The sequence below is a fragment of the Glycine max genome, chromosome 7, assembly GCF_000004515.6.
Source record: "Glycine max cultivar Williams 82 chromosome 7, Glycine_max_v4.0, whole genome shotgun sequence".
In the NCBI taxonomy this organism is placed as follows: domain Eukaryota; kingdom Viridiplantae; phylum Streptophyta; class Magnoliopsida; order Fabales; family Fabaceae; genus Glycine; species Glycine max.
The window spans coordinates 3,618,019-3,690,107 of record NC_038243.2 but is presented as its reverse complement, the minus strand read 5'-3'; the positions used below and the strand labels follow the sequence as shown (position 1 = coordinate 3,690,107).

Here is a 72,089-nt window from a genome sequence, read left to right as displayed (position 1 = left end):
AATAATGATTTAGTTAGTTTAAGTTTAGTTGATTCTTTTGATAATTTACACATGATTTTGTGTCTATTTTTTCGAGAACATTTTTCAACCTTGCATTGTTTTCATAAGACCAAAATGTATACACCCCTTTTTGTTGCAACACATCCAGGGGAGTCAAGTTAATTTAGAGCTGAATTGTCAGATGGCTTTATAATTAAAGGTTTAATATTCGGATGCAAAATGGTAGTAGTATACATATGAAACGAAAAAAATAACGTGTATTAGACAAAATATTGGTTCGTTTTTTTAAAATATCATTCAAAAGCCAAATTGAACAATTGATCATCCAATAAATGGTAATTTTTTTTTTAAAGAAATTCAATTTTCATCAATTTTTAGTTTTTAGGTTTGCATTTTTTATTAGACCGAATTTGAAAATCCTTATATGCAAGCATGAGTAAACTCATGCTATTTGTCCCTAATATATATTTTCTATAATAGTTTACCTCTTAATTATTTTCAAGGTATGCTACTTATATTATTTGGGTATTATTTCTTTTAATAATTTCTCTTTCAAGTACATTTATTTCATGTTTTGAGTTGATTTATGACTTATGTTTTGTTTGTTTCAATAAAAAAAAATATTATCCGAAGACAAGAATAGGACTTATACATTGTTTTAGTTGATGTAAGAGAATTAAATTTTGAATTAGTAGGACTCACACAAGTGATTTCAATCTTTACAAATTAGGAAAAAATATAGGAATAATGAATGTTAAAAGTAAAAAGTTTGATGTACCCTTACTTTACTCTTTGTTTTCACGAACAACAACTATTTTGTAGTGTTGCTACCAATGCCTCTGGGTTGATAGTTTTGAATCTGAAAACCAATGGTATGCTTCATTGGGAGGTGGGAGCATGGGTTTCTAAACGTATGAAGAAGATAATTAATTTTTAAATTATTAGAACCCTTATGAGTGATTTCAATCCTTACAATTTATGGGTAAATATGAGAGTAATGAACGCTAAAATGTAAAAAGTCCAATTTATCCTTACTTTTACTCTTTGCTTTCATGTGTGATAATGACTACTTCATTGTGTTGCTAGCAATGCCTCAATGTTGCTAGTTTTGAATCTCAACCAATTGCACGCTTTATTGAAAGGCAGAGGCATAAGTCTCTAGACATATGCATGAGATAATTAAATTTTAAATTAGTGGGACCCACATGAGAGTGATTTTGGTCTTTAAAATTCGGGGATAAATACATGGGAGTAATAAAGTAGAAAGTCTAGTGTACCCTTACTTTACTCTTTGCTTTTACGTGTGACAGTTACTGCTTCGTTGTGTTGTTATCAATGCCTTTGTGTTGCTAGTTTTGAATCTCAAAATCAATGGTAAGCTTCATTGGAAGATGGGACCATAGGTCTATAGACGTATGTAGGAGTGAATCAAATTTTGAATTAGTAGAACCCACATGAGTGATTTTGGTCTTTACAATTTCGGAATAAATGTGGGAGTCATGAATGTTAAAAGTAAAAAGTATTGCTTAACCTTATGTTACTCTTTGTTTTCACATGTGATAGTGCTTGCTTAATTGTGTTTCTATCAATACCTTTTGTGTTGGTAATTTTGAATCTCAAAACCAATGGTAGGCTTCGTTAGGTGGGAGCATGGGTCTCTAGACATTATAGGTGAGAACATGCCTTCAAACCCTTTATTCTTGCATGTCCTTTCACTTGAAAATAGAGGGCTTCAACTATAATGAATTATTTAGGTTACATAATCGATTAAGTTCACCAATTTAATCAATTATTAACGGTCTTTTGTCATGACTATATAAGGGCAAAATAGTAGTTTATATATTTATTTAATTCCTCTCTTCCCATTTCATTCATATCAAACAACTTTATTATTTTTTTCATTTTATTTCTCACATTTCCCTTGATCCCTTCAATCAAATAACCCGTCATTTAACTTTATTTTCACTCTATTTATTCTTTTTCAAATTATCTCCCATTTATTTTCATATACTCTATTTCTCTTTTCACAACCAAGCATAGCATTAAAATGGCTTGAAGCCATAAACTGACATCAATTCAATTAATGAATTAGTCCATTAATATCCTTAGGTCTTGCATGAGTGCACAAGCCAACAAAATCCAAAAAATTCATGTAAGTGCCAATGTGAATTAGTTAATTAATGAATTAATGTTTTCAAATCATTTTATTATCACGAGGATTTGCTTGATCATGACTACTACTTGAATATATCCAAAATGAATCACATAACCCCCAACGAGAATTAAGGAAAAAAATGATTTTGAATAATTTTATTATCACAAGAAAATGCTTGATCATAAACAGTGACCTTGAAAATAATCACGTAACCACCAACACAAATTAAGGATTAAAACATTTTTAATCATTTTATTGTTATGAGAAAACACACGATCATGAACAATAATCTCGAAAATGATCACATGACTGTTAGCAAAAATTAAGATTTGTAACCATTTTACTTTCACGAGAATTTGCATGATCATGAACAATGACCTAAAAAATAATCGCATAACTGCTAGCGAAACTTAAGAAATAAAATGTTCCCAATCATCTTAATATCATGAGAAAACACATGATCAAGAGCACTGACCTCGAAAATGATCACATAAAAGCTAGTGAGAATTAAGGAATAAAATATTTTTAATCATTTTAATGTCAAGAGAAAACACAGATCTAAATAATACTTTGAAAATGATCACATAACCGTTAATGAGAATTATGAAATTAATAATTTTTAATCATTTTACTATTACGATAATTTGCATGATCATGAACAATGGCCTTGAAAATGATCACATAACCGTCTGCAAGAATTAAGAAACAAAATATTTTTAATCATATTACTATCACGAGAAAACTCATCAACATAAACAGTGACCTAAAAAATGATCACGTAACTGCTAGTGAGAATTAGTAAATAAAATATTTGTAATCATATTACTATCACGAGAAAACTCATGAATATGAATAGTGATCTAAAAAACGATCACGTAACCACTAGCGAAAAATAAGAAATAAAAACATTTTTAATCATCCTACTATCACAAGAAAACTCATGATCATAAATAATGACATAAAAAATGATCACGTAAACGTACAAAAATAAAGAAATATTTTTTTAATCATTTTAATGATCAAGGTAATTTCCAATGAAAATTGAGGAATACAATGATTTTAATGATTTATTATAATAAGAATTTGCATGATCATAAATAATAACCTAAAAAATGATCATATAACCGCCAACAAAAATTAAGAAAAAAAAATATTTTAATCGCTTTATGTCATGAGAATTTGCATGATCGCAAGCAACAAAGTCGAAACATTTTATTATTTTTCATTTTTATTTCCTTAATTTATTTTTTATCCTTTGCAATAAACATCTCACCATTACCAGCTTAAGGAGAAAGAGAATGACTTATGTAAAATATAAATCGGCTTAAATACAAAATCTACACAAAATAATCTTTCTTCTATATCACGAGAAAAATCTTCACTATTCACAAAACATTCATTACTACCTAAAAATAAAAATTATATTACAAACTAATCATGCATTCCATATTTATTACTTTCTGTCCCTTTTTTCCCGCATTTTTTGCGTAATAATAAACCAGAAAAGGAACCTGTGCCAGGCACGTGTGGTCTGCGCACATGATGCTTGCTGACCACTGCAGACAGCACTACCAGTAAAAACATCAACTTTACCGTTTACCTTTCCAAAACCAAAGAAAACTAGAAAACTCACCGGCTACCACTGACAAGGGCAAAACGGTAACACCATACCCCATTTCACTGTTCACCCACCCCATTCCGCGGAAAAGAAAAAAGAAAAATTCATTTTTTTTTATATATAAATACCATACAGCTCGCACCTTACACCAAACTCAATTATACAAAACCCTGAAGAAAGACACAGCCATTGTTTGTTTACTTTCCATTGATTGAGCGAAAGCTTTGTTTTTTCTGCGATCATTTTCCATTGGGTGGAAGAAAGTCTCAACCTTTAGTCGAAAGAGCAAGGATCTGAGTGAGTGAGCGATCATGTGTGGTGGTGCGATTATCTCCGACTTCATTCCAGCGGGTCCCGCCGGCGGGGCGCAGCGCGTGACCGCCGACATCCTGTGGCCGAATTTGAGGAAGCGGTTCTCGAAGTCGCTGCTGGACGATGATTTCGAGGCAGGGTTCAGAGAATTCGAGGATGACTCGGAAATCGAGGATGTCGATGATGAGGACGATGAAGAGGAGGAGGAGTTGAAGAAGAAGAAGCCCTTTGGGTTCTCTCGCTCCAACAACAAGGCTGCTTCTAAGCCTCTCTCTCGTGGTAACAACAACTCTTTCGTTGTCTCTTTCTGATTATAATAATCATCATTCTGAGAGTTTTGGTTTGGTTGTGCTTTTTTGTTTTTTAATTCTGGATTTGTGGTTTCGGTTTTGAGTTATGATATGCATTCATTTCTGTGGTGTCTGGCGTTTCTCTTGGTTGTTGTTGGTTGATGGAAAAATTGTGACTTTTTCATGCTCGTGCCTCTTTTTTTTTTTTTGTCAGAAAAATTAGGATTTTTTTAACCAATAAAATGGATTTGATGTATGGTTTTCTGGGATGTTAATTTTTGTTTTTATTTTTCAAAATATTTTTCGGTGGAGTTGGCTTTGGGAATTTTATTCAAATCGGTTTAGATCTTGTCAGTGTCTGGAAGAAAATATTTTGTTTATTGCATATTTTGTGTTTTCTTCAGGAATGTTTTAAAAATGAAGGGAACATCCTTTGTAAATTTTTTTGGGGCTGTGTGCCTTTGTACTGTGCATGAAATTTGGGGATTTTCAGTTACTGACTTTAGAGCCGTTTGTATTGGGATATGATTTTGTAGATTCAATTGGAGTTGGTTTCAGTTACTTGTTCAACCATCTCAAACAAAATTGTCATTTTTTAAAGGGTTTTTTTATGTTAATTTTGTTATTTGGTGAAGTTAAATTTTTCCCTCGCACTTAATGAGATTGGAATTTTTTTTTTTGGTTTTTTTCCTAACCTTTATAGATATGGATTATGGATATTTATCTTTTAGGCTTTTTTTCTCCTGATTGATAAAAAATGAGGGGAGCAATTTTTTCCCCCTGGCTTTGGCTTTGTGTTTTAAACATAATTCATGATCATTGGCTAGATGATTGCAGGATTTCGTTTGCGTGTGCCTTTGGGATTGATTTTGTGCTTCTAATTATGCTTTAAATTTTGGCTCTTTGTGGGCCCAATCTAGCAGGCATATGGTTGACCAAGTGTGGGTGTTATAAATTTGTATAGGATGGATTGTTTCAATTAACCTACTGCACTTCTAATTGTTAGGTCTGATCTTAAGAGAGACAAGTATCGATTATTGATCTGAAACGAAAAAAATTGAGTATCCTTATATTACTGCTGTTATTTCATTAATTGTTCATTAGTTGATCCAATTTTGGCATTTCATTGAGTATATTGCTAGTTCGTTTACTTCTGTTTTGGTTATTGGTCTGGTATGTGGTTTCCTGTTTGTGGGCTAAATAATGTTGCTTGATCTAGATTGCTCACTGATTAATCCATGAAATTGAAACAATTGATGTTTAATCTCATATCTATTTGTTGTATAGGCTGGGTAAATTGATGGTAACCATATCTATTACTGAACTTAATGAAAGAACAGCCATTGTTAAGATATGTCCATTATTATCAGTTCCTTTACTCGTGTTGATGATTTTCCTTTTACCTTGTTGTGGAGTTGTCTAATAGACCTGAATGGTTTTGGAAGAAATGGGAAAATAGATGCCAATCTTTGTATGTGTGTTTTTGGTATGTGATATATTTTTTAATGATACTGCATATTTATTGTCTTTGTCCTTTAATAGTTTAATTTATGTTACTTTCCAATTATATTGTAGGAGCAACAACTGTGAAATCTGTGGAATCAAAGGGGCAAGCTGAGAAGTGTGCCAAGAGAAAGAGGAAGAACCAGTATCGCGGAATCCGCCAGCGTCCATGGGGAAAGTGGGCTGCTGAGATTCGCGACCCAAGAAAGGGGGTTCGTGTTTGGCTTGGAACTTTCAGCACTGCTGAAGAAGCTGCAAGAGCTTACGATGCTGAAGCAAGGAGGATCCGTGGCAAGAAAGCCAAGGTGAATTTCCCTGATGAGCCTTCAGGCGCTGCTTCCTCAAAACGTCTCAAGGCGAATCCAGAGGCTCAGCCAATGAAGAAAAATCTGAACTCTGTGAAGCCGAAAATAAACCAGATGTTCAATTTTGGTGACAATCTTGAGGGCTACTACAGCCCTATAGATCAGGTGGAACAGAAACCACTGGTTAACCAGTATGTTAACCGTGCCCCGTTTGCTGGAAATGGAGTTCAAGTCTCACCTGTTACTCCATCTGCTGATGTTACTGCTTACTTCAGCTCTGAGCATTCGAGCAGCTCGTTTGATTATTCTGACCTCGGATGGGGTGAACAAGTCCCCAAGACACCCGAGATCTCATCCATGCTTTCTGCTGCTCCTTTGGACGGTGAATCTCAGTTTGTGCAGGGTGCTGCTGATCAGAATCAGAAGAAGAACAACCTGCTGGATATGGCATCTGTGCAAGATGATTCTGCAAAAACTCTTTCTGAGGAGCTTGCAGACATTGAATCCCAGCTGAAGTTCTTTGAGACCCCTTCTTTTCTTGATGAAGCCTGGGCTGATGCTGCATTGGCGTCTTTGCTCAGTGAAGATGCATCTCAGGATGCTGCTGGAAACCCTATGAACCTTTGGAGCTTCGACGACCTGCCTTCCATGGCAGGAGTCTTCTGAACACCTTCATATCCCTTTTTATGTAAATAAAGCTACAAGTTAGTGATTTTTCATTCTGCCTCTAGTTTCTTTAATTTTTGCTTCTGTTCTCTTCTTAGTGGAAGCATCCCTGCATGTTTCTGAATGTATATTATTTATCATTATAATTTTCATTTGTGTATTGCTTTCAGGAATTGTGATCGTGATGTTGGTGATGGAATCCACAGCAAGAAAACCAACCTGCTTAAAGCATATGTGGAGTTTATTTATCTTGTAGCTAATGCAGTATAGGACTATATATAGGTTTTTATAGGGTATCCTTTGTGTGAAACTCAAGAGACCTCGTTTTCAGGGGATTTTCTGTTTGATGTCCATAAGGATTATCAATTATGTTATATATGGTCTGGGATACAGTCTTGACTTACAGTTTTTAACTTGGTTGTTTTCATTGTTATGGCAATTTGATTATGATTTGAGACCAGCCATTTTTCAATGCTTTGTGTGGTGGATGATTGCATATCGCCTCTATTATTTTGCTTACTGGTTACTCAGGCCATCTTTAATAGATCGTCCTTGGTGTAAAGTTTTAGCTATTAATGGATGTGGAAAAGCTTTTTTTTTTTTCTAAACCAATGTTCTGCAATAATTGGCTTTGTTGCAGAGATTTTAAGTGTTGGAAATCTAGTTGAGAGGGAAGTTTTAAATTAATGATTTGTCATCATTGGATGAAATCTGACAAGTTCATAATCGTTTTCCGAATTACTTTTCCAAGATTGTTTTGTCAGCCTTTTCATTTTCTAAGATTTTTGAATTATTACATTTGTCTTGGAACCTCAATAATCTTTTAAGGTCTTTTGGCATTTTTTTTTTACATTTGCAAATTTCAAGTTCAACTATTAATTCGGACCAGCATTTTTTTCTTCTTGTTGGAAGCTTAGTTTTTTTCCTATTAATTTGGACCAGCCCCTTTTTTTTTTCTTCTTCTGCTTCATCACAAGAGTACTCTGCTTTCCGCTCCCTCCCCTGGTTCGTTGAGTACTCTGCTTACATCACAAGATTAAATGTGTTTTAATACATTGGATAGCTTTTATTATCTGGTCTAGTACATTGCATAGCTTTTACCATCTTTTTTAATATTGATTAGCATTTATTATTTGTTTTAATATTTGCATAGCATTTATTATTGGGTTTTAATGTTTTCATTTTATTATTGAATAATAATTTGCAAAAGTATTTTGAATAATTATGTTGGATGTTTTTAGAAGTTTTTAAGACAGTAAATATATATTTATTTAATACTTTTTTCAAAAATATTAAAAAGATTTGTAGAGTATATTTATTAAAAAGTTTTGTCTCAAAAAATACTAGTAATTCTTGAAAGAAACAAAAAGCTATACCTCACATATACCATCTAAAAGAGAAACAGAACTTTGTGTTGGAAATTATCTTTGTTGGATTAGAATCAGAACTTCTCTTAAATGAAGAAAGAAACATTGTAATCTAACTTTCAATAATGGAGATAATTTTATTGGACAAGGACCACAAGGTCTCATATTTTTTCCATCACAAGCTAATGGTAAAGACGAGTCACTCGTTGCATATAATAAAGCATTCTTGGGCATTACTAGGGAGAACACAAATGCAGCTCTGTACAATGTTACCATCATGTGGGAGCCAGAAACTGAGGTGCAGGGGGCATGTGACACGATCATTGAAAACCCAATAAAATTCATCTGCCACCTTTGTATACTCCAAGATTAGGTAAAGAATGGAAAGTGTCATGGCTCCAACATTTAGGTGTACCCGTGTTACGAAGCTTATGCGGAATGCGGAGAGTGTGACACATATAATAACACCATGTTTGGGGATTGAAAAATCTACAATGCTTTGGTTTGCGTTGCATCGCTAGCACAGCAGTGATACATCAATTTCTCTTTATTTTAAACAGCTCACTAGTATCTTTTTATTTTTTTTATTATGTCATAAAATCTTTTATTTTTTTTCATAAATCTTATTATACTTATATTTTTTCTCTCTTGATGTTAAATAATATGAATATTCATCAAATACTTTTATGACTAGCATGTTTATGTTTAGCATTTAATTTTGTGTGTCTAAACTGTAATTATCTTTTACTTGAAATAATTATATTTGATCTGCATAAAATTATTATAAGTGATAAATCTTTCTTTCTAAATATTCAATAGAGTTATGTATCTGGGATTCGAACTTAAAATCTATTGTTAAATTAGAATAACATTTAAAACATATGATTTACATGATTGATTGGTGGTAGCATTTAAATTTAGTGTATATATGAACAAAAATTAGTCAGAGAGGCTCTTTTGATTGCCGCACATGCCAGGTAACCAAAGCTAGCTCCAGTTGGGTAGGGTACCCCAAATTTATCCATAGTAGTAATAAATACACTCCTAAATGTTTACAAATAAGATCTGTAGTAATAAATACACTCCTAAATGTTTAAAAATAAGATCTTTTTCTTTCTTTTTTCGGTAGGGGTTTCATGATTTTCATTTGTCATTATTTTAGTGCTAGCTATGAATAGCTAAGTCAAATGCTTTGACTCTTATTATGGAAATGAAAGAGAATCTGAGAAAGGTGTTGAGTTGGTCTTTCCCAACTTCGATAATTTCTTGAAGAGTTTTTTTTTTTAAAAAAAAAAAAATCATTCTTGAAGAGTTGTTAGACTCTAATACATTCTTTTTAACACACAGGTTATAATTTATTAAAATTTATATAAAATTATCAGTGAAACTTATAAATTTTAATGATTTGCATTTAATAAGAAAGAATGTTTCATATTTTTTCTGTTTCATTTTATACAAATTTCAAGATTTTGACACAGGTAATAATTTTTTGAATTTTATGAAAAAAATAATATGTAACTTTCGAGTATAATTTTTATCTTTCTAATTAATTATTTTTTTTTCTTAATTTACTACCAAGTAACAACTACTCCGACTAAGTATATTTCATGAAAAAAAAATTAATGCTTTCATTTTTGTAAAATGACGTACAATTAATTTGGAACACTTTGTTTTGTTAAAACAGTAGGAATATTGAAAAAAAAGGGTGTTTGAAAATATATTATTAACATATTTCTAATTCCTTTGTGGTTGGCTTATTAGGAGTTTTTTGTTTGGGTGAAGATGGAAAATTTACCAAGCCAGAGTTTGAACGTGCTCGCATTGCGTGTACATCTAGACTTTCGAAATATATTGACCCTGTAATGATTTGAAATAGCAACACTATTATTTTGATAACTATATCAGTAATTTTTCCAGAATATGAAAAATACATATTGTTTGGTATGCGCTGAATTATACCTGCCATGAAAGTCGCGTTGAAAATTACTGTAAAATATTACAATATTCTGTAAAAAAATCAGGAGTGGCGCTCAACAACAACAAAAATTAAAATTATCAGAGTGACAAGAGTGGTTCAACTCCACCTACTTTAAAAATTAAATTTTTTTAAAATAATTTGCATGTGATCCTGACAGATGACTGATATATATATATATATATATATATAGTTTTTTTTGAAAAAACATTTCATACATTTAGGTTAAAATATTGTGGGCTGGGCTTGCCCTGGTAGTGGTTGGGTTAACCTTTCAGCCCATGAGGTTAGTCGGATCAACTTTGGAAATGGGCATACAAAGCATTTTTAGCTTAATTTCATGAATTCATATTAATTTAATGTTGTTTCTGATCCATCAAATGTTAGATTTATTTTGTTTTGATATATTAAGTTTGAAATGTTCAATTTTAATTATTTATATTTTAAAAAGTTTTATTTTAATTCTCTATTCTTTCCGTTAGAAAGTCAGTTGTTGTATGAACTTAAATTTTTTGAAATAGTTAATTTAAAACAATTAAAAGCCGCCACTATGTGTTCTTTCTAGGAAAACAAAAACCCTACCGTCCCAACCCCTCTAATATATTTTAGGCGCGCCACCACCTCCATCACCATTCCACCAAAACCAGTTTAGATATGGACCAAACGCTACCAACCACCACCTTCTACCGTCGTTAACCACCCATATTTGGCTAGATTTGCCAGATCAAACACTTCCATCACCAAATCCGAGACAACCATCACCAGCTAGAAGATGAAGAAGGGTTGAGGTTGGGAAAGATGAGAAAGGAAAATAGAGGGTGTCAAAAGATAGTTCTGTCTCTTTTTTTTTTTAAATCTTTTACTAGTGGCACCACACTTTTAATACTTGCACCTCTTTTTTGTTGTGGTTTAAATGAAAATAAAATAAAAATAATAACATGTTTAACCGTCATTATATTAAATCAATTATTTCAAAATTTTAAAGTTAACATAATACTAATGTTTCTAATAAAAATAAAAAATGACTAAAATGAAACGCTTAACTAAAAAAATTAAAGCAAAAATTTTAAAACTTAGTATATTAGAATAAAATAACTGTAAAATATAATGGACTAAAAAGTGATATTAAATCATTTAAATTCAAAACTTAAGAAACAAAACTAAAAATAACTTTGAATGATTAGCATTTTCTTTATCAGAAAAAGAATAATATTATTAAGAAAGTACAAGGGATATGCCGACTGACTCAAGATACAATATTTTTTACGTTATATAAAGGATGAACATATCATTGTGAAAACGAAAAATATCTCTCATTTTAAAGGATGATGAGATTCATCACTTCAGCAAAATAAAAAAATTCATCCCTAAAAAAACCGTTGTTTCTTTAGATCCAATATTGTTTTAGTATGTTTTGTTAGTCCAACCTTTGAAAGCCAACGAAAAACATTCTCAAGGATCGTTGTCAGATAATAATGTACGTTGCTATTGATTTATTGCATTTGTTTAATAAAGATGCTCACATTGTATGTAAAAAAAAAATAAAAATATTGCTATTAGCTTATAAACTAAAAGTTGAGTACGCGATCCTTATACCCAGAAAGGGTTGAAGGTTACGATAAATAATATAGTCACATACTTTGGTCAATTCTCGTATAAACACAATATTAGCATGTTATTTCAGTCTATTTATATAATTAAGTTATACTTTGTGTATCTGCTGTAAAGAATATCAATCCATCTTTTATTTGATGTTGAGAGAATTGTCACAAGTGTGATAGAAGACCATATATAGATAGAGCAGCCAAGAAAGTGAGAGATTTGGCTTTGCAACATATATGTCAAAAGACCAGTAATAACATATATTTTTCATATTTGAAGTAATATGATAATAGTAGAAGTTTTTAGCGTACATTTGGACTTTGGATAGAGTGGCGGAGAGGCATAATTGAAAGTGAAACAAAGGCTAAAAAATTATTTCATAATAGGAGAGGACGATATAATATTTTTTTTTCTTAAGGAATATAGTGTAAAAGACGTTTTGGCAATAATTTTTTTAACGAGAATGAACACAACTTTAACAGAAAAATTAAAATAGAGTGAAGTGTTATATACTCGAATCTGTCTAAGGGAAGTGCATATTTCAACACGAGAGAAAGATAGTATAATACTCACATCTCTCAAGGATGTCGAGTGCAATTTACTTAGAATAATTTTAAATTTAATTAATAATATCATAAATTTAAATTTTATTATATAATTACCCACAAAAATAAATAATTTAAGTAATGCTTATATTCGACGACGGTGCTATATTAATTCAAAGAATATTTTTTCTCATGAGTGTGACTTGTATTGTTATTAGACAAATAAATGCATTCATTTGTATGAAGAATTACTCAATATCTCATTAATAATCTTCACAATAAATTAATAAATAAAAAATTAACAATTATTAAATCTAAAAATAAGTTTATGTCTCTTATAACGAGAAAAAAAGCACTATGGTTCTTTTATAAAGAACATGAAATAATAGTGTTATTTCCCTTTAGTAAACCTTGTGAAAATATGTTTTTAAGTTAAAATAATTGATTATATCGTGTCCTTAATAAATTATTTTCATCTTATCTTTACTTCTAAATGATTATAAATAATATTTAATTTATGATAAATTTTATTGTGGATATTCTTCGGCCTTTAATATATCATTTTTATTTATCGTTTGATTCATTTAATCTTATGATCATCTCCTCTCCTGGTTTGCCTACATTCTAGCAACAACCACCACCATTTTTGTGACATCATTTATATAAAAATAAACAATAGTTAGAGAAAGGAAATGATTCAGTTCGGATTGATCAAAAGATTTCTCAAAATTCAAACTAAACTAGTCAAATTAATTTTGATAGACTCATTTGATTTTTACCTTGATAGTGTGACTGTGTTTGGTTCTACTGAAATGCAAGAGTTGAAAGTTAATGAGGGCCCAAAGAAGCTGAAAGTGAAAACCTGCTCGTGTTTGAAACAATGGAAAGAGGTGTGAAAGCTGGTGAAAGAAAGTGGGTCCCACAGAAAACTTTTGACCTAAAAAATGAGGTGAAAGAAACAAAAAATCTACAGTTAAGGATGTTATTACTCTCTATTGTTTCCCATACTGTCCTTCATGTGGTGGCGGCGTGCTGTAGGTGGATGGTGAGCTCAAATGGGTCATGAATATGGAGGTGGCAGTGAAGGATGTGTGTGGATAGTGGTGTTTGGGTTTAGGAGGTTTGGTTGGGTAGGCTATGTCAAATTTGGGTGTTCTAGAAGAAGAAGATGGAAGAGAGGGAGTTGGGTACGAGGATTTTAGAAGAGAAAGATTTTTTTTTCTATCTTTGACAAAATTGTAATTTTGATCTTTCATTTTGTCATTAATTTCGGATTTTGTTTTTTGGTAAAATTATTCACGAATTTTATCGTTGTATTTAATCAAATCACATAATGTTAGTCCCCCACCCACAATTGGACATTGACTATTACAAAGAAATGTTGACTATCACGTGTTACGTTCTTATTGGATGATGACTATCACGTGTCATGTTCTGATTGAATATCAACTTCATGAAAAATAAAATGTATCATTCTTTTCGTTGACAAATTAGAACATGACGCGTGACAATCATTGTCCAATAAGAACGTGACACATGACAGACAACATTACTTTGTAACCATCATCGTTCAATTGTGGACTGAGGGACCAATATTGAGTGATTTGATTAAATATGAAGACAAAATTTGTAAATAATTATATGGGAAGACAAAATCCAAAATTAAAAATAAAATGATAGATTAAATTTACAATTTTACCTTTATATTTTTCTATTATCACATCATTTTTTACTACTGACACCTCTTCTCTTTCAAGATGGGTTAAAGGATAACATTAGAAATATAAGATTATTTAATTTAATTTTCTTATTACCAACCCAGTCACTTTAATTTTAAACTTTCATACCTTTTCAACTCACTTTCATCTCTTTCTTTTATCTCATTTTATTTCACATATTTTCACTTCTTTTCATTCATCTATATCAAACACAAAGTGAACAAAAACCAATTTGATATGTGAACACTCTAGCAAAACCTGCCTTGCCCGTGGGCACGCCTAATTAAATTTATAATCACATATAATCTGAGATTAATGTGAACATAGTCAATTACACTGTAGTTTTGACTGTTAAGAAATGATTTGGTATATATCCGTGAAGAGTTAGAGTCCAACAAGGTGGCGTCACGTTGAATCATGTACCATATTTGTCAGACTTCTATGACAATGGCTGTCATAGCGTGACGAGATGGGGCTGGCATGGCATCAACCGAGTAATGATACATAATGGTTTTCTTTTTCTGATAAGAAAATAAAATTAATACATAATCATTTAATATTGTTTTTTATTGAAAAAAAACTTTCTCCATTCCAATTATAACAGCAACTATCAAAGTTGATATTATTTTAAATATATCACTAAATTTTTTTATCATAAATTTTATAATATTTATATATATATTTTCTTACTCTAGATGTTGAATTCGTCTTAGGAGCGTTGATGTAACTTTTTGGCATGAAACAAAAGCTACGGCAGCAGGAATGGCTGAGCCTCAGAGCGCATTAAAAAACCACATCCACATGGAACATGGAAGAACACTTCAGTTTCTCCACCGTCCCCATCGAACACAAATATTCAAATCTTAATCATTCTAACAACTCCGATACAGACCTTCAATTACTGCTCAATTGCCGATGGTGGGTGGATCAAGTGCTTCTGTTTTTTCAATTTATTTTAACAATAGTTATTTATTTTTATCTACTTTTTAGATTTTTTTTTCTCCCAAAAATAAGTTATTGTTTCTTAAAATGAATAGACATTTTTTATGTTTAAAACTTGCTAACCCAACTTTGATAGTTTAAATTAAATAACAATATATGAATATCTTCACATGTCAAATACTCTATCACTATCTAAGAATTCTTTTTGAATAAATACGTTATTATTTTAGTCTTTGAATTTATTCTTATATTTCTTTTTTCTCTGTTTAGAATATAATATCTGTCATTTTAATATTTAATTTAGTTTTTTTATCTTAATTAAGTGTAATTCATTTAATCTTTGACACACCTACAAAATATAATTAAAATTGATCAAAATATGACATTTTCTATAAATTAAAAATTAAACAAGATATTTATAAAGTGAGTAATATTTATGGTAGCAAAAAAAAGAGACTAATATTTATAATTTTAAGACTAATAACATTTTATTCTAAATATGGCAGGTCATTGCAAAACATTTCATACTCCAATTTTCCAATATGCAAACGTGGAGAGGATACATTCCCCCAACCAATATGCATCAGTTTTCAGCCGATCGAATGGACAAATATATCAGGTAATGGAATCCACAAGATCTTTTAATTATTTGCCGTCTTACAAGCAATCAATTTTAACTTTGAATGTTCCTGCAAGTGGAAAATTCATATTCTTCAAGTCCATGTCCAAGTTTTTGATAACATCATCAATATACATTTCTTCCAATCAAATGGCGTCGACTACGCCAAATTAAAACTAACAAGTAATAAGTATACATACAAAATTATTGTCCTCACAAGTGAATAAATGGATCAACAAGTGCGAATTTGTTATAATTTAATCAATAATTTTGAGTTTTAATTATATTGTTTTTTTAAGTATATAATTAAGTTAAATATTCAGAAAAAATGTTATTATTTAAAATAATTTTAGTCAAATTAAACACGATTACATCTAAAAGATACATCGCCTATAGCAACAAAGTCATTAGTTATATATACTTTTCAACTATGAGAAACTAGAGATTGCAGCAAATTCTGTGAAGATGAAGTTCACGGTGTCAAATCTATCAAGCTCTATGTTCCTCCTCGTGTTATTCATAGCTCTTGTCTCTCATACACACGGAAGCAAGATCGACCACCATAGAAGCAACAAACATGTTGCCCTCTTCATTTTTGGCGATTCTTTCTTAGATGCTGGCAATAACAACTACATCAACGCAACAACCCTTGGCCAAGCAAATTTCTGGCCCTATGGGGAAACATACTTCAAGTTCCCAACGGGGAGATTCTCTGATGGACGGTTGATATCAGATTTCATAGGTAAGGTTCAGAGATCTTGTGATTCTTGTCTTGTTACTAGTGAAAATCCAATTTGGTTGAACTAACACATTTTTTTTTTGTCCCCCATTAGAATAATCAAACTTAATATTATCATCTTTGTCATATTATATATCCTCTGCCTTTTGTAGCTGAATACGCAAACCTTCCATTGGTTCCACCATATTTACAACCTGGCAATAGCAATTACTACGGTGGAGTGAATTTTGCATCTAGTGGTGCGGGTGCTCTTGTTGAAACTTTTGAAGGGTCGGTAAGGTCCATTTCATGAACTTTCATATTCACACTTGTGACTTATTGCCCTATTTGCTTTTTCATTAATGGTACTTTTAAGTAAGACTCTAGGGGTGAAAAAGTTACTAATACAGTAATACTATATAGTAACTGGTAATTAACATGTCATATGCATGTCAAGCATCTAGGTGCACTATGATTAACTTAATTGAGTAACCAATGGCTTTATTTTAGTAGATTGGATGCACCTATGGTTTTAATTTGTCTTGGTTATATGTCAAAACATTAAGTAAAACAGTGATTCAAACAGGCGACTAGTAGAACATAATCGTTTTTACCTTTTTTTCACTTTGGAAGACAGAGTCTGCCGATCCATGAGCGATGACATGATCCTAAAGAAGCCCTCACGGGCCAACTTATGACATTAGCACAAACCTTGACCAATCTTTTCATATAAGATCAGATTTCAGAATCTTCTTTCATAAAAAGAAAGAAAAGTAAAATAAAATAACCTAAAATAAACTATGGTGAATTTTGTGAAAAAGTGATATTTGTTTTGAAGATAAATATTTTATTAAAAGTGTGTGAGTGCGTGTGTTTTAAATAATGTTCCACATAAAATACAAAGTTGCCAAGGGATTGCAAATTTATGTACGGATGGCTTTTCTTGGACTTTTAAAAACAGAAAGGAAAGAAAATTATATATAAATATGAAAGGGAGTACACGGAATTTAAATTTGAGGAAAATGCAATTAGAAATAAAAAAGATATTAATTACTTTAATTTACATTTCTATTATTTATTCTTTTCTTTTTCTCTATTTATATGTAGCCTAGTAGAGACGGAGACAATTTGTTTTCATCTTAAATTATTTTCCTTGTTCCAAAACTTAACTAAATATTACAAAAATTTATAGGAGTTTTTTTTTTCATATTAAAATCAAGTAGGTAAGTAGAAACTAGCAATGCCTCAAGCATGCATGCATAACACTTTGTCATTCCAAACTTTCAGGTAATACCCTTCAAAACACAAGCAAGAAACTACAAGAAAGTAGCAGCTTTGTTGAGGCACAAGTTAGGCAGTTCTGAAACTAAATCATTGTTATCAAGCGCTGTCTACATGTTTAGCATCGGATCCAATGATTATCTTAGCCCGTTCTTGACACATTCTGATGTTCTTAACTCTTACTCTCATTCAGAATATGTTGGTATGGTTGTTGGTAACTTGACTTCCATTATCAAGGTACAAATTTTCCATTATTTACATATTTGTTTTAATATTTCTCAAGCATGTGCGTAGAATTATAATGTCACTTTGATAGATTGAGGCACAGTCGATCGATTCGTAGGAATTAGAATTACTTGTTCCCTTTTCTTGTTCTATTTTCTATTTTTCCAATAAAAAGTAACACGTGTTTTAATATATTTTTAAAATAGTATATTCTCTCTTATTTTTATTTATTTATTTATTTATCGTCAAAAAGTATCAACTTTATATTGAGAGAACACGGAAAGAGTCAAACATAGAAGCAAGTGATATTATTTAGTACTTATTTTTCTATTTTTAAAATTTCCAAAAATTTAATTGCTTTTTTTATATATAAAAAAGACATTATTTTCCCCATATTGTAACTCTAATTCCTTTTAGTATTTTTTAATTAATTTTTTCATCTCAAATACTTGGTCACTTATATTCCCAAATGGTGTTTTTCAATTTACTTATTTTTATAATTTACTCCCCTTTCCTTATCTCTAATTCACTTATATTTTTTTTCTTATTTATTTGACTTAATTATGTGTATTTATATTGTAATTTTAAATTATCATTTTATACCATATGTTTAAATTTTATTTTAATTAAAAATATATGCGCATGTATTTGTTAGTATGCTATGAGAGAGTTTGAAAAAACAGCCAATAAATTAATTGAAAGTTGAAAAGGTATCCAAGTCAAAGATGGATAAATTAGCTAGGAACTTATGTACGTAAACTTTTTTTTAGAGCCAACTTTTAAACTTAAATATTACATGAAGTAGTTTTTCAAAAGATACTACAAAATAGTAAAATAAATTGTTTGGTCAAACAATACTTTATTTTGGTCAAACTAAGTTTTAAACTAGTCAAATAAAAAAAACCAACTTATTTATCCAATCCAACATACTTTATATATCATTTAGCCAATGTAAGAGACAACGTGACAAGTACGGCTGTTGACTGGAATCCTGTAAGTTTTGGAAAAGCCGTGAAAATATTATTGTTATAATTATATGGCCATAAAGGTAACTTACATATTTCGACAGCAAAGTTAGGTTTTTTTTCATAAAGTTACTCGTAGAAGGAAGTAGTAATATATTCTTAGACGGATAATTGTCTAGGATGAACGCAGGTTGAAATTATGACTATTTTATCTTATCTGTTTTCTTAGGTATGAAATGGATGTTGTATTATGGCCAAATCAAAATTTAGGATGAAATCTGTTTAATTAAACAAAATAATTTATTCAAACTATTATAATTTAGTTGAAATTTGTTTCTTAAATTTCTTGATTAATACAAAGATACTTATCAAATTGTCATGATTAATTTTGTTTAACATTTTTTCTCAGTCCTAAATAATAAGGTACAGACGTTTTACCTAGTGGAAGAAAAGAAAAAACCTATAGCTGTGTTGACGGGGGTGTAGTATAAAGAAAAGAGAAAATGGTGTTATAATTAATAGAAAAAATGAAGTGGCAAATGAGTCATTTTTATAGAAAAACTCATAAAATCATCAATTTTTAAGAAGAATATTTAAATGATTCTAATAATTTTTTATTATTTATTAAATAAATACTTTTAAATTTTTTCTTTATTTTTTTTTACCAAGTGAAAACATTTTTTAAGAGTGTAAAATTATTGAGAGCTTTAAGTTCTTAACTTTGAGTTGGGCCGTGCAGTAGTACGCAGAGCACCGCCCTTAAAGTAAGAGCAAAATTCAAATGTTAGAAGGCAATTATTGAAAAGAAAGAAAGAAAGAAAATTTTAGAAGGCAATTGTTAATAATTAGAAGACTTTCCTAACTGTGATAATATCCAAGGGTTAGTGTTACAAAAATGCTTATAGCTCTATTGAAGTGGAAAAAAAGTCATTTCCCAGTCTCTTTCCTATAATTTAACCTGTCGGTGTTCCCCACCGATTTAAACACAAGACACAAAAGTACACAAAATATAGGATTATGTATTATTGTTGGACGAAAAGTGTGACACTTAATAATCATATTCAAGTGAAAAGCAGTATTTTTTTTGTTGTCGTCTAGCTACTCTATAAAATTAAGCGAAATTCTGAAGAAAATTTTCATTAGCACCTGCCACCTGGTTCAGAAGGAAGTTAGTATCATATTAGAGTATTTCTAATTAAATTCGCTTATGCAGTTCTTAAATTTAAAAATATATTCTTATGTAGTTTTACTATTAGAACAATTGGCCTGATAGTTCTTATATAAAAATCTTTGCTTATATAAGACATGATTCTTAAAAGTTTTATAGGATTGTAAGACTTATTTTAAGTTCTTAAGTATTACACTGTCGGAGATAAAATTTGTTGAAGTTTTAAAATTTTATGTGACATTGTGGTGGATCTATCAAAAGTGAGTTAAGTAACCCACCATAATTATATTATTGGAGATGTTATTAGCTTCCATTAATCTAAACTTTGCTTACCAAATGTTAGTATATATACGTTGAGTTTATACTAACAGAGTAATAGTATGATATACTATACAAATAATTTCTTAGTATACAACATTGATATATACTATCTATATCAATAAAACAAATGTTAGTGTATTATACTTTTAGTGTAGACCTTCAAAGTCTATACTAATAATAATGGTATTTTTTTCTTGTAGTGTTTTTTATGTTTCCTCTCTAGTTTTCTTTTCTCGACAAGGGTCGGTAGATGCTGTTGGGCGAGTTCTGATAAACAAATGTCATGTATATATAGTTATGATTTATAATGGTATTTGTAGGAAATATACAAGAGAGGAGCTAGGAAATTTGTGTTCATGACCTTGCCACCCCTGGGTTGTCTTCCAGGCACTAGAATAATTCAATTAGAAGGAAAGGGTAAATGCTTACAAGAACTTTCAGCCCTTGCAAGCTTACACAATGGAGTTCTAAAAGTAGTTCTCTTACAATTGGATAAGCAATTAAAGGGCTTTAAATTTGCTCTATATGATTTCAGTGCTGATCTCACTCTAATGGTGAACCATCCCTTGAAATATGGTAATATGTCTTTAGTGTTGGAATAAAAAAAGATCAAATTACACTTTTGATTCTCAATTTAATTAGTGTCCATACTCTACGTTGTGATGTTGCGAATTAATAATTGAAAATTGTGGTGGTTTATTTGATGCAGGTTTGAAGGAGGGAAAATCAGCATGTTGTGGAAGTGGACCATTTAGAGGAGTGTATAGCTGCGGAGGGAAAAGAGGGGAGAAGCAATTTGAATTATGTGACAAACCCAATGAATATTTATTTTGGGATTCTTATCATCTTACAGAAAGTGCTTACAAAAAATTCGCAGATCTTATGTGGGGCTTCACCAACAACTCTTCAAATATAGGGCCTTACACTATTGGAGATCTCTTCCAACTCCCATGACTTGTTTACTTGGCTCATTGTTTTTCTTGCAACAAATTAAGTCAAAATGTTGATCATTATACCTTGATTGTGTTAACAAATTGCATGTATAACCGCTTGGTCCAGTAATAATTATTTACGTAATTGATGGTACAATACAATTATAAAGCTTGTGTAATTTAAATGAATTGAATTTTGAAGAAAGGAAATGTGATGAATTGTGGTACAGAGGTGTTAAGCTTAAGGTGATGAAGTCTTTGCTCAGGTTTTTCCGAAGAAGAGGATTTAATTTTATTTAAATTTTTTTAAGCTCATGAGGCACAGTGATGGCTGAATTCACAACCTTAGAGACCACATCAAATCATCAATGTAATTTGTACTAGCTAGGATTATAATTCATATATTTAAGATATCACCACTTAACTTTTCATTCACCTAAATAAGAAGGCCCATTTTATAGAGAATGAGAGAGAAAATTATTATGATTTTCACATACCCGTTGAAAAGTGTATTTCAGATCGGGAAAAAGATATTTGTAGAAAGAGATAAATATTTTATATTATTTGTTCTATATTTTGAAGTTTTATCTTCTTGTGTTATTCATTATAGTGAAGTTACTTATTTGGTTTGAATGACCCGTAATTTTTATCCTTAAATGGAGAGTTTTTTTTTTTTTGGTGATTCTAGCTTAGTGGAACCATGCGTTCCATGATTTTAGAAATTATCAACAAACCACAACGATAAGACAACCATGGGCATATGATGAAGTATACTATTATAAATAAAGGCTTACATTACATGTAAAGATCTTTTTTAATTCTATTGTAACTCTATTATTTACTAACTAATTTGAGACTTGAAGTACTTTTACAAGTATCACTCTCACTTGTGTGGAGGAATTGGACATATTGAGTAGGAGATTAAATTGATGAGCATCAATCTAGAGAGAGAGTACTTCGGAATGTGGTAAGAATGTAACTCACACTGATACACCATGATGGCTCCACTAAGCGGGGAACAACACCTTTTGAACTCAGACACGACGATAACACGCACTCTTAAGTCTGTTTAAGTCTGCCACAACATGCCATATTCATGAAGCCTTTAAACAAATTAAATTTAGGGAACTGGCCTATATATGTCTGTGTAAGTGCATGCATTAGGAGACATTACATGAGTTGCAACTTGCAAGATATAGGAAAACAATGATAAGAGTTAAATTTATACGTTAGAATAAAGTTTTTTAAAATAAAATGTATCTATATTAACTATAAATACATTTTAATTAAAATGTAATATACAAGAATTTGTACGTTAATCGGGCAATGACAATAAGATTTTTCAGCATTGGGACACTAGGTTCAATCCTTGGTGGCATTTTTTAAAAAACTTTTTAGTGAAGTTTGCTTTCGTAACAATCGATTCGTGCCGGTTCTGCTTTACTCACGATTTATCTGTTTAACCCCAACAATATCAAGCAGATAAATAATTTTTTTCCCGTAATTTTTTTTGTGAAGTTTTTTTCTGTAAGTTTACAACTCTAAGTTCTTTAAATAATACCAGAAAATATATTAAGTGAAACGGACCTCCCAACCTCAAAAGCTCATGCTAAGTGGGGAGCTACTATTGACACTATCGGATTTTTTTATTAGCGCTGCCCATGCTAAGTGGGTTTTAATTTTTTTAAAAAAAAGTTGTCATTTTCACATAAACATGATCCTGTGACAAAATATATAAGAAAATTATGTTTTTTTTTTTGTATAAGAGAGAGTACAAATTAAAAAAAATATATATAACAAAAGGAAGATTTTGTTGTGTATTTGTCAACGAAATCATGTTTTCAAGTAGTGTATTTTTCATTCCTTTTACACAACGGAAACAAGTTTCCACTTTTTGCATTTTACAAATTAATTTAATTAATTGTAAATGCAAGTTACTTTTTTTAAGTAACCATAGTCAATATATATTTTAATTAAAATTGAATTAATTGGTTAGAAATTACCATTTATAAATGTAACTGAATTAATTATTACATGAATTATCTTTATCAATAGTAATTAAATCAATTTATGATATTAATTTGATTATAATTATAAATAGTAACTTATATCATCAATAACTAAAATTTAAATAAAAGATAATTTATATCACAATAAATTTGATTATTATTAAAAAAAATAATATGTATTGTAATTAATATATTTTGTATCATAATTAATTTAAGTAAAACGTAACTTATATTGGAATGAATTAAAAATTTTCCTAAAAAATAACAAAACAAAAATATGTTTCCACTAACTAAAAACAGAGAAAAAATTAGACAATAATAAAAATATGATTTTGTTGACAAAATACACAACAAAATTAAGTTTTTATTGTGTATTTTTTTTACTCCCTCTTATACAATTAAAACAGGGATTTGTTGTATATTTTGCTAACAGAATCATGTTTACATGAAAAAGGTATTTTTGAAAGAAAAAAAAAATTAAAACACACGATGGATAGATCCATAGTAAATTTGGTAGTGCGGATATTGAATAGAGCAGCATCGGTTTTTCTGGGTTAAGTAAAATCATCTTTGGGCTTTTATTACCTGGCTTAATTTAGACTGCACCATCACAAGTTTGGCCCAAATAAGTACAAATTCAATTCCATTTAGTGTCAGTTAATGCACGGATATAGGATAGTTGCGATTCTTGTTTGTATGATTAAACTGGTAAGATGCATGGCAAATTTTAAATTTAGGAAAAAAATTAAAAATAAAAATAACATATACATAAAAATAAATTATCACCATATTCAAATAATAGTAAAATCATGTCCACCAATGAGCGTGCGAATCAATTAATGGGAGATTGTTTCGGCTTAACTACTTTTCTTGAATTTGAAGGTACGGTAAATACTTGGGATATGAACTTTAAACTTGATCCGTCTCAAAATAAGTATAATATTTAGAAAAAAAATGTCTCCATATAAGTGCCATGTTAGTTTTTAATTATGTGCATGCATGGTTCTCAACGCTTGAGACAAAACTACTTTTGCCAACATCTACACTCTTTTTTTTTTATTTGTTGGATTTACATTGGAATGCGTGCACAACATTTTAGTTTGATCAAACTAAACATGCACCATGTAATATCAATCCGAGATTCAAATCAATTCAGCCATATGGTCTTTTGTGTTAACAAGTTTGCTATTCATCTTCTAGCTTGCAATCCAACTTATTAAAATCCAAACACGTAGATATTAATTGCCATTTTGTAGGGGTACTAATTAGACGCATATCAGATTTAGTCATGGAGTTTCAGTCGGTTCAATACGACTGGGGTCAGGATACGGTAATTTCAGTACTTGTGGTTTTTTGTGTTTTGCTGTTGGTTTATTTTTTGAATTTTTGGTGTATATATCCAATAGTCTTTAGCTATGGAATCAATTATTATGCAGATATTGGTGCGGCTTACCCTTGTGCCTGCAAAGTTTAATGAATTTTTTGCTGATAAAAAAATAAAATAAGTTTTCCATTTTATTTGTGAGAGTGTTTTATATATATATATATATAAAATTCTAAAACTTATGTATGTGTCTTCATACAGTATCAATAAGTGACAGATATTTGATCTGAAGACTTTTTTTAAATCTGGAGTTTCAGTATGTTTAGATATAAATCATAAGATATAAATCATAAGTTCTTTTGAAAGTTTCTGTACTAGAAATATAAAATATATTTTCAATTTTGATCTTAACCTTAATTTATCTACAAGCCATAAGCTCTCATACGTTGGGACTTCGATCATAACCTTAATTTATCTCCCAACTTGAGGGGGAGTATAACATGTAACTGAAAGTTAGTTAGGGCAATTTTCTATTATCAACCATGGTTAAGTTAGTCGTTATAATTTAGTTAGTTAACATTGTCTGGTCTTAATTCATTGTATTTAAGAACAAGATGTACGTCCTAGGAGCCTAGCTAATTTTTTCGATTTTGTACAACCAGAAAGAAGGGCTACTGCTATGTCACAAAGGCTTATAAGGTTCACTCATTTGTCGTTATTATTTATTCTCTCTTATAATCACTGTCAGAATAATAAATTACGAGTTAATTTGTTTACTACTTGATAAATGATCTGTGTTATGGATACCAAAAAGAGAATAAATACCGCGATTTCTCGTCTATTGTTCAATTTTTTCTTAAGGAAATAAATTTATTTATTACATCGAAGAAGATATATGTAATTTAACACCTGTTTATATTAATTTAACATATTATACAATAAATTATTTTTCCATTAAAGAGTTTTATTTTTATATACTGTTAGTTTAAAGATTTTAATTACATTATAAACTAATTAAATGGCATCATATACTTTAAAGTAGTTATTACAAAGTCAACAACTTACCATATAATATAAAATCCATCCTTGATCTTGTTAAATTTTTGCAATTGGTTATTATAATTAGTTTATGGTGGCTTGAAATCATAAAAACTAACAATTTGCAATTGTTTCAAAAATTCTAAAGATTCAACTAAAAAAATAGAAAATCAAAGATCCAATTACATTTTTAGTTTGAAAACCTTATTAAAAAATTTAAAAACCTTAATTTTTGTATTATAATTAATTAAATTTTTTTAAAGATATTTTAAGTGAATATATTAGATCTAGGATTCAATTGGATCAAAATAAAAAAAATGCAAATTGAGGACTGAATTGTGAAAATTTTAATAAAAGAACTAAAATCACTAAAAAATAAATAAATTAAAATCATAGATGAAAAATTAAGAGGAATTAAAGTTTTAATTTAACTTATTTTTTTTACACATGGTCCCGAATGTACACTCCAAGCATGTTGTTTCTGCCTTGATTCTGCTTATGGTTTAGATAGTTTTCAAAATTACAATAGACTATGGTGGTGTGGGTTAACTTTGATTTTGATCAAATTTTACAAAGTTAAATTGTTTCTAAAATCATGATAGAATCAATTATGATGTATAAAAATTATAATAGAATTAAAGTAAGTAGAAATATACTAAACTCAATTATACAATAATCAATAATGTAAAATCAGTATTATTACGGTAAATTCAAATATACACTACATGTCGGTTGAGAAATGTTATTTTCACAAATAATCTTTTTGCGGATTCCTCTGAGAGGGCGGTGACAAAATAATGTTTGCTATCCTTCCTGTTTATATATATATAATCCTATTGGTGTTTGATACTTCACGAAAGAATTTGTTCAAGATTAGCATGTGAAACTGAAAGCAACATTTCCTACGCTGACTAATGTTATTTTAATTTACTCTTTACTTTTAAAGTCAACGAAATATCAGGAATATATTGGCATTCGGCAGGCGAATAAAAATAATATTACATGAATAGCAATTTATGAATGCATGAACCATGAGTTAATTAAGAAACAAACATCGGTCAAATAAATATTATACCAATTATAAAGTATGAAAGGTTCACGGTGCCTATATAAGTCAGCGTGAGAGATATTAAAGGGATCTAGCAAAAAATTCAAGCTTGGCTAGCTTAAGAGTTTCCATGTCTATATTGGCGTTCTATCTGAGCTATTTTATTCTCATTTCTAATTATTCACTTTCACAAAGTAGTATCTGCCTTCCAAAAAATCACACAGCTCTGTTCATATTTGGAGACTCATTGTTTGATGTTGGAAACAATAACTACATCAATAGCTCCACTTTTTTGCAGGCAAACTTCCCCCCATATGGGGAAACTTTCTTCAATTATCCCACTGGAAGGTTTTCTGATGGACGTGTCATCCCAGATTTCATTGGTTTGTTTTCAGTTTTTACTACTCTGTAATTTATATATATACATTATTTGTGAGAATCAAAAGACAATATCAGTGAATTTACAATTCTATTAACATATTGTATAAAAGTCTGATTTTTTTTTATTTCGGAATAAAAAATAGGTGGATATTCTTTTTTCTTCATATTATACATCATGGTTGACATATAACGTGAAGAATCCTTTATTTCAGCTGAGTATGCAACGTTGCCACTAATTCAGGCATACCTGAGTCCAGCTGGATTTCAGGATCATTACATATATGGGGTGAATTTTGCATCAGCAGGAGCTGGAGCTCTGGTTGAAACTAATCAAGGACTGGTACATTAGCTGTTCTTTTCCAAACTTGTGAAAATAGAAATGGTTTTGGACTCTTAAGGCCATGTTTGTAGCCCCTTAGATCAGGAGGAAAAAAATATGCTAGGGAAAGATGGCACCCTGCCTCTAAGTGATTAGAGAATGAGGAGACCGGAGCAAAAAACACACACACAAATAATTAAAGTTATATTTTTAACTAAGTCAATAAAGGAGTTTTATTTTATGTATGAAAAGGAAATGTGACAAGAATATATATATATATATATATATATATATATATATATATATATATAAAGTAGGAAGTTTTGTAATAAAATATTTTAGTAGAATTTAATTTTTATAAAAACTCTTAGTATTAAAATTTTATATTATTAATTAATTGATATTTTATGTGTAATTTTTAAGGTAATTATTATAAAATTTAATAAATTTATCTTGTTTGTAATTAGATTGTTAAAAAGATTGCGATTAGATCACAGTATGTATCAATACATGTGGATGAATTATTTTCTCTATTAGTAATTTAGAATATCAAAATAAAAAATTCATTTAATTATTACTTTTAACTTAAAGTAATTTTTAAAGAATTAAAAGTATTTAATACTTTCACATTATACATGTATCCATGAGTTTTTTTTTTTTTAAACATTATCTTATTTAGTAATGAAGTAAATATATTACGTGTATATTTTGATCCAACTTATTTTACAGAAATAATTGCTTTATGTATCATCATTGTTTAAAGAAAAATAAATTAAAAAAAATTAAAGTCACTTTCATGATAATATTTTCTAATTTAATATACAAAAATGAATCAACTGCGATTCACGAGAGAAAAAGTTTAATAAAAATTTGAAATAATAACTTTGAGAGCATAAGTAACCAAAAATAAGGGAAAAATAAAATTTGAACATAAAATTAAAATTTGAAAGTAATTACTTCCGCATTAAAATTAACAAAAGGTGAGATTTAAAAAAAGAAAAAAAATGAAATTAAAAAATAAAAAGTGGACAATCCGATAGTTTTTTAATTTTTTTTTTAAAACTGAACAACAACAGAAACATGCATGTGTCCTAGATATATCTATGCTATCATGACTATACACTGTATTTTGTAGTTGAGATGAAAACCCTGTATATATGATTATGTAAACAAAAGCATATTTTTTATGCTGTTTCGTTCTTGAAACTATATATTATTTGCTTATATAGCAGTGTATTTGAATAGAAAAACATTTGTATGAATAAATTTGTATAAATATTTGTATCACTAAAAGAGATGAAAAACAGAAGCTAGAGAAAGAAATATGTGATAAGACGAAGTAATGAAGAGAGATGGAAACAAAAAAAAAATTGTATAAATTGTATAAATTTAATTATTTGTAAATGTTTTACCACTTTGGTAATTGTATAATGTGTATATGTGTAACCTTTTCCTATTCATTTTTTAGGTTATAGACTTAAAAGCTCAGGTAAAATACTTCACAGAAGTAAGCAAGCAATTCAGGCAAAAATTAGGAGATGAGGAAGCCAAAAAGTTGCTGTCCAGAGCTATCTACATATTTAGCATAGGAGGCAATGACTATGGCACCCCTTTCCTTACAAACTTGACAAGTGGTGCGGTTCTTCCATGCCCCCAACAAAAATTTGTAGATTATGTGATTGGTAACATTACTGCCGTTATCAAAGTACGTATATGCTAAGATATGAACCTTTTAGCCTCTCACAATTGCAATAACTTCTTTTCAATTTAATTTCTTCTTTTCTCTGGTTGTTAGCAATTTTAAATTATAACAATGATATATTTTGTGTAGGAAATTTACAATGAAGGAGGAAGGAAATTTGGGTTTGTAAATGTTGGTCCTTTAAATTGCTTTCCCCTTCTAAGGATGGCCATAAATAGTACTAGCTTAAGTGCCTGCCTAGAAGAAGAAGCTTCGGCCATTGCAAGGTTACATAATAATGCTTTACCCAAAATGCTTCATGGGCTAGAGAAACAGCTAAAGGGATTCAAATACTCAGTTACCGACTTCTACGGTGCACTTATTGAATTAATGAAGTACCCTTCAAAATATGGTATATGCCCATTATCTGTATATATATGATAATTTTAAAAAGAAAGAAAAAAAATCAAGTGCATCATCTTTGCTCATTAATTGTTTCTTCTTTTTTGGATAAGGTTTTGAAGAGGGGAATGCATGCAGCTTGTTGTGGAGGTGGTCCCTACAGAGGAGATAATAGTTGCGGAGGAAAGAGGGGGATTGAAGAATATGAGCTATGTAACAATGTTAACAATAATGTGTTCTTTGATTCTCTTCATCCCACAGAGATTGCTGCTGAGCATTTTGCCAAGCTAATGTGGAGTAGAAACGGAGATGTCAATGAGCCTTACAATCTGAAGGAGTTGTTTCACTACTTTTGAAGACAGAAAAAAAAATAGCCTTATTATAATTTATAGGCATATATGCTAAAGTTTAAAAATATGTAGGAGAATAAGGTATTATTTGACCCACTAAATTATTTATGAGATTTTGAAATCGAAAATTATGTTAGATCAAAAGTGGAAAATATTACCTTGTTCCTATCTTTAAGAATAAAAGGAAATATATATTCATAATTCATAAAAAGAAATATTATATAATTGTACTAATTAGATTATTACTAGTATATATAAAACTTAAGAGTCAAACTATGAATATACATAAAAAAAAAAAGGTGATTAAGCATAGATTAAGAAGAGATGCGGATGGTAGAGAATCAATTTAATTTTATGATAACAATGACCACAATAAAAGTCGTTTATCTTGTGCGGAGCTAAGGATGGTAGAAATGTATTGAAGCAAAAAAAGAAACATACATAATCTTTATTTGACTTGAAAAAAGCATATGATCGAGTAAAGAGAATTGTTGCTGAAGTCTTTGGAAATGAATGATGTTTGCGTGGCTTGTATCTTAGTTATATATACAGGTAGACATGTCCCATAAGGTAATTACCAGCACTCCAAGACCTAAAAATAAACATTTTCTTATAGAAATAGGATTGCATCATGACTCTACTTTAAGTTCTTAGTTGTTTTATTTAATATTGGATGTGCTTAGTAGAGACATGCAAAATACTATCTCTAATTGCTTTAAAAACAAAAGTTTTTCACTTATTACTTGTTTCCAAGTTTAAATATATAAGATTAATAATATAAAATAATAGAAAAATGAAAAGATATCACACATAAGATATAGAAAGAAGACTAAAATATTGAGAGATTTTTGTGATCTTAAAGCACGTATTAAACCAAAGACAAATTTTAAGGTATTGTTATACATTGCCGATACTATGAAAATTGGATTTTAAAGTCATAGGGAGAGAAAAAGGTGAGAGTGACAAATACAAAAATATTAAGATGAAGGTGTAATTACACCGAAAATGATAAGATACAAATTTATTGTGTATGAGGAGGATATAAGCATAGCCCTAATTAAGAAAAAATGAGAGAAAATTGGTTGAATTCTCTCTTTTTCAGTGTTGCACGTACAACTCATTCACCTTCACAATTTAAACGCAGACCTCTCTCACTTCACCTAACATTAATTAGCGTCCTTTGCACAGTTAACAAACACCTACACTCATAAGGTCACACACCAGAAAATCACTGCATAGGAAGGTCATGCAGCTGACTTAAGGAGTGTCTGCATTCACGTTACCTTTCATTGCACGTGATGCTTAGTGTGAGAGTGGATTTCATTTCGTGTATTAGAAAGTGAGAAATTTATAAAAGCACACACTTGGTACATGTTTGAGTACCATTTCTAACGATAATCGAAACATAGCTTTAGTCTTCATCTCACACACAATTCCTCACTGATATCCTACAAAAAAATGTATTCTAAACAAATAAAATGATTTCATGACTATAATTATCTTCAACTTTCCAAATGAATATTAGTCTTTAATAATGTTTGTTAAACCCGTCCCACAGTAACCCTAGATAAATAAGCCAGCATGTTTCAAGGACTGTCATATCTTTATAAATTCCTTCTATATGTCTCTTCCACTTTACAGTATATTTCGAAATTGTTGTCCAAATTTATAACGTGGTATAACAAACAAAAATAAACAAATTCATGTAATAATAAAAGTAGAAATATCAATATATAGAAATTAGTATTTTGACAGTTTGACTAATATCCTTAAAATACTTTGTAAATATTCTTTTTATTATTTAACTATAATTTAGCCAGTCTTATTTATTTTAGACTTAATTACACTTTTTGTCACTTACCTTTCATGTTTTTACAGATTTTGCATAAACTATCAAATTTGTATATTTTATCCCACCCAACTTACAAAATTTGGCACATTTTAATTGGCACCCAACTTTTCGATCATTAGGTCCAGCAGTTCTTTTGACTTGCGGCCTCCAAAATTAAATTCACCAGAGTATAAACATTTCTATATTGAAGATTTTTTTATGAAATTAACTGGAATATAAAAAATTATATTGTTATTTAATCATGAATATGTAATAAAAAGATCTGCATGAGATTTCGGTCAATGAATGTAAGCCAAAAGTCACGCTTACAATTCAATTAGTGGATTACTGGAATACTTTGTATTCATCCTCTTTTCAACGACATGCATATGGTGGGGGAAAAAGAGACATGCATATTCAAGATAATTTTGTTAATTTTTTTTATCATTGGGAATTAGTAGTATAACAGAAGACAAAGGAAAACTAATGCCTTAACAAATAAGTACCTAATTGTGCAGGACAGTAACAAAATTAGCAAAATCTACATCAGATGAAGCACCATTCTTTGCTAGCAAATCAGCACAAGAATTGGAAAAAAAAATTCTTATTTTTATCTCTTTGATGGGATATATAAATTGATAAACGGGACTCCTATTTATAGGAGTAAAACTCCCAAAGCTTTTAACCCACACCTAAACAATGAAGAAAATTTCGCATCTCCATTCCAGTAGTGGCTTTACGTACCCACGTCTGAATCAAATAAAGTCCCACTCCATAGGCCAATGCCTCCTATATAAAGTTTGGCAACATAATACCTAACTTTGCATGCATGGGAAGAGTACTGAATTTGGAACATGGCAAGTTTTTTAGGGTTCTTTGTTATGTTGGTTGTCTTCCTGTGCTCTTTTATTCTCAACATTTATAACTCGCATTCCCAAAAGAATACATGTCTGCTGCAAAACCACAAAACTCTACTCATATTTGGAGACTCACTATTTCAACCACAAAACTTTCCCCCTTATGGAGATACTTTCTTTAAGTACCCCAGTCGAAGAAATTCTGATGGACGTGTAATTCCTGATTTTATCGGTATCATCATTTTTTCACTAAAGTCGAAGCTTTTAGGTTTTTTTTTTATATTTTAATTTGCCGAGTACATGTATGTTTGCAGCTGAGTATGCAGAGTTGTCACTAATTCCAACATATATACTCGCATCCTGGATACCATGATCAATACATTTATGGGGTGAATTTTGCATCTTCCGGCGCTGGAGCTTTGGCTGAAACTAGTCCAGGACTGGTACGTTTCCTTTTCCCAATTTTTGGAAAATGTCGTTTAAAGAATCTAGGCTGAAATATATTTTTTCATACACGTAATATATGCAATTTGATTTTACTACATATATAAACTTCACTTTTTTTATTTTATGATCTTAAATTTATTTATGTTTGATTTTAGTACATATTATTAGTTAGAATTCGTTAATCTGTCACATTATCCTTTAATTAACGATGTCATACTTAATTAAGTGTCATGAATGTCAATTCAATATAAAAATATTTAATTTTGAAATTAAGTTAATTATTGACATTCCAAATCCAATGGCACTGTGGTCCTTCCATACTCTCAACAAATTTTTGTAGACTTCGTCATTGGCAACATTACAACAGCAATTAGAGTACATTTGAATTTTGAACCTTTGGCCTCACAATTGGCCTAACTTTTTGAAAGTTACAATAAAAGTGTTCCAAACACCTGCATGGAAAAAAATTAGGATCTATTTTGCATTTAAAATATACAAGAATAATAAATAAAGAAAAATAGATTGGTGTATGCAAATACGCATTCTTCCATCAATATAATTTTTCTTCAACAGTGAGGAGACTCTCCTTATATCCACACCGAGATCAATCTATGTTATCAACTCTTTAGATGAGTCAAACGGTAAAAAACAAATTCTCTTCCTATTTTTTAGGTCTAAAACTATACTTGAATTTTTCTAATTTTTGTCTAGTGTATTTTGCCTTTGGTAGATGCTTTTATTTATAATGTTAAAGAGATATGGATTTGAGCATTTTTTAAAGAACAAAAAGAAAAAATTTAAAATAATTTTATATCTGTATCTTTACAGAAAATAAACATTATCTCATATATTTTATTTTAAGAAGCTTCCTGATTTAAGATAAAGATAATTCATAATTAATCACATGACTAATTATAATCATTAATCACATTCCTACATAGCAATTGAATATTATTCTTATTTCATGGATAACTTCTATAATTATAAAACAATGTTCCTTTTTATACATTAATTATATTCTTGATGCTAGTAAAAAATATAACAAAATTCCACTAAAATATTTATTTGATTAAATTAAATTCTCTAATTTAATTATCAAATAAATTATTTTCTTTTGTAAATATTGAAACACTTTGTGTGACCATGTAGGTTCAATATAAATTAATCATAATTAATTTATCAATCAAGGTAAGCATCTAGCAACACTCTTTAGCGTCCGGATAGCATGAAGTAACATCTTTTTCCTTCACGAACCAATAGAAGAATAATCTAATATTTCCTTCCATCATTTATAACTCAAGGTTAACTCTAAAGTATAATATTATTGTCAAATTCTAATAAGCTAACACATTTAGTCAATGAATGACTTTAGAAACTTTTTTCTTCTTTCATTCAATTGTCATGACCAAGATCTTAATCCTACCATAGAGCTTAAACTCATTACCTAGAATTGATGGATTCCTTATCGATTAATCATTAATTCTATAAATATTTAGTCATATCTAATATTTATTCAACTAGTGTCATAAAACATTAGGTGCACGAAATTAAAATATAACAAATAACTTATTAATTACTATGATAATCTTAGGTCAAAGGAAATTATAAATCTTTATATTTCTTCTTTACATATCAAGGTAATATTAACTATTAGAAATTTTCAATTGAGTCAATTCAATGATGATATCTACGTGTACATCGTATATATAATTTAATAAATGAGATCTATTAATCTTTATCCAATAAAGATCATTGCATATATATTGATCTATCTGTATTATTGATGTCATATTCACAATAATCCTACGGTCAAAAACAATTTAGATTAAAATTATAAATAACTTGTTTCTCATTATCATAATCTCTATCATAATAACAACCTCTAATTATAATCAAGGACGAGTCAAATTACAAATTTAATAAAATAATAAATATGATAATATAATAAAGAATAATTATTTACTATAATTGATAACATGATGGATTGGATCTTTGATAATTGTGAAATCTGAACTAATTTAATAGTCAATTTTGACTAATAATAATAATAATTTCTTCACTGTACTGTTGTTTTTAATGAAATAACGAAGAAATTAACATTCATTCAATTTTTTATTAGTAGAAGTCAAAAGAAGAATATTTGAAGCAAAAGCCTTGAAGAAAAAGTTAGAATAAGCACACTCTCACTTAGCAGACAAGTTCAGGCTTAGTGCGCACTTTCACTTAGTGGACAAGTTCAGGCTTAGCGTGCAGTCTCACCCAATAGTGAAGAAATCCAAAGTTTGAGCATTTCCCTTAGGGAAAACTCTCTTTCTTTAGTCATTCATCTCTTTCTTGCTATTAGCCTCTTTTACTAGCCCCTGGAGTGTAAAGTCTCTCATGACTATAAGAGGCTAAAACCCTTTTGTTGGGAGCTTGGAAGTAAAACTCTTATAATGTAATTTTGTATCATTGTCTATTTAATGCAATTATGTTTTTATGATTCTTCTCTATACTTTTCTGTTATTATGATCTGATCATCCATATAATATTTAAAGGGTGGTACATTAAAAAATTATTATTTCCTAAAGAACTCAGGAAGCCTATCAAAATAAATTCATTACTAGAAATAAATTGACATTTGTTTTGCCCAAAGAATTTTTGCATCTCCTACTTTAATGCAGTTTGTTATTTTGTCTCTGCAAGGAAATTTGGGGGAAAAAGATAAATAAATTAGATCATTCGTGCAAGAAAACAAAGATAGGATAATTTAGTAGATGGGGGGTGAAAACAGAGATTTCATAAAGAAAATCTATTACATTACATTATAAGTGGTGTTGGCATACTAAGCTCCCAATATTATTACATTTTGACTTCATCTTTTCACATTTAAACTATATTATTTATTTTTCTTCTTATCTTCTTTTCTTTTAACCCTACTTTTCACACTCACAATTCTTCATCTTCTTCTACTTCTTCTCATTGCTTAATAATTGGGTTTGCATCACTAAAATACAACCAAAGTTCTTGTTGATTCAATACTTGAACTTCCATTTTAATCTTTACTACTTTGATAAAATTGGTACACTTATCAATAAGTTAACAATCTTAGACATAAATATTTATTTCCAACACTTTTTTCTTTCTTATAGTTATTGTTCCTTCTAGTATGTTTTAGTAATTTTAAGAAATGATATTTTATAAAGGAAATTTGACTAAATATATAAGAGTTGTTTATTTTTATTTAACTATAGATTTATACAAAAAAATACATTTTTTATTTTTAAAAATGTTTTATAAAACATATTAGTTAAAACCTTAATTAGACAACAAAATTATCTTGTACTCAATGTTTTAAAAATCAAACTTATCATTAATTCAGTCATTGCATCAATCAATCATTATTGAATGGATGAATCACTAATTGAACCGCATGAATCAATTGCAATTAATATAAATTATAAAATTCCGAATCAGTTGCAAGTTTGAAGTACAACGCAACTTTTATTTTGTAATTGGAACTTTAAAAATGAGCTTGTTAAATGGATTATAGTTAAGTGGATTAAAGGAAGGCAATATAGGATGTTGGGGTGGGCGTCCTTACTCCTTACAGAGGATTTCAAAGCTGTGGAGGGAAGAGGACAGTGAAAGAATATAAATTGTGAGACAATGTTGAAGAATACTTGATTTTTTATGCTGCTCATCCAACGGGAAAAGCCTATCATCAAATTGATGTGGTGACGTGGAATGGAGATCACAAGGTTGCAGGGCCTTATAATCTTAGAGAACTATATTGAAGTTGAACACTGTCAACATACAAGTAGCTAGAGAGAGAGCAGAACCTACACCTTATCTTAAGATGCTAATATATTACATCTCACCCCTGTATGTAGTATTGTTCTATCCATCAAGCTTTTTCAGAAATATAAAGCCATTTTTTACTTTGATTTATTTTTTAATACACTGGAAAAAGAGAAATGCCTCATAACAAGTAGCTATAAATGCAGCCCTATGACTATAAAAAGGGGTTAAAATTTCACACTTTATTATCCATCCAAAATAAGTATGAGAAGGGGTAAATGGGCTGAGCTCAATAGCAATTGCTGCATGTTAATGTTCAGCACTAATTCCCTTCTTGCTTTTCATATTAATCTTTCCACGCAACTGAGTTATTTCAAGGTTAAAGTCACTGAAACAGAAACTATGTGAAGTAGAAGGCAAAGGACTATCTGATGCTGTCTAATTAATTAGTTTTGGAGAAAACTACTATTGTTTCACTTAGTTTCTCGTTAGATATCTACAACAAAATCATTCACATGTTTTGATGATAGCTTTAAGCTTCTGGGATGATTAGTTTTATGAGATTGTAAATCACTAGAGCAACAAATGATGGATGTGCTGAAAAATTACATAAAGTGTTTAAGCAAACAACGATGACTTAAAATTCTGCCACTGTCAGACAAGAAGAGCACTTACACTCAATAGTTTTACAAGTTGATCAAATCACCGTAGAAGAAAAATCTTTTGAATTACACCAAGGGGAACTCATATATACACCTGTTTCTTCCATCTTAGTATTTCACTGCAGCTGTCCAAGTACCTTGCACACTAGGGTGTTTGGTTACATGTCTTGTCCTCAATTTTACTACCTTCCTTCCCAATGCATTCCTTAGCCTAGTAAGTCTTCTGGATCCATATTCTTCATGCATATTACTCGCTGGTTTTTGTTCTCTGCATTTCATAGAAGAATATCGAACCAACAAAAGCATTTTCCCACTAGGTGTGAAGGTTAGCTATATGGATGAAACAACACCATGAAGTCCTATCCTAAATCATAGCTAATGACAAACCATTTAAGTAATCCTTCTAAATGTTACCCGATAGTATTTTATTGGATTTCCCAAACCTCTAACCATTGAAGTACCTTTATCTAATCTACTTTCCTTACTGGGAGTTTCTTGAGATCCTTTTTCAAATATGCTCAAACTACCTAAGTAAAGATTCTAACATCTTTTTCACGATAGGTGTTACTCCAACTTTTTCTTTATAGCATTCATCATCCCATCTTGTCTTGTATGTACTCATCCATTTTAACAATCTCATCTTTGCAACATTGAGCTTAATTTTCTTATTGGCTTTATACAGGCCAATATTCAATCCCATACAACATTGCATGGGAGAATCATCAATTACAACTATGGAAAAAAAATTAGTCACAAAGTTACAAGTGAGCACAACAATCTTACTGTAAAAACCCTTCAGATGAGGATGCTGACCACGAATGAGCTCAGTAGCCACCTCTAATTGATGATTCTTCTCCTTAAACATTGGCAAATGTGACTCCATTAATGCCCTATCAAATATTTAAAACTAAATTAAGAATCTGCTATTCAAAGCAGGAAAAAAACGTGAAAAAGATACTTGTTCATAAAATACTAATTCCTAGACTTCAATACTAATACTACGTATAATGCAAAGAAAAGCAGAAGGAGAAATGTGGTTATCAAGAAGTAGAGTAGATTTAAAACTTTTTCTAACTTAATTGTTGAAAGGCTATGACTGGCATGAAGTGTCAGTAGTTACAGCCAATAAGGCAAAACAAAAAATTGTAAGACTAGGATATTTGTAAAGCACCAAACAAGAAAGGAAAAATTTGAAAAACGTAATTCAAAAAATTTTCCCAGTCTGCGGAGAATGATGATGCTCAATATAAAATTCAGTTAAAGTTATTATCTAGGATTCTAGACTCGGAAGCAAGCAGAGTGAAGGCAAGGAATGCAAAGACTTAAATTTTACTGGTATGCAAAATAAAAAACAAAGACAAAACATCGATTTCAAAGAACACAATTACACAAGTCTAATTTGAACCTTGTTATTATAATTTATTAGATGTATAATTATGTAAGACTGTAATCAAATCTCAGTTGCCAAGTCCTGGAAGGAATTTCAAGTATCCAGTTATCAAATTACATATCATCATATATGAATCATGATGACCACATCATTTATGAACTATTCTACTCCATCCCATCAAAAAACATATCCTCAGAGATTAACTACAATGTTACAAATAAATAAATATAGGCAGGAATCCAGAAGAAAAAAAATCCCCAGCTACCTGAAAAAAAACTTTATTGTTACCAAGAACATAAATATGAATATGAGCATAAGATACATTAATTTGAAGATATGATGAAATTGTATTTGTACCTTATACCTCTGCTACTTCCACCCCATTCGCAAAAGCTAACAATCAGCTTGTGAAGTTACCAAACCCCTCGCAAAGCCATGTGAACCTAAAAAAGGGGGAGAAAAAAGGCTTCAGAGAAACATGATGTGATTTTATTTTTTTTATCAATATCAGCTAAATAAACTTTTATTTATAAAGAAGCTAAAACCCTACACGAGATATGTCAAGCAAGCTAAATCCCCTTGAATAAAGTCTAACCCCCTATAGATGAACTTAAGTTTACATATACTAATGGCAATACAAATTAAAGAGCACCCCACCCCACTGCATGACATATGAGACCAACCAAAACCACATTACATTTTTCCATCCCAAACTGTCACTGCACAATAAACCACCACATGACAGATTGAAAATACGAGTCTCCACACAATACCAAACATCTACAACTCACATCAAATTAGCGTACCAGAGAAACATGATGTGAATGAATGAAACACTACTTAAAATTTCAAAATGTTGTTAATTTTTTTATCCGCAAATGTTATTGTTAACTTTTTTATCTGTAAATATTAGTTGTTAATTGTAAGTTTTTTTGTCAGCAGAAAGAATCCAACCCTCAACCTTTCACACCCTCCCTCCTTCTCCTTTTATCATCAAACCAACCTTATAACCCCTAATGTGAAGGGTGATCATCCAAAATAACTTGGCATTCAGAAATTAATTTTCATTGAAGTTCTCGAACAACCTTAACAACCATGAACCTGAGTTCAAGTCTACACATTCAATTACTCATTATAAAAAAAAAAGTCTACACATTCAATTGTTATCATCATTGGCAGAAACAAACACTATGATATGAATGCACACTCACTCACCTGCGCACAACAGATTTCAGAAGCAGCAACAAATTCTTGTGTGCCCTGCTCTCCCTCTCTACTTCACCAATCTGACAAGGGTTTTCTTAATGTTGCTCGCCTGCTGCAAAACGTTGTCGTCTAGACTAAAGAGTTTTTTTCGTACTTAATTATATAAATTTATTTATTAATTAAATTATTTATAAAGTTATTTATTAAACATTTTTGTTCTAAATAATTATCAGAAAATAAATAAAATAAACATTTTTTTAAGAAAACATTGACATCTAAAGGATTTAAAAAAAAAAATGCATGACTAGTCATGGTGAAATTATCACCATGTCATGTCATCATAGTAAGCTTTTTTTTTTCCTTATGGTGTCATCATGGTAAGTTGGTAATCTGGAGTTCTTCAAAATAGTTACTACGTGTTATTTATGATATAGTAGGTATGGGTAGGCTACTTATTAATATCTAATCAAATATTTTACTTATAAAATATAAATTTTATTATATTTATGTTTCAAGCAAATGTAATATGTATAACTTATATTCATCATATATTTTTGACAATAATTCATCAAATATTTTACTTAAAATGTAAATTATACTCATCAAATCACCAAGTAAATTACTAGTTTGGCCCCGGAAGCGTTGTGGTTATAACTTGTAAGCATCACAAGAAACCCTCCCCAATGGGATGAGTAAAAGCAACCGTTTCAAGAACACGAACAACAAACTTTACATAACTTGCTGGTTACATATGTCTCTCCAATAATTTTACACAAGTCCCTTTCCCCTGTTTATCACTCTAGCTATACCTATCCTCAAAAATATTTTTTTTTTCATTACCAGGTATAGATCAAATAATAATAACCACACGTATACTGAAGGGACTATTTTAATGTGATTAATGATCTTGAATTTGATGAAAAAAAAGTTTAAACTTTAAATAAAACTTAATACACGCAACAATAAATGAATATAGAATCTCGTTTAACTATAAATCGAGAGAAATTAGTACTTAGAAAAAAGACACTTTTAAGGTACTCCCTCAATAAAAAAAAAAATAAAGTTTGTATCATATAAAAGATAAATAGTTATTTTTGTCCTTAAACCTACAGAGCATTCATAAATTTATTGTCGAAAGATGGAAATTTAAATTTTATTCCTTGAAAGTGAAAAAAATACATGAAAGAACCTATATGATACATTCATAGACGAATTTGTCATCTACTCACTTAGTGACAAAAATGTCAATCTATCCATAATATAATTTAATATTTGTCTTTCTCTTTTTTTTAATCGTTACAAGTATAACATTATAATAAACACTTAAAAAAATAAAAAAAACAAAAATAAACTAGAAGAAACATAATAATAAGCATAATCTATCTATTATTCTAAAAAATTTAATGTGACAATACCTTACCGAAACTCAAACAAAAATACACAACCATTAAATTAATCCTTAAAAAAATGAGACCTAACTTAATTTTTTCACTACCTAATGTTTTTACAATAAAAATTTCTGAGCAATAGATATGTTATGTTTATTAATCAATATTTTGTTTTTTATTATGTTTATTCTAATTTATGCTTGTTTTTCTTTTTAAGTGTTTATTGTAATATTATGTTTGTAACGATTAAAAAATAAAAAATATGAAGATTAAATTATATTTTGAATAAATAGTCATTTTTATCTTGAATGTGTACAACATTGATAAATTTGTTCCCAAATGTATCCCATAAGTTCTTTCATTAACCATAACAGATGGAAATTGACAAATAGATGGATTTATCACACTTTTTTTACTTTTAGAAACTAAAATTTGAATTTTCATATTTAAGGATAAATTTGTTAGCGTTCTACACATTTAAAAATAAAAATTATTATTTATCCAAATTTAAATGTCTAACATGTCCCATCTTATTTATAATATTAAAAGTTGTTACAGTGAGATACAACAATGATGCTCGATCCTAACTTCTTAATAAAGATGGGTCATTATTATCTCTAAATTTTGTAAGCTACTATTATACTGTATATTGTATCTCACTTTAAATAACATTTTTAATTAATTTCTTGCTACTACTTGATTTGATACATATTTAATTATTTAACCCGAGAACAGTTAAAAATAACGATTGAGAGATAGAAGTAATGTAGAATTTATTTTTCCTGAAAAAAAAGTAGAATTAACTTGGACTTCCAAAATGCACAACACGAGTTTATTGCCATAAGTGCACAACGAAGCTTGAAAGCTCTGATACAATATAGATAAGTATTCGGGATATTATTCATGTACAAAAGAAAGAAAAAAAAAGATTAATCTTATTGAACTCATGCTAAACTGAATTCTAGATGAGTTCTTATAATAGTAGTGTAGAAGTAATAAAATAAAGGTGCTAAAAAGGGAGGAGGGAAAAAAAAATAAATAAATAAACACTCGTAACATACTATTTTTTTTTAATCAACAAAATTAGTATAAATTATATATATGTGGGTACAAAGGGGGTCCAAAACCCGTATACATGTGATTAATGGCAGAAAACCAGCAATATTGGTTACCGAATATTAAGTGCAATTAATGGAACGTTATATCATAATTGTGTGAGGATTGCAGGAAAAGGTGATTCACCTTAAGTGTGTGGTAATTAACTTTAGCATTGCTAGCTAATTACAATTATATCTTGATATGGCCTAAGAGAAATTATTAGATGTAAATTATTTTGGTTAAGATTGCCGATTAGAGATTGTTCAATGATTTTTCGTGAAAATTTGATGTGACAATGAATATACATCTAATATAACAGGAAATACACATGACTTTTCTAGGGAAATGTTACTTCATGAATGATGCTATTATACTCTTCTTTGCAAGATAAGTTTAAACAAATTTATCAAACAATTTGACATAAGATGTGGATGTAGACTAATAATAAGTCAAATTATGTAGTCTTCTACAATTTTGTGCATGTTGCTAAAAATATATTGATCAAGTCCATTAAGTTGGATATATTTTTTTATTATTCGTAAAAATTGAAGTCGAGTATTAAAAAATTTACAATAATTTACATAATTTATTTAACCAATTAATTTAAACCAACTAGTTAAGTTGGGTTTGCTTAGGACTTGGTCTAAAGCAAAGATAAAGGAATTTTTTCAATGGATTCAATAAGACTGTGATTTGCAAAGTTCTCCCTTATCTGCATCATAAAATTAGGCCAAACAATTACAATGAATATTTAAAAAAGAAAAGGAAGAAGCAATTGCTGCCTTAGTTCCACCCTCATGTGGCAAATTCCTTAAAAAACAAAGTACTATTTTGTTGGTAAACTTGACAAGTATATAGGGTTTTGGCTATTTGGGAATTGGGATAAGATGCTAAGGAGGGGAAATGCAGCGGCGGCTTTGATTTGTTGCCATATATCCATATCGGTGATAAAGACATGGATTTCACTTTACGGTGGCTAAAATGATATAATATAATTAATTCATAGAGTTGCATGCATAAAGAAAGGAATAGTATAGGTACTAGTGGAAAAGTATGTAAGTGGTAATGAATGAGCTTGAATCCTTTTTTGTGTCTATTGAATAGTAGTGCCGCGTAATAATTGAATTGATAATTTATATATTGCTTTTCACTCTCAACTCTCATCTAAAATTCAAGAATATATCATCCACCCGTCAATTATTATTATTGTATAATTAAAAAGAATCGATGAAAAGCTTTGTTTTGACATGTTACGCCCTCCCTTTGCCTTTGTCTTTCCACGTTCTCAATAATTGCCACTCTCTCTCTCTATTGATTAGCTCTATGCTGCAGTGTATATGTTGATTTTGGGTCATGTCAAACGTGGACAATGTCACCTGAAGCTGAAGAAGCCAAAGAACGAATGAGAGCAACGTGAACAAGAAGATCTCATATACAATTATTATACATACAAACCTACTTTTCTAAATGTACAGTACAAGACAACAATAAAGAAAACCAAATAGCTGATTCAATTAATTGAACCGAGTAAATTGTTTTAACATAGTACCCAAACATTGGGCTGCACACATAGGTTTTTTTGTTTTTCTTCTTTTACGTTCAAAATTAAACATGATTGGAATTTTCAAGCATGATCACATTATAATCATAGGAAATGTAAATTAAAAAAATGAACTAATAAACAAAATCAACTTAGAACAACACACCGATCTGGCAAGGTGACCAAGAAAAATTTTTATATTAAACTGACCAAATCATTAATAGTTTTATTTACAAATTAAGTTTTATATAAAACTTATATTACACTGTTGACTCATTGGCAAGTGCCCCAAATCGTTACAAGTAGTAAATCTTGGAAGTCTGAGTGTCGAATCCACAGGGACTTTGTTTGTACTTAGATTAATGCAAACCCAATTTAAAAGCAAGAGATAAGAATTTAAAATAAAAGATAAAGAAAGATAGAAGATAAAGTAAAGAAAAGATGAGATATTTAAAGATAAACTTAGAAGAGAAAAGAAAAGATAAGATAAAAGAATTAAAGATAAAATTAAAAGATAAAGAAAAAGATAAAAGATAAAAAAAATAAAAGATTTAGATAAAAGATAAATTCAAAATAAAATAGTGTTAGGAAGTGACTTGCCTTGTTTGCCTAGGATGTATGAGTTTATGATTTTTTCTTTACCAATTCAGGTGATTTTATCCTGCCCACATCTATTCGTCTACTTGCCCCTGATGCCTCACGATGACAAGCCTAATTTACCTATCTATCTCCCAAATGCCTTTGCAAAGACTCAATAGATAAAATGCATGAAGTTCTAATTCTAGATGTTTGCTTTGACGCAGGGGCATAATGCAATCACTCTATGCCTAGCAATAATTTTATTATGATATCTTTTCTTCTTGTTCTATTAGAAGTTATCCTCTCCCGAGCGTCTAGCCCCTAAAACTAATGCATGCATATGTTCTTTAAATCTTATTTAGAAGTTACCTTCTCCCTAGCATCTAATCCCTTGGACTGGCTCTCTATTTATAGCTGCTGAAGTGGGCTTTGGGCCTTCGTAGGCGCACTCAGCGCGACACCCCCTCGCTCAGCGCGCGTGTAGATCGCGCGCTTAGCGCACATGTTGCACGCTTAGCGCGTGCTTCTGTTAGATCGCGGGCTTAGCGCGCGTGTTGCAGGCTTAGCGCACGCTTCTGTTAGATCACGGGCTTAGCGCGAGTGTTGCAGGCTTAGCGCACGATTCTGTTAGATCGCGGGCTTAGCGCGTAACGCGCGCTCAGCGCACGTATTGGACTGGGCCTGCTTCAGATTTTCTTCTTTTCTTCAATTTTTCTAGCCTTTTTGCTTGTTACACCTCCAGTTTTTATATCTGCAGCCAAAATTCAACAAAACTTCAATTCTTTAATATTTAAGCGCAAATAACTGCTAAATAATTATTTTTAAAGACAATTTTGCCTTATTTTCTATTATCAAAATACAATTATTTAGCAGTTATCATACACCAATGATTATACATCACTGATTAGTGAATATCATTAACCTAATGGCTTAAACATGTTTTACTTTTAAAAATCTAATAGTTTTTTATTACAATTTTAACTTGAATTTAATTTGTTTTGTTTTATTTTTTAATTTCTTTTCAGGCATGACTAAAGGTATCTTTAACTGATAGTAGAAGATTAATTAATCTATAGAAAGATCATGAGTAACTCTCTCGGTAAAGTATTTTCTGCACACATAATTGGAAATCAAATCTTAAATAGAAAAGTTAAGAGCTTTTGAAAGCAAATTTTTTTAGGCACTGATATATATCATTTATACAGTGATTTTTAGCATACATATAAGCATTTACGGGTGACAAAAGTATCTCTTTTGATATAGGTAATTTGAAAATTATTTGATTTATATGCACAAATTATATATTAAAACCATTTGAGTAAATTCTATTTATTTTTTTAACTTATTTGTTATTGAGTATGAAAAAATTAAAATAACTAAGTAGTACGTTGCTTTCTGTAAAAAAAAAAAAAAAGGTAGTACGTTGCTAACATATTTAGATCGTTCCATGACACAAATATTTTTCCTTTTTTCGCAGGCCTATTGTTTGATGGTTCTTTGGTATTAATAATAATTTTAATTCTCGTACAGTATGCCATTGTATGGAGTCTTGGATATATATTTTAAGTTGTACTAAATAAATACTTTGTACTAAATATATATTTTAAGTTATACTATATCATATAATATCCTATGAACGAATATCGTTTGATTTGATATAGATGTGAAGTTCAATGGATTTTGGTTAACTTATCTGATAGATATTTGTTATTTTGGACATGTTGATTTTTAGAGAAAATTCTATGGAAATTTTTTAAAATTTGAAAAGTACGTTTGCTATGTATGTTTGTGATGGTTAAAGCTTACCAAATTAAAAGGTGTTTCAGTTAACTTAACCTATGCGCCGATCAAGCTTTAATTAATAATTATTGAGTTCTGAAACAACCAAGAGTGAGACAATTTCATGCAATTTCTTTGGTTTACATCATCATAGAAATGGAAGACAAAGAACACATTGACTCATTTAATTAAGTTTATAACTGTTCTCACACTAACTATGAAAATGGGATAAAGGTGTTTCAAAAGTATATACAATTTAGGAGTATTTACTTCTCCATTTTTTTTGACATCGACTCAATTATAATAGTTTGATTTTTTTTTTAAGTGTTTGGATAGAATATGAAATAATTCAATTGATCTCATCATAAATGAATTGAATAATAAATTATATATTTTTAAACTTCACTCAACTAATTTTTAGTTCATATAATTTATTAAATTATTAAATTAAATCATTCATATTTTTCTTTTTTAAGTTATTTTTTTTATTTTTATCTTATTTTTTTATTTTTCTTATGTTAATATAATATTTTATTATTATTTAAAATAAAAATATTATATTAGTATTAAAATCATTAATTTTATTAATCAAATATTATTATAATTTAATTTCTTTTAAATATATTTAGTTTTTATATAATTATAAAACTTTAGACATAAATAAATTATTATTTTAAAAGAAATATTTAAAAAAAAATATTTAAATCAGATTAATCTAACTTATTTATGATGGGATTGATTCGAATTGATTTATAAAAAAATTATACAAGCCAATTCAATTTAACCCGTAAAATTTTAATTAGATTAAATAATAAATTTAACTATCGATCCAATCCAACCTTTGAAGACCCTATTATATCAAAATCTAGTATTTTTTTTTATTTGAAGATCTGTTACTAGTTTGCATCATGAAAGAAATTAATTAGGAAGGTGGAATCTCACGCGCTTGTGGCGAGTGGGGATAGGAATGAGAGAAAAGACACGTGGTTGTCGGGTGAAGACGTAAACATCACGTGGTATAAGATGAGATGTCCATGTAGCGCCACGTCATTGTGCCAGCTGTCGACAATTACGTTGAAAGATCTGGCCACGTTTATTAAAACCCTCGAGACTCTTTCTCTTCTTTCTCATCATCGTGCATCCACCACATATAGAGGAAAAGATAAATAAAATAAAAGTGAGGGTAAATATTTTAAATTAAAATAAAATATAAAAATATAAATTTTATCTTATTTTATCATCTTTAATTTCATTTTTCACTTTCTTTTACTGAAACAGACGGATCCTAAATATAATAAAGCAACATTTTCTTTAAATAACCGTGTTAAAAGTTTGTTTATTTGGATGGAAGGAAGTAAAGAAAAAAATATAATTTTATTTTTTAATACTACATTGATTTTTTATTATTTATTATCTATTTAACTACAAAAATGTAGCATTATTTGTATATTTTTCCTTTTTTGTCTGTTATCCCTCTTTTTTTATTACTTAAACATAATGCTAGTGTTTGTTTTTTTTTCAAAATAATTACTATTTTTAAGTAATTTTAATAAATTGACATATATAATTATTTTGTTGAGAAGTTAAACTCAATCACTTCAATACCTTGTCTAATTGTTTTGTGTCCCATCTTACTTAAAAACAAAAACGAAGGGTGTGTTTAATTGAGGAGAAAAGATAATAAATAGAGAAGAAATTATGTGAGTTTTGATAAGTTTTATATCTCTTATATTTTATTTTAATTCAAAAAAAAAAATCTTCACTTTCTATTTTTTTTAATTTTCATCATCTAAACCAAAAACACCCAATCATATAGAAAGAGAAAGAAAGAGATATAACTAGTGTGAGAAATATTTTTATACGAGAGCAAGAATATTATATTTAAATCATGCAACCATTTACAATTGAAGTTATAATTAGTATATAATAATATTATCCTTTATTATCTATTTAACTGCAAATAAGTAGCATTATTTTTATTGTTTTTTTATTATCTCACTTGTTTTCCTTTTATTAAGCACATAATGTTGGTGTTCATTTGAAACTTATTACTATTTTGAGCTATTTCAATAAACTCACAAATATATATAAACAACTACTAATAAGACTTTTACGTAGGAGTGTCAATGAATCAACTTATTCGTAAACTAATCAAACTTGACTTATTAAATGTTTGATTTTTTAATTAAATAAATAAATTTAACTTAAGACTGAACTCATTATTTAAATGAGTTAAGCCTAAACTTTCAAAGATCGACATTAATAACTCATTAATTTATGCACCATAATAAAATTACATAAGTCTCACAATATCATATCACATGTTTATCACTTGTTTTTTTAGGTTATTATCTTGTATTAACATGTTTTATTAAATGCTAAATTGATTAAGTTAAATAATTGAAGAATTTTTTTTGCAAATTAAAAAATAATGTTATAAATGAATGAAACAAACTAAATCAAATCAAGCTTAAGTTTTAGTTTTTTAAACAAATTCAAGGACAAACTTTTAGTTAAATTCATTTAAATAAGTGAGTTAAATTTGAACACCTATTTTCAGCTCATTTATACTCTTATCCTCAAGACATTAGTTAAGAAATTAAAAAAAAATTATTAGGATGCCCAAAATTATAACTTTGTGATATTCTTTTATGTTTTTTACAATAAATATTTTTTATATAATATATATATATATAAATATATATGTATATAATTATTTTATTAAGTCATTATTTTATTAAATGACTTAAACTCAATCCTTTGTTAATGTGTGGATCAACTAGCCTAAATGTAATTCATATTTAATGTGACTCAAACTTAACAACGTTGATTCACATTTTAAGCATAAAAGAATACTATAGGAAAAGCCTTATTTATTGAAGAAATAGTTTAGTTGAACGGTTAATTGTTCAACGAATAAACATTTATGACAAATTTATTAGGCACGTTTAGCATACCTTCAATTATGTGCGTACCGACCAATGCCAATTATTGTGTGAAAATGATAAATTATTTAGCTTAAACCGTAAGTCCAGTAGTCGTTCACACCTTTCCCAAGTCAAATATTCTTAGAAAAACAATGACAATAGCAAAAGAAAAGAGCCATTTTATATTCATGTTTTACCTTCGGGGAAAAAAGGGGAATTGTATATAATTGTTTTATTTAATTAGTTTTTCACATAAGGATAAGGAGATATAAAGTCGATTGAGGAGGATTGAAACTTTGGAAAGAGTGAAGAGAGAAGGGAGAGATAAAGGTCAAGGTTTAAATTTTTTAACTAGTATTTTTAATAAAATTAATAAATTAATATTTATGGATACAAAAATTTCACATATATAAAAAAAAGAAAAAATCTCTAATGCGTAAAAAATGATGAGAAAATAGGAAAGGGAATGAAGAAATATAACATAGGATAAAAATTTTGTAAGTACGTGTTAAATATTTGAAAAAAAAAGTTTTATCATTTATATTGATTTTATTTCACTTGAATATAATTATTTCTAATAAATAACAAATATGATCTTGAAAAAATATTATCTTCTGGAGATAATAATTTGAGTGTGATATCTCTTCAAATGATCGTCATTGTCTTTGTTTGTCAACCAATAATCACCTGAATTATTGACTTTTAATAATAAATTTTTGTTATATTTTAATAGTTAATTTAACTAAAAAATTATACTGAATTTTTAAAATGTCATTTAAATACTAGAAATTTATAGAATAGTTAATTTTATATACTTTTATGACTTACTCAGAATAGTTTAAATTTAAAAATAACTAATTTATAAATTTTATTTTACAAATTATTTTGTGGATAAAAAAGATAGAGTACTTTTTTTGTATTGAAAGATAGAGTATTTTTTAAATAATCATTAAAAAACATTTATTTATATTTTTAAATTTTTTTTGGATGAATTGAATAACCATCCATAAGAAAATGTTAATGGATGGAACTTTATTAAATAAATCAGGGATGGGTTGGCTTCTTTTTCAATGAAATTTTAATAGATCGTAAATAGATTAATGTATTGTTTTAAATCCATTCATTATAGTCTAAATAAAAAATTTGATCCATTAGCTTGTGTGGCCTAATCATGCTCAAAAGTAGTTTTATTCAACACAGAAATACTATGGATGACATCATTGCTATTGTAGAAACCATTTATTCTCTAATTCATAGTAGGGGAAAGAAGGGTTTATTATTATTAAAGCTAGACCTACAGAAAGTATATGGCCAACTTAAGTGGCGTTTTATACGCAATTATCTGAAGTTATTTGGTCATCCGAAACAGATAATAATTCATATATCACTTTGTTTCCATTTTACATATTTGAGTATCAATTGGCACGATAACACAAGGTGATGGATCTTGCCAATATATTTTGAAGGGGCCAATTAAGTTAAATTAATATATAGTAAAAAATTCATATAGTTGTTAAATAGAAAAAATAAATGGGGGGCTATGGCTGCCAGGCCTGCCACCACTCCAACTAAGCTCTGGAAGTGGAAACACCTCTCATAGCTTCAACTCTTCTTGTGACCTTCATTAAGGGATTTTTTATAGACAAAAGAAGACCTGCAAAGCAACACAAAAGAAATAGACATTTCATATGTTAGCATTCCAATTTCTTGTGAGGATCAGCTACAAACCCAAAACATATTAAAAAGAAGAAAATAACAAGGTCTTTGGTGGAACAAAGTCAAAGAAACCAATATACATTAAGGAAATATCCTATTTTCTCATATTTGTTTGTTATTTGCACTGAATGTTTGAGGCATAATATTTGAGACTTAGTTTCTGTTAGACTACAAGTGTGAGATGAAGTCCCACATCGGGTAAAAGAATCTCCCCGGTATTTCCTCCCATCGAGTTTTTTCCCAATAGTGGTATCAGAGCCAGGTTGTTCGACTTGGTGATCGGCTCAGACGAGTAAGATGGCGGTGATGGATCTCAGCTTTGGGGATCCCTTGTATCGAAAGTCTTCCTGGCGGTGAGTCCAGGCAGCGTGTCCCGCAGATGGAGCGGCGGTGCAAGTACCGCATGTAGCTAGAGCATGTAGGCTCTAATGGCTATACTCGTGGATGATGACTTTCGCTCGAAGGGGGAGGCTTCCATGTGGAAGAGACTCACACTTGAGGGGGAGATGTGTTAGAGTACAAGTGTGAGATGAAGTCCCACATCGGGTAAAATAATCTCCCCGGTATTTCCTCCCATCGAGTTTTTTCCCAACAGTGGTATCAAGAGTCAAGTTCATCCGGAGCCGTCATTAGCTCATGCAGTTCAAGATAGAGGATAACGTCGCTCATGATGGAGACATGTTCAAGGATGTGTTTACAAATTGAAGAATGGAGAAGAGTCATGCAAGAAGAGATGAAATCCTTGCATGAGAATAACACCTATGAATTGGTGGAGTGGAGAAGAGCCATGCAAGAAGAGAAGCAATCCTTGCATGATGACCAAAGCACATTGACATAAGGTATCCAAGGAGCCGGTTTGCTACTACCCCCCAATTAAGTCGGGATGGGGGGATTTGTTGGGATCCCTCCTTAATTGGAGAGGTTCTAGAAAATTCTAGAGCTTTCTAGAAAAGTGTAGAATTTTCTAGAACGTCCTGGAGAACTCTAGAATAGTCTAGAACTCTCTAGAAGCTTGTGAAAGAATGTGGAAACCTCTAGAATATTCTAGAGATGTGTAGAACCTTCTGGAACCTTATGGTAGGATATGGAAAAGAGTAGAAGAGTGTAGAGACTCCTAGAATGTGTGGAGCATTCTAGAGAATTAATCTCCACCCTAGGATACAAGTAATCTCCACCATTCATTGTGGAGGTGGAGTAGTATAAATAAGGGTAGGAGCCTTCATTCCTAATAGATCCAAGTAGAGATAAATAGCTTGGGAAGTCTCTATCCTCAAGCTTGAGTGAGCCACCATAGAGTGAGACAATTTTGTAAACACATCCTTGTAACCCTACTATCATTTTGTATAGTGGAAGAATCTCCATATTGAAGAATTATAATCGTGTGCTGCCATTACTACCTTTAATTACTAAGTGCCTATCTTAACTTCACGAAGCGGGAAAGTCCGAGTTTTCCCAACAATTTCTATTGGAGCTTGAAAGCCCTTATAATTGTCTTTTATTTGCGTGGAATGTTTGGGGCATCATATTTAAGATTTAATTTCCATTGAAGCTTGGAAGCCCTTGCATTTTGGAAAGAGGCTAGGTCAGACATGTTTCTTTCACATTTTTTTTTATTGTTCTGATTCCAGAAGCTTCTCTGAATCAAGTTAATGAAGTTTGTTTCTTGGTCTCATCATTTTCTATATGTAACTTAAGAATTTATCTTAATATATTTTATATTTGAACTAAGAATTTATCTTAATATATTTTATATTTGAACTAATTCATATCTTTTTAAACAAATATTTGATTCAATTATTTATATGAACGCGTCTATATATATATATATATTGTCTGTATATTTTTTACGCAAATACCTAATAAGAATTTATTTCATTACTACTAAAAAAACTGTGTAAAAAATAATTTGATAGTGCATATAAATTAAATTATTAAAAAAATTAAGGGAAATAATTTACAAGTTGCGAGTATTAAAAAGTGAAATGGGTTGTCTCAAAATGATAATAAAAATGTTAAAATTTGTATGAAATCGATTTTATTTTTCAGAAGAAGAAAATATTAAAATTAAACTGATGTAGAAGTGTTTTTCCCCTCTCTTTTTTAATCTTATCGTACATGTTTTTGGTATGAAATTAACTAATCTTTGTATATTTAATAGATAGATGCATGCTATATTTTTTTTATACCTGTATTGAAAAGATGGATGTTAGATTTGAACAAGATATGAGAGGTAGGAAAGCAAGAGTGAGAAATTGAGCAAATACGTGATGAAGAAGAAAAGAAGAATGTGCATAAGAATAAGCATAACATAAATGATTGGTGGCTTTTTTGTATTCCAAGCCATCCGAAGGGCACATTAGGATATTCCTTCTCTGCGTGGAATCAACTCAATATATCTTTTTTCTTTCTCTCCAATTTAATATTCTATGCCATTGTTGAAGTAAACGCTTTTTTTTATTTACAATGATAATCATAGTGGATGATTTGAATAATAGTCATGAGCCAAAATGCCCTTTTCTTTATTCTTCTTGAAAAGATGGTAAGACTAGATAAATTAGAAAAGATTCAACTTAAAAGTTTATTGTATAAACTTAAACTGCAAGTAATTTTACATAATCGTGGTTAATATCATTGAGCGTGAATAAATTAGTGCAAAATTATTACAGTAATTAATACTATTGAGTTTGAATCTTACTGGTCTTAAACAATTACCCGTGACGTATGAACATTGAAAGGTACGGTAAGGGAGTAATGGTTTGCACAAGATTATTTTTTTACGTGAATATAGATAATAACTTTTACTTTTGTCCCCATAAAAAATATTTTTGCTTTCATAAGATAATTTTTTAAAATGAATATAAATTTTTTTAAGAGATAAAAGAGAGTATAAATAAGTATTAATTTTATCACTTTTTTTTTTATAAAAAAAATCGTTGGTGTAGACAACCAAAAAATTATACAATTAATGTTTTTAAAATATAAAAATGTGTGGAGAGCAATTATAATTTGTAAAAATATAAGTAATTTGATTTTTTTTTCCATGTATTTTGAACTTATGCGTGTAATAAAGATTATGCATATGATATATACAAATACTCAATTTAAATGTTATTTTTTTAATTATTTAAGTTTGACTTAATTTATTCATATTTAAATCGGATAGAACCAATGAAAATGTCAGAATTCTTTTCTCTAAATTTTAAGATTCAAATTCAAAAAAAAAAGTAACTTAGTCCTTATTACATTTTTACTGGTTTCTTATTTCTTCGTTTCTTTAATATGATGTACACATCACATATCAATTTGGTAGGATATTACTGATCCGTTTAATTTGAGTAATTTTTTTCTGCTTCAAGTAACCTACTATATGGTTTTCAAACTATAAAGTTTAACCAAGTCAGTAAGTCACAATAATTGAATAATTGAAAAGGAAAAAATTTACGTAATTCGTAGAAGACCACACGTCCAACCATTCAAGAAGTTTAGGAAAATGTTCTCTTATATATAATTTTATATTTCATTATACTTTAAGAAATTATTAATTTAACTTTGATTTATTATAAAGAAGTTACACTTATGATCATGACTCTTCAGGTCTAAAATATATATTTTTAAGAAAGTATTACTTTCAATAAAATCTATATATTGATTTTTTTTCCGTATGACTTTTTGTGAAACATATGAAATACTTTTTGTTGGGCCTTGTTAACTAATACCTGTAAGACATTAATTAAAGAAGTAAAATGAAAAAATATTTATTATAAAAATTATAAAAAAATTATAAACAATATAATTTACGTATTTTAATAAAAATCATTCTTTTTTTAATTCCTTAATTAATGTCCTAAGATCACTTATTAACATTTGACTTTTTATGTTAAGCAAACTAAGAATAAATAATTATTTTGTTTCTTAATTATAAACACAGATAATTATTTTATTAATGGGCCAAAGTTTGAGCTTAATTGCTTTACCTTTGGTTCAGCCTTGCTTATGATTAAGGCTAATAATTGCTTGACCAACTTTTATATCAAGATGATGATTAAATAAATTCTTCTTTAAATAATAATTCTAAAATTTAAACTTTTAATAAGTGACGTTTTTTAGAATGATAATTTGATTTTCAACAAGATTGATCGTTGTTAAGGTTTTGTTGAATGAATTTTCTCATAAGCATTGTAGGAAAAGAAATAAAATGAAACATTTTTTTCTCATACACTAAGCTCAAAGTAGTTATAAAAACTCTTTCATATTATTTTGTCCAAAAACTGATTTTTAACATGTAAATAAGCTAACTTTAATTTTTGGAAAGATTTATTTTAATTTTCTCTTATAAATATTTATGAAAAAACTTTTTCAAACAGAACATAATTATTTCAGTTAACTGAACTTTTTTTACTATCCATAAAATAATATTTTATAAATTAAATGCTATTTTAAAAATATTTTGAATTTATATTTTTCTATTTCAGTTAAATCACATGCATCATGTTTTACTAAACGTTATGGTAAAGTATAATTAAAATATAAGAAAATAGTTGTTACACAATTAATAAATCCAAATCAACATGATTCAAATCTTAATTTGGTCATGGTGTAAAAATGGAATGAAGCTTCAAGGAAATAATAAAGAAAAAGAAGAGAAACTGAGAAAGACATCACACATTTCACACAGTACACGCTGACTAATTTTTTTGGAACCAGGTAGAGAGAGAAAATGAGTACACGCAAATGAAAGAAAACTCCAATTTTCTGTCCTTTAAAATTGTTTTTCTACTTTGCATTTCTCATTACTCATTATAAATTTCATTCATTTTTATTTCTTTTCTTTTCTTTTTATTTATTATTATTATTTTTTTGTGTGGATGCAGGGGCTTTCTTCTCTTCTCTGCTTCCTTTCCCTGACAATCTCATTTTCACTTCCTTTTCATCTCTGAGACCCAAAAGCTGCTTCTTCTGCTTCTCATTTCCCCAAAACCATTCACTCTCTTGATTCATCAAAAAGCTGTTTTATTTCCCTTTTCTCCTGGCTTCTGATTCAGATTCAGTTCACCTCTTTTTTTTCTTCATTTTTTTTGTCTTTTGTTAATTTTCTTGGTGTCATTGTGTTTGCAAAGAGAATTTTATGTGTACCATTGATGTAAAGTTTTCAGCTTTGAATTGTAGTTCTTGTGGGGTGTGTGTATTCCGGAGCTTGTGTTTGATGTAAGGTTATTTTATTTTATTTTATTTTATTTTTTTTTTGGGGAGGGGGGGGGGGGGGGGGGGGGGGGGGGGGGTTTTTTTTTTTTGGGGGGGGGGGGTTTTAAAAAAAAAAAAAAAAAAAAAAACCCCTTTTGGGGGGTCCTTTTTTGGAAATTTTCCCGGGGGAGCCCCCGGGAAAACCCCCCCTTTTCAAAGGCCGGGATCCAAAATTGGAAAAAGGTTTCAAATTCAACAAAGGAGAAGCGTGCAGAACAGTGTTGTTGTTGCAGATGGAGCTGAACTTAAGTCTTGTTATATGCAGAAGTTCAGGCTCTATGAGACTCGCTCGGTAAATAATAAACCTTTTTCTTCGCTCATCAATGATGTGTCATGTTTGCATTACAAATACAGTATTTTCTGAACATGATCCAGATTGATATGAGTTTTTGTGTCGCTAATATGTTTCTCTTTGTTTGTTGTTTTGTTTTGTGTGGTTTGATTAAATTTGATTTTCTCTATTTCTATCTTTGTTTTCCTTGTCAAATTCATGTCCATTTGCATATACTCATCATGAATCATGATGGTTTTTTCATTGGAAAAAGGAATCTAGTCATGTGTAAAAATTTTTTTTTTTTTTCTGTGGGGAGTTTTTCAATTGGGATTTAGACACGTCTCTGTGAAAGTGGTTTTCTGAGTTGTTGTCTTGTCTGGATTCTCATGGATTTCATTTCACAAGAATACGTTGATGAGTTGTTCCTGGCTTGAATTATTGTAATTTATTTTGTAACTGTCATTTGTTTCAATCATGATGCTTGTGAGGATAAATATTAAATGCCAGATTTAGCTGTGCAAAAAAAAAAAAAAAATTAAATGCCAGATTTAAATGATTTTACAGAAAAACGGTTTGTGGACTTCTATACCGCCACTGTTTTCAAATTATATTTGTTGACTATGTATACGTTGCCTTTTGTTCATTTTTGGCCAAATCTTTGAGTTTATTGGGACTATATTAGTTGGATCTTACTGTTAAAGCTGCCTATGATATCTACTGATTTAGTGTTTATGCAGGCATTCATACTTCTAATCTTTTTTAAAAGGGAAACTAGGGTTTTTTTCCCATCAATTCCATGCATCTGGTCTAGTATGGCTTCAGCTTTTTCTGAATTGCTAACATTTGTTATCAGAAGGATGAGAAGGCCTCTGCTTGTCCTTTTGTGTCTTACTGCTCTCTATCCAGCACTGAGTAGCCATATGAAACATATACAGAAATTTTGATGAAAAAGGGGCGAAAGTAAAAAATGGAACCTTAATGATTGAATTAAATTGTTACATTCTTATTCAGGAAATGAGACGTGAATGGAAAAATGTGATTAAGTTATTCCTTAAATTTCACTCCATGTTAATCTTTTCATAGGTGTGTCATCTTCATTTGTTTCTCACTTTCACATGTTTTTGTTTTCTGTCTCAAGCCACTGCTTGTCCATTCCTGTCTTACTCCCCTCAATACAGCAGTAGCGTTGTGAATATATACGGAAATTTTGATGAAAAAGGGGCAAAGGTAAAAAAAGAAACCTAAATCATATAATTAAACTGTTACATTCCTATTCAGGAAATGAGACCTTAAAGGAAAAAAATGTGATGAAGTTATTCCTTAAATTTCACTCATGTTAATCTTTTATTAGATGTGTCACTCTTATTTGTTTCTCACTTTCACAAGTTTATGTTTTCTGTCTCAAGCCTCTGCTGTCCATTCTTGTCTTACTCCCATCCATTCAGCAGTAGCATTGTAAATACACATATTTTGATGAAAATGGGGCAAAGGTCAAAAACGGAATCAAAATGATTTAATTAATTAAACTGTTACATTCTTATTCAGGAAATGAGACCTAAAAGGAAAAAAATGTGAAGTTATTCCTTAAATTTCACTCCATGTTAATCTTCTCATGGATGTGTCACCTTCATTTGTCTCTCACTTTCACATGTTTCTGTTTTCTGTCTTAAGCCACTGCTTGTACATTCTTGTCTTATTCTGCTCAATCTGGAAAAATTGAGAAGCATTGTGAATATTCAGAAACTTTGATGAAAGTGGGGCGAAGGTAAAAAAAGGAACCAAAATGATTGCATTAAATTGTTTTATTTAGGAAATGAGACCTAAAAGAAATTGCTGGACAAGCAATTGTAGCTTCTTACTTCAAATTTACCTAACTTTTTAATCTGGTAGAATTAGTGTAGTTTTTCTTTTCTACTTTGAATATATTTATTTAGACTGTCAGATATTAGCAAACTGTAGTAATGATTGTGCAGACAAAAAAGATTGTAAATTATGAGAGAACACTGCTTGCCAAAGTCATTAGGGTTTATAGAAAGTGTAGTTACTAATTGCCCTCAGTTTTTGGTTGGAGAAATAAAACTATAACACACATATTGCCTTGCTCATTCATATACCTTGGTATTGCATGTGCAATGTGTGCAATTGTTTGTTACCTTGCGTGCACTACATGGGCATTGGCATAATATTGGAAACTACATAATGCTTAAAACCCACCCTCAAAATCTGAAACTAAGTAAAACTATTTCTCATTTGACATTTAAGTTTGTGTTTAGAACTTTTTATTCCACTGCACAATGGCACCATGAGCCCTTCACGCAAGTGTGTAGTGTGCAATAAATGATTATTATGGGAAGAGGTTCTTATTTCTGATAAGTGGTTTTTGAGTTGGACCAGGCTGTCACCCTGTTAGAAGTTAAGATTTCTCCCAATTGCTTTGAAAATAAGTGTGATTAAATTTAATTGATATTTTTTTTGTGTTACCAAAATTGTGAGTTGAGATGTACTTTTCCTTTATGCATATTATCTTTTGACTTTTTTCTGTGCACATAATATAGCTACACCCGGAATTTTTTCACTTTTTTGCTGTGGTCTTACCATTTTTCTACTCCCAGAAATTTTACATGATTGGAAGAGACAAAAACAGAACATTTTGGAGGGTTTTAAAGATTGACAGATTGGAGCCATCTGAATTGAATATCTTTGAAGATTCAACATTATACTCAGATATTGAGTGTTGTGACCTTCTGAGGCGGATACATGAAGGAAACAAGTCAACAGGGGGGCTTAAATTTGTAACAACTTGCTATGGAATCATCGGTATTTTTCTATCTTCTGTATAAGATCTAAATTGTTATTAATATCCGTAGGTTCATTCCCCACACTTTTCATCAGTATAAATTCAGTTTTTTCTTTTGATTTAGGATTTATCAAATTTCTTGAGCCATATTACATGCTGCTCATAACAAAACGAAGAAAGATCGGAACAATCTGTGGGCACACTATATATGCTATCACAAAGAGCGAAATGGTTCCAATTCCTCATGCTATTGAGCGGTCCAAAATGGCTTATTCTAAGGATGAGAACAGGTCTTTAGTCAATTTTGCATGTAATTGTAATGTGTCTATGGTACATTTAAAGAGACATGTAGACAGTAGCATTGACAGCTATACCTTGTCCGTTGTACTTAGATGTTATGAATTACAATTTTTTAATTTGAGTTCATTATATTGTGCAGTGAAAACATTCTGTTAGAGCATACTTGTGTTGAAATTATACATTTAGACTTTTTCTTTGTACTATATTTGTTGATTGTCTCTCTTCAGTGTGTATCCACAATGTGGGCTTCTTCAGATCAACCTTCTCATCTTTCTGTGGTACACTTTAATTGTCTTAGTTATTAACTAGAATCAATAATGCTTCTGCCAGATTTTGGAGTCATGTAATATGTATAGTGGATACCTACTTTGTTGTTTTCTTGTTCTTCATTTATTGTCAGTTCATTTCCTACAAATGTACAGGCGCAATCTTCATTGCTGTTATGATGTAAATGTAACTTTTTGATTGAGACAAGGTATTGCCAGGGTTTCAAGTTCAATTGGGAGATCACTTTCTTTTAATTTTTTTAATACGTTTGGTTAGAGTTATTGTCTTCACAAGTAGTTTTTTTATGTCAATTTGTTTCACTTATTTCTTTATATCATAAACCATCTTATTAATGGACTTTGCTCTTTCTTCTGTGGTGACTTAGATACAAGAAGCTTCTATGCAGTGTGGATCTTACAAAGGACTTCTTTTTCAGCTACTCCTACAATGTCATGCTTAGTCTTCAACGGAACTTATCTGATCATAATACAACAGGACAATCACTTTATGAAACCCTTTTTGTTTGGAATGAGTTCTTAACTCGTGGAATTAGGAACAATCTCCAGAATACTTCCTGGACTGTAGCCTTAGTGTATGGTTTTTTTAAGCAGGTACATTTGATGTTTGCTTTATAGGCTAATAAATATGTTTGAGTTGTGAAGGAAGATAACTACAGTAGCTGATAGTGATGCTAGTGGCTTGTATGAATTCCTTTATTTCTTTCTTATTTTTTGTTTTCTATGTCTACAATGAGGTTAATCTTTGATATATGCTTTTGAGTATCTGAAACTTGTTGGAAACAATTTTCTCTTGCTTGTATTTATTAATTTCCACTTGATCAATAATGATTACTGTACCTTTCTATAAAGTGAAACTGATCTTATTTTAGCATTTTATTTAGTAGAGTTAATGCTGCAGCCATTAAACCATAAGTTGTTAGTTTTTCAGTTTTCGTATATTGGGAAATTCATTCTTCAAGTCCACACACAAGGTTTGATTAAACTTACTATAGGAATTATTTCTAACATCTTATTGCTGGGTAACTTTTAATGGTTACTGTATTATTGGTTTCTAGATTTACTTTAATAGTGAGTCCTAGTATTATGTGTTCTCAGAAAACATTTGATGTAATCTTTTTGACAAGTGTTCATTTTATGGTATGGTGTGTAGGTCAAACTTTCTATATCTGACAATGAGTTCAACTTGACTATCATTGCTAGGCGCTCACGGCATTATGCTGGGACCAGGTTTGTGCATTTTTTAGCTTTTTCTCAAGTCTGTGTTAAGATTAAAATTGCATTCTATTTCACATCTATGCACTTGTGGTGCAGATATTTGAAACGCGGAGTGAATGAAAAGGGTAGAGTAGCTAATGATGTTGAGACAGAGCAGATAGTCTTTACAGATGCTCGTGGTGGACGGCCAATGCAAATCAGTTCTGTGGTGCAGATCCGGGGTTCAATCCCTCTGTTCTGGTCTCAGGAAGCCTCTAGATTGAATATAAAACCTGACATTATATGTATGATATAGAAGCAACTTTCCTTTGTTACTCACTTGTTTTGAAATATATGCTGACAGCTCATTTTCTTTACTTTTCTCTAGTATCAAGGAAGGACTCTAATTTTGAAGCCACAAGACTTCATTTTGAAAATCTTGTCAAGAGATATGGAAATCCAATTATTATACTGAACTTGATAAAGGTAGGCATTTCCACATATGTAAGGAACCATCGAGCAAGCTTGGTTTCTTTGTCTTGTGTATATACTAAAAGATTTTCTACTTATATATTGTTTTTTTTTTGTTTGTTTAAGACACGTGAGAAGAAGCCTCGAGAAACTATTCTGCGAGCCGAGTTTGCGAATGCTGTTAGGTCTCTTAATAAAAATTTGAAAGGCGAAAATCGCCTGAGGTTCCTTCATTGGGATCTGCATAGGCATTCAAGATGGTAACTTTCACTTCCCTTATATTGTCCAACCACTACAGGTTTATTCTTGGGGTGTTATTCTGATATTATTAGATCAAACACCTTTAGCAGCAAAGCTACTAATGTGTTGGGACAACTGGGAAAAGTGGCTGCATATGCGCTGAAGCTGACTGGCATCTTCTATTGTCCAGTGACATCAAATGTGAGGCTAGATGGATTTTCGCATTATTCCTACACCGAGTAAGTAGCATAACACATTTTGCCTCAATGTTATTTATTTATTTTTTTGTCATGGACTTACTCAAAAGCTTTAACTAATATGTGAAAACTCATGTTCTTTTTTAATTAATCTCATATGAGCCCATGCAAGAGCTCTTTGAGCTTGAAGCATGGACAATGCACAAGTCCACACTACCTTGTGCTGAAACTTCTTGGTCATAAAAGCTACTGTGTTATGGACCAAGTCTTCCAAAAGCATAAGCTGTTAGGTAAAAACTCATGAATGGTTGTTTTTATTTCCATCGTTTATTGATGATCATGTTTTTAATATAATGCAGGAATAACAATGTCACTGATCACTGCATCACAGAACAAGCTAGTATAAACAAGGATAATGTTGATAAAGAAACAGAAATTATCAATTGTTACTGTAGTAGTGATGAGAACAAAGATTACAGTGTCAAACCCCAGATGCTTCAATCTGGGGTCTTGAGGACTAATTGCATAGACTGCTTAGATCGTACCAATGTTGCTCAATATGCTTATGGACTAGCTGCACTTGGATGTCAGCTACAAGCTTTAGGATTTGTTGAAACCCCGTATATTGATCTTGATAACCCTTTGGCCAAGGAATTAATGGAAATCTATGAGTCCATGGGCGACACATTAGCCTTTCAATATGGGGGTTCTGCAGCACACAATAAGGTAATCTCTCTACCTTCTGGAGTTTGGACTTTATGGATTTTGAAATGTAATTTGGGATCAGAATTTCTGCACATAATTATTTTATTTAGGATCTGCATGAGTTTATCTTAAGCTTAACATTGAATACAGAATGACATAAGTTAATCTAATTCTGAAAGCTTATTGCTTTTATTAGGATGTCTCAAAATCCAATAAAAATATGCCTTTTTATTTGATTCGCAATCTTCTGCGGTAGGTAGGGTTTAATTTGTTGTAGGTTTGGTTAATTATATGGATGCAGTTATTACATCACATGATTCTTGTTTAACTAGGTCCCTATACTTTTAAAATTCATAACAGAGATCAGGAATATTTTCTATATATTGACGGAACTCTATTCTAGATACTGAATTACAAAGGATTTATTTGTTAAGGACCTAATTATAAATTTTTATAGTATAGGGATGCATTTAAAAATACCGAAATAGGTCAAGCATCTATGGATTAATTTATTATAAACAGACCATCAGAATTTTCCCAAAGCTTTAAAGGAAATCTAAATTTGTCTCTTGTCCTATTTTCCTTGCAATGGAATTTTGTTGGATTGCTGCTCACTCCTTTGAGTATTTTGCAATTGGTATCTCTATTTAGATATTTTCTGAGAGAAGAGGTCAATGGAAGGCAGCAGCTCAATCCCAGGAATTTATTCGAACACTACAGCGTTATTATAACAACACATATTTAGATGGTGATAAGCAAAAAGCAATTAACTTGTAAGTCAAATAAGCCAATTTTTTAGTTGTATTTACAACTGTTTTCATATGTAATATGGTTTACAGCAAACACAAGTTATGTATATATGTGATTGTATTATAATGATTTAGTAATTGTTGTGTTTGATTTTGTTTGGTTCAGACTCTTGGGGCATTTTCAACCCCAACAAGGAAATCCAGCACTATGGGAACTAGATTCGGATCAGCATTACACTGTCAAGAAACATGGTCTGTATGTAGCAGATGACAGCGTTAGGTAAAGAGTGGATTATTGAGTTGCACCAGTTTTTGTCCTTTTCATTTAATGAAGCATTAAATATTTAATTTTCAAGAATTTAATTGGTGTATATGAACTTTTGATATTTTGTCAAATTTCAGTAGTATACTTTTCTATTTAGATCTGTCTTTAACTTTGAGCATAATTCTAAAACTGAAATATTGGACAAGCATATAGAGAGAGATTGATGATTTGAGGAATGCAGAATGCCTCTTTTAAAACATTTTAAGTAGTTTTGAGGTAGTGAGATGTTTTTTAGCTTTGACTTAAAGAGTTAAGATTTATGCAAGGACAACATTATATAGGCAAAGTGTAATCTCAAATTTATCCTTCTCTTTTGAGGATGAAAGCAAATGAATACAAGTTATTTGTGCCTTGTGGGTTTTATTAAATGATATTGTCTAAAAATGTCTTCCATTGTCAGAAGATTGTCGAGGCTAACCCTTTATTTTGGTAGGTCAACTATTAAAAGATCACTATCAGATGGTAACATTCTCAGTGAAAGTGACACTACAATTAGGAACTTGAATGTTACAAATGATCAGAACTCGTCTGAAAAACCTGATAAGCGTTTCCTTTCGGGCTCTACTCCAGATATCTATACTTGTGGAAGTGATATCTGTCATTGCAGGTATTCTAAATTAGCATTTTGCGTGCTAAATTAAGCAATATAATGTAACTTCTTTGAAAGACAGACCTGCTGAAAATCTGATAATAACACTGGCTCAAAGAGCTAGACAGAACCAGGTCTCTGATTCAAATTGCACTCCCTCAACTCAATTATGATGGGCAATCTAGGAGTTCTAGGAGGAATCATGCAATTAATTGGGACATGCATTGTACAGCATTAAGGTCTGTAAAGGAGGGTAGATTAAGACAATGGAATCTGGTGTCTAAAAGTATTTCCTTAAAAATATTTTTGGATGGAGGGAAAGTTAGAGGTTTCAAGTAAACCTTATCATTGTGTGGATTTTATTTATTTATTTTTTTAATGAGGAATTATTGTGCAGCCCCTGGAAATCCTCCCTTATTAATTATAATTTTAGGATATATAGAAACAATCTCATTATTAATTGTTTTTTAGAATAGATGTTGTGTTAGGAGTGGTTTTCAAGTTTCGTTATATATATATTGATTTGTTCTCTTTTTAAATAGGAGAGTATTACTCACAGTATCTTTTAAATCCTTGTAATTTCAACTGTTATGAATATTTTAAAGTTCCCCACTTTGAAAGGAATAGGATTTCAGCAATGGGAATGAAACTTATTTAACATGGGTCACCACCTTTTTTTACTAGGTAATATAATTTTTTCTACTCATGTTACGCATGGGAGTAGTTAATAATAGTGCTCTGTAGTTGTGCTCTTCTGGCAGGAATTTGTTAGAAGCAATTTTTAAAGTGTAAAATAATAAGCTGGTGCCTCTATTACAAAGTTTTTCTTCCTAAATTGTTAATACCTAATAACTTATTATTTTAGTTGTTTTGTTTCTTTTAAATTTGGTTTGCCATTCAAAAGAGAATGTAGAGGAGAATCAGTCAGGCACCTTAGTAACCAAATTCCATTTTTGTGTGATCCATAGTTTGACCTGATATGATTTACGACTCAAACTATCCAAATCTTTTGACAGTTATGTTTTATCAAATCATACAGGCAGATATATGTCAATGGCCAAAATTGTGAGAGTGATCATATTTGTTATGATGAACATGGAGATGCATGTGACTGCTCCAATTTCCTTGATGTGGACTGGCTTTCTTCTTCTGGAAATTCTTGTGAAGAGGAATTGCTTGAAAGGTAGTTTTGAAACCTTGATTAGTAATCATATACCCATGCCGTTTTACTTTGACACTTGTTGATTTTTAAAATATGGTCTTTCTTTGCCATTGGTTTTATGCTTTCCTTGAATCTTTGATCAAAGGTAGAGAGGCATATGTTATTTTGGGTGAGTGAATGAAAAGAATGCTTTTATGACACAGCTCATGTTGTTATTTGTTAATGAATGCTCACCTAGTGGTGTGAGACTTTGTTGTTGTTGTTGAAAGTGAACAAGGAAGACTTAGAGTCTTTTTTCTTTTTCTTTTTTTCCTTTTTAGTATAATTATTTGGTTAAGGTTTCTAGATTGAGGTGTTTATTTGAATAACACGGTCAAGAAATTTAAGTAATATCAATATTTTGGAGTAAAAACCTAGTTCTTGAATTAGGTATTAGTCTATATTTTCAAGCTTTTGTTATTGACTGATGCCAACATTGTTGATGTTACAGGTCAACCAGCATCTCCTCGGAGAATATTGCGAATGAACTAATAACTACTGAGACATCTGCAAGTGAATCTGGCTCCAGCATTAAGGTCAGTATATGTTGTTAGTTGCAGAATATCATTACAGAATAACATAATTTGCTTCCACTAAGGAAATATCGTTGACTTGTAGTTAGTTAAGAAGAAAAAGGCCTTTCTGTATTTCTTTTAAGTCCTATGAATAAGTATCAATGACACAATTACTTGTGAATTTGTGGTCAGAACTTAGAACATCTACTTGACAATGCAAGTATTGGGAATCTAGATTTGGTTGTCCTAGTTTCAGCAATTGAAGACCTCAGTTTTTATCCACAAGTTCTCTACAAACTTCAGCATTAAATACTTTCAGTATCAAATTGGTTATGTACATTTGTTTGTCTAAATTCAATTTTGATATGCATCCGTTTGTGTAAAAAACCGTTTTACCTTATCATCCAATCACCCATTGTCACATCATTAGAAGAGTTTGATCTATCTGGTACTTCTTATTAATGTCATAGTAAAATTCATGACAACACATGTTATCGGTATTGTTTGTGTAAAGAAGTTTTACAATGATAGTTAATCAAAATTAAATCCCATTTTTTGTCCACTATTACTACCAATATGGCACAAATACGGTGTGCAAAACTATATATTTTGACTTAGTCCATTATTTCCTAGGATGCAACCAATTGGGAACTAAAATTTGGTTTCATTGTATTTCAGGGAAGGCAGAGTGGAGAAGAACTCAACAAAGATAGCAAATACAGTGAAAGCTTTGAACGTTGGATAACTCAAGGGGAGATGCTTTTTATTTGAGGCAATTTAATGCTCGACTTTTATCATCACATCCGAAGGATGTGGAGGTGGAGGGTTCCTGACTTTCTGTACAGAAATAAATGGTAAGATATCATCCAAAAGCAAATAGCAGTGGCAGCAGCTGACAAAGCTGAGTTTTGTTCAAGGGCAACATTTGAGTTACTGATTATATTTTTCTTAAAGGTAGAGCATCATTTAGGTAATGGTAGATGTCTATAGGTAATTCATTTTTGTGCCTTCACAAACTTACCATAATCACCCACCCTGTATAAAATTTAAATTCAAAAACACAAAAAAATCCGTAGCTGGTTCTCAGGTTATAACTGCCCAATACATTATCTGCAGTCAACTTTTTTTGGTTCCTTGGATATTTCAGCTTTTGTCATCATCAAGCTGCAAAGTCCTATCCTTTTTTTTATTATTAAATTTTAAATTAGCTCTTGTAGTTTAATTTGTTTGAAAAGACTAGAAAACGTGAGGGAATGGGAAGTTGACATGATGAAATTCCAAGTGTTGGCATTGCCCGGTCAAACTTTTTTATAATACAAGAGTTATTTTGAACTTGAGTTTAACTCGTTAAAAAAAGTTTAAAATAAGAACTATGTGAAGTTGTTTTATAGCTTTTAGCTTAAAATCTGAGAGGGTGAAGAGAGAGAAGAAAGAGTTTTTTAAAAGTTATATTTTTAACAAAAGTTTAGCTGTTTAATATTTTTTTTTCTTCAGAAAAAGCATTTGGTCCAACTTTTCTTCTAAGAGAAAGCTAAAAGTATTGTGGTCGAAGACTTCATAAATTAATAATAATGGAGCCTAATGTGGTTCGTGTGTTGTGCTCCCACAATAATGCAATAAAACAAATGCCAATCTCGTGTCTTGTATTTTAACTTTTAATTTTGTTTGTTAATGCCTTTGTAAGCAACATGGCTTCTTTGTTTTTGCATTAGAAAATTAATTCACAATTTTAATGAAAAAATGTTTAATAAAATTTTCTGGTTGAAATTTTTCTTAGGAAATTTTGTTCAACATTACATTATAGAGCCTAATCTTTGACTCAAAAGTGTCTGCTATTTAATATTTCTCGCATGTTTTCTTCCTTTCATTTTTGGGAAGGTATCTTGTAGTTGTAATTTGAGTCAACCTTTAGTGATAGATTTTTAATAATGGATTGAATTAAAGCAAATATGACGCAATGAAATAGAATAAAATAAAACAAGATGTTCATTCTATTATTTAGATATTTATGGTGTAATAAATATTTTAATCTCATTTGCAATTTTAAAAGGAAAAAAAAAATACTTATCGTTGGTCCAAGTAAAACTAAACTCGGAGCTTATAATTTATATTTTATTTTAAAAAGCAAAATGTGATTTTATTTTATATTTTTTTATCCCTTCAAACATACTTTTATATTTATACTATCATGTCTCAAGCAATTTGAGAGGATATGAAGATAAATGATATTTTTTGTTCAAGCTGTTCAAGTAGCAGTGTCAACTTTAGGAATATAATTTTAGGTGATAATTATATGTGAGGCCTTGCATGAATTAAAAGGAAAAGAATGAGAGCACGCCACGGTTGAACCACTAATATAGGATCAGACATATTTAGGCTACACAATATAGTTGTGAAATTCAGTTTGGTCTAGTTGGTTAGACATGTCCAACTGGGGTCAAGTGGTCTAACCGGATCAGTTTCTCCATTAGATCGTTCATGGAATTGACCTGAAATGACCTGACCAAATTCGACCAGTTAGGTTACCGGATCCCGGTTAGACTAATTTGATCCGATTGATTTTACAAAAAAAAAAAATGAATCACCTTTAGGACGTTGTTTTGATGTCTCACTATTACTAATTGTTATTTTAGATTTTAGAGTATGAATAAATTTTTCTTACTCAAATAATATTAGTTATTTACTTATATATAATAGATACATATATAATTTTAAAATTTTAATATATACCAAGTCAAATCATGTCAATTACTAACCGATCAGTTGGATCACTTATTCCACTATCTCAATCGAATCAATCAATGATCGAATCAGATCTCACAATTATGCTGCACAATTTTAACTATGATCCAGTGCTAATTTGGATTCTCTCACGCGAATTTCCACTCTAGCCTTTCTCAAGAGCTTTATGTATTGTTGGATGTAGATCTCAAAAGCTAGCAAAAGTAAAACACCGACTGAATGTTAGATGCATCTTTTGATTAGCATCCAACAACCTTTCACTATTGCACCTTACCGTTTTCCTTCATCATGCTTTACTTCAATTTGTCAAGTGGCACCTATTGATTCAAGTTAAGAAAAGAAATGGGATGAAAGTGTTTTACCAATGGGATGAGATTAGGATGCATAGGAGAGAGAGACAGAAATGGGATGAAAGTGGAATGTAAGAGAAAGTACATGCATGTATATTATCAATAAATAAAAAAATCCATTTTTTTTAAATTACTATTGTTTAACAAATTTAAACCTAGTCTAAGATTTGCCCCAAAAAATGTGGCCATGTGATCATCCATGCATAACAAATTATGAAATATTCAAATCATAAACATACTCTCCATTAAACATGAGAGCCATAGAGGACGAACTCATTTTATCATTTTTAGTACGTTGAAAGAAAGACATTTTACGTTTATATTGAAAATTGCATCTCGGTCAATTTAACTCCGTAAAAATAGAGCCACCATTCTCTAGGTTACCAAGTCGGCATTGCACATTCCTAATCTGCATTTTTTTACTCCATTTGACGTAATCTTTTGTTTAACAGCATACGTAAGGACACCAAAGCGTTTATATTGAGAAGTTTCAGCATTATGATTTACGAGCTTCACATCCATCCATCTTACAGAAAACTCATTCGCTATCTATTACCCAAAAACATTTTCTCGAAAATAGGGAAACATCCAGAGGCGACGGAGAATGATTTACAAAGGCAGCGACACTTGTTCAAATTCAAATATAGTATAAACAAAACACTGACATGGTAATTTTCAAACGTGGATAGTGTGCTATGACCCTTTCAAAGCTTAAATTATTTTCATGACATGCCCAAAAAGGGATTTTACTAAATTAAAAATGAAGCCTTTTCATTGTTTTAAACGAATATTGGTTAGCAGCTCCTAGATTGATCATCGAAATCCAGTTTTACAATAGCGAGGCATTCACAGTATATCAATGTATCAGTAATTGTAAACAAAAGGGGGCCAAAATATCATATTACCAAACACATGAATCATGACTGCATCAAAACATAATAAAATCTTACCCGAATATACCATGTTAATAATAATATTTCTGCCACTCATAACAAAATAGAAAAACAAGTTCCTTTGCTACAAAAAAAAATCCATATTTTACTTCAAAGAAAGACAGGTAAACTAAAATTGAGGGACGGGGCAAAATCATAGCATCAAAAAACACTAGTTTAATCCCAGCCAGATGGTTGGACAGTATCAATTCCAGAGGGAGGTACAGGGATTTGTTGTGGTGGTGGAACAGCTTCCCCCCAATCTCCTCCTGCAGCTGCAAGAGAAACTTTTATTCAACAAAACATGAAAACTAAGAGTCAAACCTAAAAAATTAACACTGCAAAGGAAGCACATATTCTCTGCATCATTTCACCAGTTAAATACAAGAGAATTGATAACTAGACAAAATCAACATCAAAGTAACAATCACGTTAGAAGAAACCAATACAAGGATCAAAGAATTGAAAGATGACAAAAGGCAGAAAACAATAGCTGAAAGACAGCACACAAAATTTCATTCAGTGTTGTCTCGCTTCACTTAATAACATTAATCACATACCAGCAGGTGCTTCTGCAGGTGCCCCCCAGTTGACACCAGGTACTGCTGGAATAGGTTGAGGAACTGCATCACTCCATGATTGATCAATTGTACCAGGCCACTGGCCATCAGCAGCAATAGCACCTGCATTGAAATCCGTGATGGCATAATCAACCGCCGGAGCTTCCTCCTCCTCTTGTTGTTTAGCCTCCTCTGGTTCTCTATAGAAGAACAGATCAACCTGCACCAAAGAAAAAATTTAAGCCAATAAACTTCAAAAAATCCAGCACAAAAATATTTGCTCTCTCCAAATTAAACCCCAGATGTTAAACAGAGTGGGCAAAATGCCATGCCATACAAACATAAACTACACATACTTTACACATCAAAAACACCAATCCTACAAACCCAAGTTCTAGGCCATTGGGAATCTTAATGCATTCACATAGACAGCTATAACCATAGGATGAAAATTGGAAGATCATATTTTAACTCATAAGTCAGACATCAAACACAAAAAGTAATAAGCACGCTGAATATGGTTGGAATCCTACTTAGAAATGGCAGCAAAAAAATATTTTACCATGACATCCCATTTGAGGCCAGGGCGAATGGTACCCCTCATCTGCAACACCATCCTTGCAAGGAGCCAGAAGAGACAACCAATGCTGTGTTTGCCCTTGTTGTTGGCAGGAATTCCAATGTCCACGTACCTCATAGGTGAATCGGTGTCACAGAAAGCAATGGTGGGAATATTCCCAAGAGCAGCTTCCTTAATAGGCTGCACACAAACCAACAAACATACATTAACAACACAACACGGGCAATACAACAACCCTAAACAAACAATCACACCATAAACTACATCAACAATCAATCAAACCACATGTGACTAGAATCAAATGTATCTTTTTTTCTTCATATAACTGCATATGAAAATAGGGTACTAACCTGGTGATCTGTTCTTGGATCGGTAAGAATAAGGAGACGAGGCTCGCTGAAGGAAGTTTGAAGCTGATTGGTGAAGGTACCAGGAGTGTGCCTTCCAGCAATAGCATGAGCACCAGTGTACTGAGCAAACTTCAGAACCGCTCTTTGCCCATAAGGCCTTGCAGATTGAACAATGATATCCTGGGGGTTCTCAATTGCAACTATAACCCTAGCTGCTAGCTGAAGCTTCTCCCACGTCTTCCCAAGGTTAATAATGTAAATCCCTAATTCCAAAATCCACAGCACAACACAGCAAATCAAAAATCAAATCCGTCTATTACAACTATTGCAGGTTCAAACAAACATCCATTGGAATTTAAATTGTTTAACATGCGATTGTCAGAGATCGATGAAAAGAGAGGATGAGCTAGGGTTTTAGTTACCGTCGTTGCGGCGCTTGAAGATGTAACGTTCCATTTGGAAGTCGCAGTTCTTGGTGCCGAGGTGGACGTCGGCGGCCAACATCATCTGG

General features: G+C 30.4%; 5 protein-coding genes and 1 pseudogene across 9 annotated transcripts in view; 4 read left to right on the top strand and 2 right to left on the bottom strand.

Moving 5' to 3' along the window:
* The first annotated feature begins 3,923 nt into the window (after positions 1–3,923).
* ERF7 (ethylene-responsive transcription factor 7) lies at positions 3,924–7,321 on the top strand. The gene is made up of 3 exons (NM_001354284.1): positions 3,924–4,364; positions 5,951–6,887; positions 7,020–7,321. The coding sequence occupies exons 1-2, from the start codon at positions 4,085–4,087 to the stop codon at positions 6,847–6,849; spliced, it is 1,179 nt and encodes a 392-aa protein (NP_001341213.1). The 5' UTR covers positions 3,924–4,084; the 3' UTR covers positions 6,850–6,887; positions 7,020–7,321.
* Positions 7,322–16,013: 8,692 nt separating this feature from the next.
* LOC100818107 (GDSL esterase/lipase 5) lies at positions 16,014–21,372 on the top strand. Its single transcript, XM_003528683.5, has 5 exons — positions 16,014–16,359; positions 16,509–16,630; positions 17,623–17,853; positions 20,616–20,871; positions 21,005–21,372. Exons 1-5 carry the CDS (start codon positions 16,083–16,085, stop codon positions 21,247–21,249), a joined length of 1,131 nt encoding a protein of 376 aa, XP_003528731.1. The 5' UTR covers positions 16,014–16,082; the 3' UTR covers positions 21,250–21,372.
* Positions 21,373–26,728: 5,356 nt separating this feature from the next.
* On the top strand, positions 26,729–29,173 carry LOC100815095 (GDSL esterase/lipase 5). Its single transcript, XM_026129080.2, has 3 exons — positions 26,729–27,029; positions 27,240–27,367; positions 28,815–29,173. The coding sequence occupies exons 1-3, from the start codon at positions 26,777–26,779 to the stop codon at positions 29,064–29,066; spliced, it is 633 nt and encodes a 210-aa protein (XP_025984865.2). The 5' UTR covers positions 26,729–26,776; the 3' UTR covers positions 29,067–29,173.
* An 8,126-nt stretch (positions 29,174–37,299) lies between these two features.
* Positions 37,300–39,183, bottom strand: LOC100810633 (54S ribosomal protein L51, mitochondrial-like; annotated as a pseudogene).
* Positions 39,184–56,396: 17,213 nt separating this feature from the next.
* Positions 56,397–67,155, top strand: LOC100796788 (phosphoinositide phosphatase SAC2). Of its 5 annotated transcripts, none has more exons than XM_003528648.4 (16): positions 56,397–56,512; positions 59,107–59,311; positions 59,416–59,581; positions 60,244–60,469; positions 61,029–61,105; positions 61,190–61,377; positions 61,461–61,558; positions 61,670–61,803; positions 61,894–62,022; positions 62,340–62,706; positions 63,337–63,458; positions 63,601–63,714; positions 64,193–64,366; positions 65,388–65,531; positions 66,001–66,085; positions 66,743–67,155. In XM_003528648.4, exons 1-16 carry the CDS (start codon positions 56,480–56,482, stop codon positions 66,833–66,835), a joined length of 2,355 nt encoding a protein of 784 aa, XP_003528696.2. In that variant the 5' UTR covers positions 56,397–56,479; the 3' UTR covers positions 66,836–67,155. The 5 variants fall into 5 exon arrangements, 4 of the variants coding, with proteins under 4 accessions (XP_003528696.2, XP_006583182.2, XP_006583183.2 ...); XM_006583119.3 differs by having other exon boundaries at positions 61,891–62,022; XR_005892328.1 differs by lacking the exons at positions 66,001–66,085; positions 66,743–67,155 and adding an exon at positions 64,467–64,587 and having other exon boundaries at positions 61,891–62,022; positions 65,388–65,402.
* Positions 67,156–70,114: 2,959 nt separating this feature from the next.
* LOC548014 (ribosome-associated protein p40) overlaps positions 70,115–72,089 on the bottom strand; it is a 2,097-nt gene continuing 122 nt past the window's right edge. The window contains exons 1-5 of the mRNA NM_001250495.1: positions 72,001–72,089; positions 71,579–71,841; positions 71,211–71,408; positions 70,649–70,868; positions 70,115–70,363 (exon numbers count right to left, since the gene is read on the bottom strand). The exon at positions 72,001–72,089 is cut by the window's right edge and continues 122 nt beyond it. Of these exons, the coding sequence (NP_001237424.1) occupies positions 70,266–70,363; positions 70,649–70,868; positions 71,211–71,408; positions 71,579–71,841; positions 72,001–72,089 (868 nt within the window). The 3' untranslated portion in view covers positions 70,115–70,265. The remainder of the gene's footprint in view (positions 70,364–70,648; positions 70,869–71,210; positions 71,409–71,578; positions 71,842–72,000) is intronic.

Excerpts from the sequence above, each read along its gene's own strand:
- LOC100818107 (XM_003528683.5), top strand. The coding sequence starts at position 16,083 with ATGAAGTTCACGGTGTCAAATCTATCAAGCTCTATGTTCCTCCTCGTG. Across the intron at positions 16,631-17,622 it reads TTGAAACTTTTGAAGGGTCG|GTAATACCCTTCAAAACACA; the intron begins GTAAGGTCCATT and ends CCAAACTTTCAG. Across the intron at positions 17,854-20,615 it reads ACTTGACTTCCATTATCAAG|GAAATATACAAGAGAGGAGC; the intron begins GTACAAATTTTC and ends TGGTATTTGTAG.
- ERF7 (NM_001354284.1), top strand. The coding sequence starts at position 4,085 with ATGTGTGGTGGTGCGATTATCTCCGACTTCATTCCAGCGGGTCCCGCC. Across the intron at positions 4,365-5,950 it reads TTCTAAGCCTCTCTCTCGTG|GAGCAACAACTGTGAAATCT; the intron begins GTAACAACAACT and ends ATTATATTGTAG.
- LOC100796788 (XM_006583119.3), top strand. The coding sequence starts at position 56,480 with ATGCAGAAGTTCAGGCTCTATGAGACTCGCTCG. Across the intron at positions 61,106-61,189 it reads CGGCATTATGCTGGGACCAG|ATATTTGAAACGCGGAGTGA; the intron begins GTTTGTGCATTT and ends CTTGTGGTGCAG. Across the intron at positions 61,559-61,669 it reads TTATACTGAACTTGATAAAG|ACACGTGAGAAGAAGCCTCG; the intron begins GTAGGCATTTCC and ends TGTTTGTTTAAG.
- LOC100815095 (XM_026129080.2), top strand. The coding sequence starts at position 26,777 with ATGTCTATATTGGCGTTCTATCTGAGCTATTTTATTCTCATTTCTAAT. Across the intron at positions 27,030-27,239 it reads TGTCATCCCAGATTTCATTG|CTGAGTATGCAACGTTGCCA; the intron begins GTTTGTTTTCAG and ends CCTTTATTTCAG. Across the intron at positions 27,368-28,814 it reads TTGAAACTAATCAAGGACTG|GTTATAGACTTAAAAGCTCA; the intron begins GTACATTAGCTG and ends TTCATTTTTTAG.